The 70,123-nt window shown below is 52.8% G+C and overlaps 1 protein-coding gene and 1 long non-coding RNA gene across 6 annotated transcripts in view; both read left to right on the top strand.

The window, feature by feature from the left end:
* Positions 1-13,132: 13,132 nt before the first annotated feature.
* PCDH1 (protocadherin 1) lies at positions 13,133-39,360 on the top strand. 4 transcript variants are annotated; one of them, XM_038530457.1, is made up of 6 exons: positions 13,734-13,806; positions 22,079-22,926; positions 25,848-28,043; positions 33,241-33,460; positions 34,418-34,456; positions 35,651-35,787. In XM_038530457.1, exons 1-5 carry the CDS (start codon positions 13,767-13,769, stop codon positions 34,441-34,443), a joined length of 3,330 nt encoding a protein of 1,109 aa, XP_038386385.1. In that variant the 5' UTR covers positions 13,734-13,766; the 3' UTR covers positions 34,444-34,456; positions 35,651-35,787. The 4 variants fall into 4 exon arrangements, with proteins under 4 accessions (XP_038386384.1, XP_038386385.1, XP_038386381.1 ...); XM_038530456.1 differs by lacking the exons at positions 13,734-13,806; positions 34,418-34,456 and adding an exon at positions 13,133-13,264 and having other exon boundaries at positions 35,651-39,360; XM_038530453.1 differs by lacking the exon at positions 34,418-34,456 and having other exon boundaries at positions 35,651-39,360.
* Positions 39,361-70,059: 30,699 nt separating this feature from the next.
* Positions 70,060-70,123, top strand: part of LOC102152633 — a 20,754-nt gene continuing 20,690 nt past the window's right edge. For both annotated transcript variants that reach the window (XR_005355468.1, XR_005355467.1), the window contains exon 1: positions 70,060-70,123. This exon is cut by the window's right edge and continues 287 nt beyond it. This is a non-coding gene — a long non-coding RNA (uncharacterized LOC102152633).

Genomic DNA, 70,123 nt, shown 5'->3' with positions numbered 1-70,123 from the left:
TGTCAGTCTTATTGAAATCAGTTCACCATAGGTGTAGAGTTTATTTCTGGATTCCTAATTCTCTTTCACTGATCTATACATCTATCTCTATGCCAGTGTCACACTATTTTGATTACTGTAGCTTCGTAGTAAGTTTTGAAATCAGGAAAAGTGAGTGGTCCAACTTTGTTCTTTTTCGAGATTGTTTTGGCTACTCAGAGTCCCTTGTAATTCGATATGAATTTTAGGATCAGCTTTTCCATTTCCTTACTGAGTCAAAGGCTCTGAAGTTGAAGCCCAGAAACTTGCTGTTTAAATTTTTTGTAAGATTTAACTTTTTTTAAAGATTTTATTTATTTATTCATGAGAGACACAGAGAGAGAGGCAGAGACACAGGCAAAGGGAGAAGCAGGCTCCATGAAGGGAGCCGGATGTGGGACTCGATCCCAGGTCTCCAGGATCATGTCCCGGGCCGAAGGCATTGCTAAACCACTGACACCAGGGCTGCCCAAGATTTAATTTTTTAAAGTAATCTCTATATCAAATGTGGAGCTTGAACTTAAAACCACAAGATCAGGGACGCCTGGGTGGCTCAGTGGTTGAGCACCTGGCTTCAGCTCAAGGCATGATTCTAGAATACCAGGATTGAGTCCCATATAGGGCTCCTGGCAAGGAGGCCTCTCTGTTTCTCTCTCTGTGCCTCTCATAAATAAATAAATAAAATCTTTAAAAATAAATAAATAGGGACGCCTGGGTGGCTCAGCGGTTTAGCGCCTGCCTTCTGCCCAGGGCATGATCCTGGAGATCTGGAATCAAGTCCCACCTCGGGCTCCCTGCATGGAGCCTGCTTCTCAATCTGCCTGTGTCTCTGCCTCTCTCTCTCTCTCCCTCTCTCTCTGTGTCTCATGAATAAATAAATAAAATATTTTAAATAAATAAATAAATAAATAAATAAATAAATAGGGGCACTGGGTGGCTCAGTTGGTTAACTGTGCCTTCTACTCAGGTCATGATCTCAAGGTCCTGGGCTCTCACTCTCTCTTAAATAAATAAATAAAATCTTTAAAACAAACAAACAAACAAACAAATAAATAAATAATTTTTTACTTTGGAACCATCTTAGATTGGCAGAAAAGTTGTAAAGATAGTAGAGAGAATTCTTGTCTATCTTTCATTTAGTTTTGGTTTCCCCTGATGTTATCATCTTATATTACCATGGTAATTTGTCAAAACTGGTAATGGGTTCTATAATAGGCGCGTGTGCATACACACACACAGTGATTCTTATATGCACTAAAGTTTGAGAACCAGTGATACAAGGGTCAGGAAAGTCCTTCCAGGGAATACATTTCAACTGTTATTTGAAAGATGCATATAAATGAATAAAGAGAATGGGGTGTGATCCAGGCAGAGGGAACAAATTGTGCCAAACAAAGCCTGGGGGTAATAATGAACTTGGAGCATCTGAGGATAATCAGAATAGCAATAATAGTAATTTATTGACAGCATATGCCAACCACTGGTAAGCACTTTAGAACATTATTTAACTTAATTTTTCACAACAGTTCTATAAAGTGGGGGGCATTATCATCTCCATTTTATAGATGAGATAACTGAGACTTAAAGGAAAGAAGTAACTTGCCCAAGGCAACCTAACTATAAAGTAGCAAAAGGGGGAGCCTGGGGGGCTCAGTGGATTAAGTGTCTGATTTCAGCTTGGGTTATGATCCCAGGGTCCTGGGATAGAGCCCCAGTTGGGCTCCCTGCTCAGTGGGGAGCCTGCTTCTCCTTTCCCCTCTGCCTACTACTCCCCCTGCTAGTGCTCTCTCTGTGTCTCTGTTTCAAATAAATAAATAAAATCTTTAAAAGGAAAAAAAAATCATCAGTGGGTCTGTTTGGCTCAGTCAGTGGTGTATGTGACTTGATCTCAGGGTGATACGTTTGAGACTCATGTTGGGTGTAGAGATTACTTAAAAATAAAAACCTTAAAAAAAAAAAAAGGGAATATCATCAAGAAGAAAAGAGAACACCATCCTAACAGCTTCAGAAAGTCAACTGTCTGCAAAGGGGGCAACTGACCTCTCTGGCCCTTTTCGCACTCTGGGATTCTGCTTTCTACCGTGGCACCAGAGAGGTAGCAGAATGTGCTGCAGGTGATGGCATAATTGCTCCTCACCTCTCCTGGTTCCCCCAGTGTTAAATTAGCTTTATATCAATATCACATCGGCAGTGGGATGAATTATTGAAGCTCATTCACTGCAATGGGCCCAGGTTCCACTTGCTTTATGGAATGGAGGTGAACGTGAGCATATTATTTTCGTTTGCCTTGTTGCGGTCAGTACATTTTCAGACTGTTGTTAATATGAAGGTACTCAGCCCTGACCAGCAGACAATCACCGCCTCTGTTCCTTGTGAGATCAGTAGAGATAGGCATAGTGGGAGAGAAAAAGCACAGGAACATGCCTGCTGGCCCCAAACACACAGGGGTTCTTAATTATCACAATTTACATTGTAGTCCCCAATCACCCATTCATAAACACACACATAATTTACATACACACACATATATATACCTAATATACATATACAAGCATAATATACCTATACACACATGCATACACACATGTAATATACACATACGTACATAATATACATACATATACACACAGTATACCTATACAAACATAATATACATATACACATGATATACATACACACATACGTATACACACATGTAACCAACATTCATACACATATATACGCATGTATATATTCAAAGTCTCAGAAAGGTATGCTCCCCAGGAGCCCAAGAACAAAAATATAGAGGGTGCCAACATTTTAGATACTTTCTAACAGCCTGTGGAAATTTAAAGCCTCTCCTCCTTCCCCACCTTCAACGCCAATGCTTTCCTAGCAGGGTTGGCTATTTTGCCCCTGATACTTGGCAGAGATGGATGATCTGGAATGTCCAAAGTTGTGGGCGAGGAATCCAACTATTGGGGCTCTTGTATGCACATGAGAGAACACTTTTCTTTCTCTTTTCTCCCCCAATTCTACCATGAGCTGGAGTATCTCTGAATTTAAAGATATGTTTCTGGGGACACCTGGGTGGCTCAGTGTTTGGGCACCTCAGCCCAGGGCATGATCCTGGAGTCCCAGGGATTGAGTCCCGCATTGGGCTCCCTGCATGGGTCCTGGTTCTGCCTCTACCTGTGTCTCTGCCTCTCTCTGTCTCTCATGAATAAATAAATAAAATCTTAAAATCTTAAAAAAAAAAAAAAAAAGATGTGTTTCTGCTGCTTGGCCCAGATGTCAAATTAGTTAGAGTTCTGCATTTATCCATAGACACCTGCACTGACACTATCACAAACATGCATTTTTACACTCCTACACATACACACTCACACTCATGCACACCAATCACCCAGAGATAGGCCTCCTGGCCACATGGTTTGGCTTTTATGCTGTTGAGAAAGCCTCTTGATCCTAACAGCCAGCTGGTCACATTTTTCTCAAAAATCCCACAATTAAATAGTTATCCTTTTGGAAGTCCCCAATTAAGAATCAAATACCTCTGGTCAAGACAACACACCATAGAGTTATCATCTAACATTTTGGCAGGAAGTTACTCTGCCCAGGGCACTTCCCCATCCTTGACTGGCTGACTCTTATTCCTCAGGTCTAATCTGGCCTTCTTTGCCTCTTCCCTCTTCCTCTAGACTAACAAGGGAGGTTAAGTTCCCCTATTATCCATTCTCATTACTCTCTTACATTTTCCTTGGAAGTACCTATTATAACTATAGTTAAGTGGTTATTTGTGTGATATATTTGTATAGTTTGTAACCCCATTCAACTGAGAGCGCCAGTTGGTTAGGAACTGCCTTTCTCTCTGTTCTTAACTGTACGAGCAGTACCTAGCACAGTGCCTGGTGCCCAGTAGATGTTCAATAAAATTGAAATGAAGCTGGAAAATTTGGAGAAAGGAGAGCAGAACAGAAAAAGGAGCAAAAAAGTTCAGACCAGATGTTCCAAACTGCTTTGATCTTGGGCCTCTGAACATCACCAGTCTCTCCCTTCCTCACTTGCCCAAGTGACACCATGTTCCCCTCCTCCTGGGCCATGTTAAGATGCCCACTGGAACCACACAGGGACAGCATTAGGATTGAAGGTGACAGACTGCTCAGCTGGAGGCAACAGGCTTGCATCCTGGCCTATCTGCTTCCCCATTTTTCCAGAATGTGACTAAGAGCTCATATTTCTGGAGAAAGCTTTGCATAAGGAAACCTCTCTCTCTCTCTTTCTCTCTCTCTCTTTTTAAGTTTTTACTTATTTAAATAATCTCTACACTGAATGTGGGGCTTGAACTCACAACTCGGAGACCAAGAGCTGGAGTTTCCTCTGACTAAGCCAGCCAGGCACTCCAAGAATCTCCTCTTCTATGTATTTCCTGATTATTAAGATGGAAGATTTTTGTCGCTCAGAACATATGATATTGATAGTAATAATAAAAATATGGGGGATCCCTGGGTGCCTCAGTGATTTAGCGCCTGCCTTTGGCCCAGGGCATGATCCTGGGGTCCAGGGATCGAGTCCCACATTGGGCTCTCTGCGTGGAGCCTGCTTCTCCTTCTGCCTGCCTGTGTCTCTGCCTCTCTCTTTCTCTCTCTCTCTCTCTCTCTCTCTCTCTCTGTGACTTTCATGAATAAATAAATAAAATCTTAAAAAAAAACAAACAAAAAAAATACTACCAGCTACCATTTATTCAAAGTTAAGTACATGCTAGGCATTGGGCTAAGCACTTTATGCATATTTATGTGTTATTATTTCAATTAATTATCCAACCATCTTGTGAGATAAGTACTCATTATTCCCATTTTACAGAAAGGGAACAAGCTCAGAGAGATTAAATCATTGGCCCAAGGTCATACAATTAGTAAGTGGCTAATTCAGGACAGGACTCTTGAGGACATGCCTTTACCCACCAGCATGTGTTACCTTCCACTTTAAGGCCATACGGAGATGCCAGTCTACTCCTTACACCTAAACCTTTAAACTCACTTAGTAGATATAAACTGAAGGCATTTTTGGACTTGTGATTTATTGGGGATTTTGGAGGCCACCATTATTTCCTTGTCTTAGAACCTGGACCTGATTCCTGGAGTCATAGAAGAGGAGAGATGCCAAAACATCTGGAATTGTAGGAGGAAGAAGATATAGACAGCTGGAAGGTGCCAGTTACTCAGAATTGCCCAGTAAAACACTCCTGGGCACAGGTACACCTGCTGGAGAGATGGGCCCACTCTAGTCTTTTCCCTCCGTGCTTTTCTTCTTCCAGTGGTGATCCTGGTGGTATCATTTTAGAATGATGGTCTTGAAGCAGGTGACAGGTGAGCCACATAAGGCCACATAAACCAAAACCAATCAAAGTGTGGGCAAAGCTGCCACTGAACATGGGCCTTGCTTTCTTGGGACTGCGCCCGGGGCCCAAGATTACCATGTACAGCCCTTTGCTAGAAATGAGAACTGTCTTGGACAAATGGGTCATCGTCTCTTCCCCTCTCCTTAGTACACTGCCCTCAGCTTTATTCCTCCAGCGATTAGCTGAGTCTGAGCTCCACAGTCCAAATTAGGTCTGGAATCAGTTTACTGCTAAGGTCCCAGACCTCATGAGGCTGAAGTTTGGTCCATCACAGAAACTTTCTGGCTTATCCTTTCAATCTGCATTGATCCTGGTGTTATCTCCTCTAGTTTGTGAACTTCTAAAGGGCAGAGTCCAACTTAGTTTGAATATGGTCAACTGGCATGCATCCTGAATTCTACTTTCTTCTACTGTGTTACAGAGACTACCAGAAAGCTAGAATACATTTCCCTGACTCCTTTGCAGTTAAGTGCACTTGTGTGACTGGAAGACAAAAAGGAGGAAGAGGCCTTCTTTCTGCTATTTTGGGCTTTCTGCTGGCAAGCAGGATCCTGTAGACATGGGGTTCTCCTGTAACAGCCATTCCAATTTCCTGTCTCTTCTAATTCCTAGATGGCAAATCTCTGGCAATGTGTTCTTTTAGTTGTTTCTTTCTTTTTTTTTTTCTTTTAGTTGTTTCAATGGTGGCATGATGAGTCCCATCTTTCTGATCATGGCATACATATATAGCTCTCCTGGCATTAGCTTTCTTGGTACAGTTACTGGGAGTCTATTCCACAAGTGTTTTCAATGTTTTTGCAAGCATTGAATTCCCTATATTAATTTTCTTTCAGTTTAAAATACAGAGAGTAGTTTCTGTTTTTACACTGAACGAAGCCCTCAAAGAGTCGTGAAATGACATCTTGGAAAAACTGGGCAAAAAAAGCCAGTATGGTGAAGGGTAGAAAGCCAGTTAAGCAGAGACAAAAATACATTATCATAAATCAGCTTTTCTTACTGACAAACAGCAGGCTTTCCCATTCAGAGTGTAATAAAGATAGAGGGAGGGGCAGAGCAGGAAGGAAGGTAGGTAAAGAAATAGACTTCTTAAAAAAAAAAAAAAGAAATAGACTTTTTTTTTCTTAATTTAAATTCAATTAGCCAACATAAAGTACATATCTAGATCCAGATGTAGTGTGCAGTGATTTATCAGTTGAATATAATACCCGGTGCTTGTCGTATCATGTGCCCTCGTTAATGCCCACCACCAAATTACCCCATCCTCCCACTCACCTTCCTTCCAACAACCCTGTTTGGTTTTTTGTTTTCTTTTCTAAAATATTTTATTTATTTATTTGACAGAGAGAGAGAGAGCACAAGCAAGGGAAGCAGCAGGCAGAGGGAGAGGGAGAAGCAGGCTCCCTGAGGAACAGGGAGCTGACTTGGGGCTGGAGCCCGGGACCCTGAGGTCATGACCCGAGCTGAAGGCAGATGCTTAACTGACTGAACCACCCAGGTTTCCTAACCCTCAGTTTGTTTAAGAAATAGACTTCTATTTCAAGGGTTGTATGGCTTATACATAGGGGATAGACAAGCAAATAAGCAGTTCAAATATGACAGTTAACAAGTCTGCTCTAGACTCACTGCTGAATGTGAACTCATGTGTGATGTGTGACCCTTAGACACACACGCACACACACACACACACACACACACACACACATACAGAATATAACTCAGGATTCTCTCTCCCCATTTGAAAATTCAACCCCTTTATTTCCTATGATGGCCCCAAAAGGGATTAAGAATGATGTAAAAGGTGAAAGATGAATGTGTGTTAGGAGGATAAGAATCAAGGTGAGGTAATAAGACTGCAGTGAAAGAAGGAAGAATTGAGTGGGAATAATGAAGGAAGAGCTAGAAGTGGGTGGGAGGGTATAATGAGAGTGAATTTAAATTGTAAAGGAGGGAATGAGGTGAATGAAGGGGTGTTTTAGGGAAGATAAGTAGGCAGACTAACCTCCTCACACCTAGATAACTTCATCTCTATTGCACAGTGGCCTGGAAAATATTAGGCATTAGATAGACATTTACTGAACTGAAGAACAAAATTAAGGAGGATGAGGGAGGCAGGATCACACAGGTGGAGGCAGGATCACACAGGTGGGGTATGTGTATATTAATAACCACTAAGATTTATTAAATTTTACCATGAGCCAAGCACTCTGCTAAGCACTTACATGCATCATCTAAATCCACACAAGTACTCTATGAGGCAGCTATTAAATTATCCCCAATTAGTAGATGAAGAAACTGAGGCTCAGATAGTTTAGGTAACTCATCCAAGATAACGGTGGTAGTAAGTGGCAGAGTTAGGATTTGAATTCTAATTTGTCTGACTTCAAAACCAGCGTTCCTCACCACTATATCGTATCTATTCCCCTTTGAGTCGAGGGTACAATGGTGCCCCCATCACCCCTGGACAAAAGTTTAGCGGGGACCCCAAAGGACATAGTCCCAGACCTGGTCTATAAGAGAGGAGATGGGGGCAGGCGGCTGGGGCCAGTCCAGGCCCCCTGTCTGGGGAGGGACCATATTAAAGCCTCATCTACACAACACAAAGAAAAACAATTTGAAACTTAATCATCTCCCAGAATTATGATCCCTCCCCGCAGCAGGGAGCACATTAGCAGAGCTGAGAAATGATAATTCAGCAGCCCCCAGCCCAGCAGGGAGGGAAAGAGAGGAGGAGGGAGACAGCGGGAGGAAAACTGAAACAGAGGCTTAGGGAGAGACTGGGGGCAGGGAGAGGCAGGGCCTGACCTCTCATGGTTATTTCTTTTGCCCCAGTTGGAGACAGAATTCCAGGGGAGTGGCCTGGTGGTGCTTAACCCTTCAATTCTGCTAAGATAGGGCAGGCATCAGTTGCTCCTCAGGTCAGTTCTCAGCACTCATGGATTCCCATGTCCAGAGCTGTACCCAAGGCCAGGTGTGGTTTGTGGTCTTGGTAGGGGTGGAGGAGAGCTCTCAAGCCCACAGGGCCCTGAGCACCCTCTTTTCTGATCAAGGCGAATCTGAGGCCCGTCAGGACCCGAGGTGCTGGACAGCTCCCAGCCTTGGAAAAGGTTTCTGGAAGAGAGCAGGAAGGGTGGGGCAGTTCCCACTCTGTGAAGACGGCAGGGAGGCGGCTGGGAGCCCATGGGGGAAAGGGCTTGGGGTCGTGAAGGGGTCCTGATGGAGATCTGGTGGCGATCTGGGGACTGGAGCCCTGGGGGCAACTTCTCCAGACACATTCCTTCCTTCTGAGTCGAGACCCCCCACTGCCCCCACCACCCCCCAGCCGGGGACAATGGCGCCTTCAGCCCCCAGAGATGAATGGGGCCTTTGAGAACTGCACGCCACGGGGTCAGCAGCGGCCACTGGTCCTGGGGCTGCTCAGGCTCCAGAGCTTGGAGCCACGAGGCTTGAGCTAGTGTGAAGCTCTTAGAGGAGGGAAGGTGTCCTAAGTCCCTGTTAAAGAGAGTGGTGGCTCTGGAAAAGAGTTTCATCCTGGACCAGGCAGTTCCTGTTAAAGAAGGATTTTAAGGTTTGGGGAGAGAGGATTGTCCATTCCCCTGCCAGGGGAGGACACAGTTGATTGTCCCTTCCTCAGGAGGCAGCAGAGCAAGCTGCATGGAGACAGAACCTGCCAAGCTTTTGCTGTCTCCTTGTTCTCCTTCCCAAATCAGGGTCCCACCCTAGCTTTGGACAGGGCTGCTTGCCCCCTTCTCTCAGTGCCCATATGCCTTCTCCTAGGGCTGGCCCTAGGGTCTGGTCCCTCCTCCCTGCTCCTGTCTCCCCTCTCCTTCTCACACTGTGCAGACTACCCAGTTTCTATGACAACAGGCCCAGGATGGCTCTGCTAGGAGGGCAAGGCCAGTACTGCTGGGAGTAGGGTTGGGGGGGGGGGGGCGGGCAGTGGGGCAGCAGGGATAGGAATTGAAAGTAAGGAGCACAAGATGAGGCCTAGCTATTCCCAGGTAGGGACAGAGACCTGTTGGAAATCAAACTATCACTGTTGGGGGAGAGAATATCAAGAAGAGTAGCCCGATATATAATTGCTGGGAAGTGAATGGTGAGTGGGTGATGAGGGAAAGGAGACAGGTAATACCAAGACCTCTGCCCTTTGCTATTTCCTATGCAGCTCTATCATTTTACCTCTCCTGGGGACATGTTAACTTGAGAGAAGCAGGCTCCCCAGAAAATGAGAAGGCTGCCAGGAAAGAGGAGTGGAAATTGGAGGGGTGTGGGTGTTCAGGGCTGTTCAGGAATTACCTCTAGGCAGCTGGACCTCCAGGTGGCCAGAGGGCCTATAAGTGTCAGATAATTTTGTGGCATCTCTCCCTGGGATCTCTACTAAGGCTGCAGGCCTGAAGGCTGTAGCTCTCTCCTCTCCATCCATCCTGTCAGGATGCTGGGGCATGAAGGGAAGAAAGTAGATGTGGCCAAGTAGGGGATGGGAGCAGAGAAGGCAAAAGAAGCCTAAGGAAGGAGGGCCCAGGAAAAGGGTGGGTCAGTGGGTGTGGATGTGTGTGGCCCTTAGGGGCCATTTCTTAGAGGCCACTTTTTAGGTGTTTGACTGTCAGCTCCTGGGAAGAGAGCCCAAGCTCTCACAGACTCCCCATACTCCCAGCTCAGGCAAAGCTGCCTGTTGGGGAGGGACCACTGGAAGTATCAGAATCCTGGGAGAATGTGTTGTGGGGTTCTCTTGGGAAGGGGACTTCCAGGTTATAAGGAGTTTCAGTAAAGCTTCTCTGAGGAAGAAGAGGGGGTGGTGAAAGGGGTCCTTTGGGAGCCTTGGGTTTCCTGGACCTGAGCCATGGGCTCTCTCTTGGCCATCGCCCCTAACACAGCCGTTTTGGTGTTTGCTTATTTTGGTTATTTTTTGATCAGATATTTTGGCACTGTGCACACTGCCTCCTGTTGCCATGGCAGCCGTGACAGGGGCTGAGGCACCGTGAGAAAAATACCAAAATTAATGAGTGAGCGAAAGTGCAGCCGAGAGAAAAACAAGGTTAAAAAAAGAGTTAAAACAGTAATGAAAACAGGCTTCCCAGCTCCACAGCAGAGCAGCTGCTGAAGCCTCCCCAGAGCGGCAGCCCCCGCCCAGCCTCGGGCTCCTGGCATCTCCCAGACCTCAAGGCAGAACTGGCTTGCCTTCCCCCACCCAGCCAGCCACAAGCGCAACAACAGACACTCCGAACCATCCCAAGCACAACAGCAGATCAGCCCCATCTCAGGGTGCATGCTGCCTCCCAGAACAGCATCCTGGGAAACAGCTTCTCATCTCCCAGGCAACAGAGCCTGGGCTACAGCCCCCACACTACAGTAGTCCAGCTATATCACTAGGAAATGGCCTCCCAGCTACACTGGAGCTTCAGAGCTATGGCTGCAGGCATAACAGAATCCCAGCTAGAATCCTGCACACAGTAACAGCACAGCCACAAGCCTGGGCAACAGCATCCTAGCTATAGCCAATCCCTGGTATGCTGTCATCACAGCTATAGCTTCAGGACCAATAGCAGCCCAGCTACAGTCATATACACAACAGTAGCTTTGCTCTTATCCCAGGTAACAGACTTCCTCCCAGGTACAGGCTCCTAGCAACAGCCTCTCATCTCCTAGGACCTAGGCAATGGATCCAGCTACAGCTCGACCTACGTCATATTATCAGAGAACCGCTTCTTTGCCATAGCCACTCTCAGGTGTGCCAGCCTTTCACCTATAGCTCCAGGCCCAATGGCATTTCAGTTACAGCCCTCCTGCCAAAATGCACACATGAACACACACACACACACACACACACACAGCTTGGCAACAGACTCTTTGGTAATCTGGTTATTGTTCTGGCTGTAGCCTATGCACATCAGCAGCATAGCACTGCAACAGCATTTGAGCTGCCATCAGAAACAACCTTTGTGTTACAGTGCCAGGCCCTACAGCACCCTAGTCCTCTTACCCATAGCCCATCCCAGGTACACGCATATCACAGCAAGGGCCTTAAACCACAAGAATACCAACCACTTCCACACACAGCATCCCCCAGTCTCCAGTCCCTGGTACAGTCTCAGCTGGAATCTCAGGCACCATCAGTTTTGGGAGCCTCCCGGTACTCCACTGGCCAGCCAGGTCCCAGTTTGGTATGAAGCCAGGAGCCTGGTTTGTCTCTTCAGATGCCACCTCCTAGTCCCTGTCCTTTGCCTACCTTCCTTTCTGGGGGAGAGAGTACCCATTCTCATATCTGCATTTCCCCAGGCTCAGCCCCCCCCCACACACACCAGAGCCCAGCCGTGCAGTGCAGCTGGGGTAGGAGGGGATGGGGAGCAGGGAGAGGAGTAGGCACATCCTGGGTTGCTCTGGCCCAGTTCTGCTCCTGCCACTTGGTGCAGGATTTGGGTTTGATGTTGGTGGAACAGGGAGGATGGAGGAGAACATCTGGGAAATTAGCATTTCCTGCCCAGCTCTGCGGCTGCCTATCTTGTTCAACCCTGAGCAAGGAATGAGAACAGAGGACCCTTTGAATGGCTCCAAGCAAGCCGACTGGGGAGGGCTTGCTGTCGTGGGCAGTGGGCACATGCTGGGGGCAGGGAGGATGGGGCAGCTCCTCTGTGGAAGATTTCTTCTCTCTGGGCCACTGATTTCTTCCTTGGAGCTGCGCTCAATGATGAGAAGAGTGTGAGTTTTGCAGGGGACAGAGATAGAGAAGCCACCTACAAGACAGATTCTCCTTTCACTAGCTCACGGCATCTCCCATCCAGAGCCCACCCACCTGGGCTCCTGGGGTTGAGGGCTGGGAGTAGGGACTAGAACAGGGCCCAGCCCAGAAAGGGAGGCTGGTTGGGGGGAGCTGCTCTGCAAGAGAACTTGGGCAGCCCTTGCTTGCCCCTTAGGTGGCCAGAGATCCCACCTTACCCTGAAAAGTGTACCACAGAGAGGTGAGGGGGGGGAGGGGAGGAAGAGAGGAAAGAGGGAATAAAAGAGCAGTAGGGATGGGGAAACCTGGGAGGACAGGAAGGAGCCGAGCCTACGGCAAATAGAGGCACAGCAACCAGTCATCCCATAAAAGGCCTTTCCACACCCCGTGCCAGGCCTTGCCGGGGATAGCCTTCCTCATTTTTCGGACGTGGAACACCCTGGCTAGGCCTGTATGTGGCAAAAAGCAGGAGGTCCTATTGAAGTGGAGCGCTTTGGTGCCGGGGTACCAAACCCTGAGCGCCGGCAAGGGAGTTCCCAAGCCGCTCAGAGGCCTCTAGATGGAGCCAGAGAGCCAGAGCTGAGCGGGAGGACAGAATCCAGCGTGTGAGACGCTGCGTGTGAGACCGTGTGTGACTCGGTGAGTGTGAGTGTGGCAGGGAGCGTGTGGCACTGTGAGGGCGTGTGACACAGGCCGTGACACTGCGCGGCCTCGTGGGGCAGGGGCCCGTGTGAGTCCGTGAATGTGTGTATGTCACCGGTAAATATGTGAGGCCGCAGCCCATCCCACCCTGGGGGCAGGTGACGGGGGACCCTCGAAAAGCCTGAGCCCTGGAGTGTCACCTCATTCCCACTCTCGTATATTCCCCCCACCTTCATTCTAGAAGAGCCCTCGGGTCCCCTCCCCTCCTCCTCCCAAGGTCCCCTCCACAGCCCCACCCCCACGGCGCGCTGCGGCCACCGGGGCTGACCGCTCTGCGGCTTCGGCCAGAGGGGGAGGGGCGGACTTCCCCGGAGCGCAGCGCGGAGGGAGGGCCACGCCGGGTGCTCCGGGGGTCTGCGTGGGAAGAAGGCGGACGTGGAGAAGCAGATGCCCTCCAGGGAAGAAGGCACTGGGGAAAACATTTCCCCTGCCCCGGCTTCCCGGGAGGCGGGGTAGGGGACAGGTGTTGAGCGAGGTTGGGAGCGGAATGCAGGCGGTCCCAGCTGGGGGCTCGGGTGGGATTCGGCACCGCGAAGAGCCAGGGAGGGGACGCGCTGTGTATTCGGGTCCCGGGTAGGGAGGAGACAGCGGAGGGGGGTCGTGGCTTTGGGGAGCGGTGCTCGGGGTCCCCTCCCAAAGGGACCAGAACGGTCCCGAGCTCCACCTCCCGGCCGGGGGGGGGGGGGGGGGGGGGGGGGGGGGGGGGGGGGCCGGGAGGGAGGGGGAGGGAGGGGGCGGGCCGGGCTGTGCGCTCCGCTCGCTGCTGGCTCCGCCGCCGCCGCCGCCGCCGCCGCCGCCGCCGCCGCCGCCTCACACATTCGGGCAGCGGGAGCGCGGCGCGGACGCGAAGCCGCCGGGGCTGCCGTGCCCGGAGCCAGCCGGAGCCGGAGCCTGAACCGCAGCGCCAGCCCCCGCGGTGCGAGCCGCAGCCCGGGCCGGGGCCGGTGGCGGCTCATGGACAGCGGGGCCGGCGGCCCGCGCTGCCCCGAGGCGGGTAAGGATCCGGTGGCTGTGGAGGCGGCGGCGGCTCCCGGTCGGGAGCGGCCATAGCCGGCGGGAGCTGCGGGAGGGGGGCTCAGCGGCGCGAGGCCACGGGGGCCCGGGCGGTGCTCAGCGCGCCGGGGCTGAGGCGGGGGCGGCTGGGAGCCCCGACCCGGGGGCTGAGGTCGGGACACTCCGGCCTCCGAAGTCCGCGGCGAGCGCGGGGCGAGGAGAGGGGTGCTGAGCCGGACCTGTGCCCCTGCGTCCCGCACCCCTGCGCGTTTGGAGCCGCGGGGAATGGGGGGACTCCAGGAGCGCGCCGAATGGAGGTGGTTGGGGGAGGCGCGCAGTCCCCAGCTTGAGGGGGAGGGGGCTCCCGGAGGACGAAGCAGGCGAGGACCCTCAGACACCACACGCACACGCACACGCACACACACACACACACTTGTTGGGCGACCAGCTCCGCTCCCTCGGGCGCTTCCAGCTCCCCGCGGGCACGCGGAGGGCCGGACCACGGACATACGTACACGCATACATACATCCGTACATATGTGCACACCGACATACCTCCCGCACACCAGCGCCCGCTGGGGCCCCGTCGCTAGCTCAGAATCCGCTTCAGCGTCTGCACGCTCAGCAGCACGGACACACAACCCATGGCCATAAGAGAGCACCAGGGCACAACCGGGTGTGACATTCGGCGACATGGACACACACAATCCCGTGCCCTCGTGTATGAGTGTCACGGACACAGTGCGCCTGACGAACACTCAAAACCTAACCTAGCACATACATATTCCTTTAAGGAACACACCCTAACATCAATTATGTTACCCACTCCTTGGCCAGAACATAGATACACAACACTGGTCTCGCTTCCCCTCCTCCACTGCACCCACATAAACACAACCCCGGTGTCTCAGCACACGCCTTGACAGCACACACCCTAACACAGAAAGTAGAATCTACAGCGGCGCCTCACGGGTGCAAACCCAGAATCCACGGCTTCACGCATCTTAACACTGGGTTTCACACACACCTTACACCAACAGTGTCACATTACACCTTGCAGCCTATACACACAAACACACGCTCAGTCTCTCTCCCTCGGAGGCCGGAGGCCGGAGGCCGGAGGCCGGATTCCGTCCTGGGAAGCCGCGGGGCTGTCGGCGAGCCCCTGGCGCCCCTTCATCTTAATCACGACATTGTTATTGTGAATATCAGCACCCGGGAACCCTGGGGGCTGCCCAGACCGGCTTCCCCGCCTGCGCCTCCCCGCCCCCACTCCGGGCCGGCCGGCCGGGTATTCCCGGAACAGGCTGGACTGGCAGGCCGCGCCATCCCGGCTCCCCCGGGCTTCAAGGCCCTAGGTCCCTTTGCAGAGGGTGCAAGCCTGGGGCAGTGTTTGCGACCCTCTTCGGGCCATTTAGCTGCGTTCTGCGAGCCACCTGGGTCCCCAGCACACCTGGGTCTCGCACACCTGTGTCCCTCTCACACCTGGACGCCCCCTCCGCCGGCTGCCGGCTGCAGGCTGCAGGCCGGAGCAGTACGCGCGGGCAGACCCTGGGGCCCGAAGGGAGATCGCGGCTCGCGCAGGAGCAAAACTGGTGGGCAAGATGGACTCGGCTACCCTCGGGAGCCCAGACTTCTGGCCTCAGTTTCCCCGGCGGTGATTGGCGACTGTTTCTTCTTGCTGGAAATAGTCGGTGCAGCGTTGAGGTCTCTGAGGATTGAGCGCGGGGCAAAGACCCGTTTCCACTTGCCGTGAGAGGGTCCGTTTCGGGAGAGAGTCCCCACCCGGCCCGGCTCGCCGCGCTTTGTGATTCGGGCGCCAGGCTCCCTCCCCGCCCCCTCCCGGCGCCCGCTGTTCGCCTCCCGCCGACGCCGGCTGGCCGGGGACCCCAGGCAGAGGCCCGAGGTGCGGAGGAGTAGAGATTCCCCGCGGCGGCCCCTCGGGCAGGGGGCGCAAGGGGCCCCCGCCTCGCCTTGAGCTCCCGAAGGCCCCGTGTCGCTGGGGTGGGGGTGGGGCCGCCCGAGTCCGAGGATGGTGGAGGAACAGCCGTCCCCACCCCACCCCCAGCCGCCCCCAACACAGCTGCGTCCTCTGGGAGGAGACGCCCGCGCTCCGGGTGTGTGCGGGGGAGCGCCCGGTGACCGCAGCGGTGTAGACGGGGCTGCCCCGGCGGCGACGGAGTCCGGGACATCGGAAGACCGAGGGAGCCTTTCATTACCCGCTCTGGGCCAACCTTCGGTAGCTGCCAAGAAAGAGCGCGCTCAGGTGTTTGTGACAGTCTGGAGATGGGGGCTACTTTCTTGATGTGGAGGTCTAGGAGAATTGAAATCTGTGCTTACAACTAGACCAGGGCATGGAGTGGAATCAGGGGTCAGGGCCGAGAAGGGCCTCCGAGATAGGCAGGGGTAGTGTGGTAGCGGAAGAGATGTAGTTTCAGTTCTAGCAGCGTTGTTTCTCCTCTCTCTGCTAACCCGGTTCAGAGAGGGACTTCAGCTGGAAGAGGATGTCTTGCTGGTCTGGCATCTTGCCAGCAGAGGGGCTGCTGCTGTGGCTACTTGGTCAGGGGATCTGGGCTAGAGAGAGAGAGATGGTGAGCTCACTGCTGGGAGAAAAGGGGTGGAAGCACCAGGAGAGGGCCTTGGGATGGGGGTCGGAGATGGAGGAGGCCCTTCTCCTATGGTTAGGGCTGCCCCTCCTGTGAACAAGGGTAGCTGGTGCTGCAGAGTGAGATTCTTTCAACAATGTATTGAGCACCTGCTATCTGTATCTGCCAGGGCCCATAGTGGGTGGTTGAGGATGCAGTATATTGGCAAGATAAACACCAAACTTGTCTTCATAGGTCTTCCCAACTAGCAGGAGATGAGTTCATTTATTTACTGAGCCAGTGAATACCTACTGTGTACCTGGTGCTGGAAATAAAATGCTCTATTCAGTTATATATATATATATATATATATATATATATATATATATATATCCTTTACAGTATAATAGATTTTTTTAATTTTTTTTAATTTTTATTTATTTATGATAGTCACAGAGAGAGAAAGAGAGAGAGGCAGAGACATAGGCAGAGGGAGAAGCAGGCTCCATGCACCGGGAGCCCGATGTGGGATTCGATCCTGGGTCTCCAGGATCGCACCCTGGGCCAAAGGCGGGCGCCAAACCTCTGCGCCACCCAGGGATCCCAGATTTTAATGCAACAGATCTCATCTCCCAAATAACTTCCAAGAGGCAAAATTTATTATTTCCATTTCACAATATGGAAATAGGTTCAGATAGGTTCAGAAAGGTGAAGTCACCTGGCCGAGGTCACATGGCTAGGAAGTGGTGGAGCAAGGGTTTGAACCCCGACAATCTGACTCAAGAATGCAGGTGCCTGGAAGCCCTGCAGAGGCTAATAGAGGGCTGTGAAAGAGAGGGGAGAGGAGCTGAGAGCTGTGCACTTGTTCACTGTGGGAAGCCTCTGAACAGCTCCACCCCACACAGCCCCGCTAAGGCTTACCCTTCTCTCTCTCTCTTTCTCTCTCTCTCTCTCTCTCTCTCTCTCTCTCTCTCTCTCTCTCTCTCTCTCTCTCTCTCGCAGAGGTTGGCTTTGTCCTTTGATTTGTGTGCCCCCGGTGGCAGTGGTTGTTGTGTAACAGTGCAGGGGTAAGTGTCGGGGGTCACAGCTGACTTGGTCACTGGGACACTGATGGCTGCCTCTGGGCGTTTTAGCATTCAGCAGAAAGTGGGCCCTGGTCTCCCGGGGCGCTGGAAATAAAGGTTCCAGGTGAACCCTCATTGCTATCCTCCCCACCCCCCAACATGTTGACACAGATTGGCTTTCCCTGGACTCTGCTCCCTCATACCTCACTGCTCTCCTCAGGCCTGAGAAGAATGAGTCACTGTGTATGCTGTAGCTCTGCTTCTCAGGGTCCTGGGTGCCTATGTCACTGGGCAGAGGTGGGGACACCCTTGCTAGGAAGGCAGCCAGGGCCTGGGCAAGGGCAGATAAAACACCAATCACTTAAAAAGCTGTCCCCTGGAACTAATGACTCAATAACCAACCACCTGGGCAAAGTTCAGGGATGGTGGGGGCAGGGCTGAGAAACGGCTGCCTCACTGCTGCTCCTGGCTCCTCTGACTCTGTCCCTGCATCCCTAGGACCTCTGGGGGTGGGAATAGGGGGAAGACAGCTACAGGCTGGGAGGCTTGGGGTTTTTCAGTCCTTGAACCCCAAGCCTTCTTTCTTTCTTTCTTTCCTTGCCTGGCAAGTTTGGCAGCCCAGGGTGGGGGTGGGGGTCACTACTCAGCCAACATAGTCTATCTTCTGTGATTTCTGTTGATTTTCCTTCCCCTGCATCCAGCCTTTCCCCTAGCCCTATGGATGTGAAGAGGCATTCTTATTTCTCAAATCTTGACTCTGCTTACTACTCCCGTGACCTGAGACAGTTCGTGATTCTTTCTGAGCCTCAATTTTATCATCTGTACAATGGAGAGTGGTGTGATAATAAAGTACCTGTTTCAGAGGGTGGGGAGGATTAGATGGGATAATGTATGTGAATGGAGCATGTTGGCTGGGATGATGATGATGATGACAGCGATGATGGTGGTAAAGGTGGCAGGAGAATTTGCACTTCTTTCTTAAATCCAAGGACCTAGTACATCTCAGAGATCATAGTTCCCTCATGGTGCATCCTGTTGCTTCCACTCTACTGCCTGGAGGATTCTCCAAGTCCCTCCCCCAGAATCAGAATTCCTGGTGGGGGTTGCTGATAATACTCATTTTAAAGGAACTTCCCAGATGCCTTAAACCTTCTTCAACTCTTGCCCTCTCTCTGAGTAGCCACCCCTCCAAACCCATGTTCCCCAAATTCCTACCTCCCAGAAACATCCTTTTCCCCATACCTTCCTGGCTTTAGATATTTCTGTGGTTCTCTTTCCAACTCAGAAGTTGTATACCATAATCCTTTTCTGACTATGATGGTTGGAGATAAGATATCTCCTAAGGGTGACAGGGTGAATGTGTGAGACAGAAAAAGAATGTGTGGGGGTGGGGTGAGGGTCTTACAGTGTCTGTGCTACCTGGTAGGCCTGAGGGGTTAGAGCCCTGGGTTGTGACCCTGAGAGGGGGAAGGAAGGGCGTACTCTGTAGCACTTCAGAGCTGCTACAAATCAAAGTCACCCTGACTCTGTCAGACAACAGATCTCTGAATTTATAGCCAAAATTTGTGAGCATTCATTTTTCTTAGAAAAACCTGTACAGTAGTTTCATAAAATTCATAAAGAGGGCTGTGATCTAAAAAGGTTTAGAATCCCTGTTCTGGAGAGACTAAGTGAGGCAAACAGTCACTGCCGTATTTCTCCTTCCGTGTCACGTTTAGAGTAATTCCCATAACCCCCACCCTGCCAAGACTTATGCAAGGAATTGGTGTGCAGGATGATCCGCTGTATGTGTGCCAAAGCGGGGGGCGGGAGGCAGGCTAAGGTACCCAGAAAGGAATGAGGTTCTTTGGTTCTTTGGAGACAGTCCTCTGGGAGTGTGTTGGGTTGGGAGCTTGAAAGTAAAACGAGCCTTGTGCCCAGTCCATGTCGGTAGATGGAAAGTGGCTGGAGGGTGGATCCAAAAGAAGCATTAGCTAAATTCCGCCTTCCTTTAAAGTGATTAAGATTGCAACTAGGAACAAGCACTAATCTGATAACAGCCTCATATACGTTGAGTACTTTACTGCCAAGGAGTGACCAGGGAGGAGGTGTGGTTTGGGAATGCTACGTGAAAGAGGTGAAGTGTTTGAAAGAGGCAAAGTGTTTGACTCAGTGTAAGGAATCTGCATTCAATGAGCATTTGCTGAGAGCTTATGGACCTGAACAGAGGATTAAATTTAACCCCAGTAGGTTCTTTGATAGAGTAATGGAATTGGGCAAGGGAATAAGCAGTGACCACCCAGAAAGTGCTAGGATAGGCTAACTCTAGGAACTAAAATAGTTATTCAGAGGCTCTTACTGAGTGCCTACTGTGTGCCAGGTCCAGGGCAGGGTCCTGAGGTTGTAGGAACAAACAAAACAGAGGCTCTCCTGTTCTCTACTCAGTCTCGACAAAGACAATTGACAAATTATTTCCCCAATGGCTACGTAACTACAGTTGTAAGTACTTTGAGGGAGCATTTGTTGAGTACTTATTGTGTGCTAGGCATTTAGCCCACATGATCTCAAACTTCCTAGGACATTTAGGTGGTGTTATTCCCATTTTCCAGATAAGGAAACTGTGGCCCTAAATCATTTCCTCCTGCTCAGCAGCCAGGAAATGGACAGCTGGGGTTCTCCTCAGACTGTCTGATGTCTTCTCCACCCTGATTCCTTACATGTGCCAAATGACTACAACCAAAGAGAAATGACAAATAGTCATTGAGTTAGAACTGTTGTGAGCTCCAGGATAGCAGATTGAGTCAATCTTGGATGCCGCTGTGTCCCAGTGCCCAGAACAGAGCCTAGCACATTGTAAGTGCACAGTAAACGTTTATCGAATGCGTGGTGGCCAGCTTTGTGAATACGCATAGGTTGAGGCAAGGGAATGAGGGTAGGGAGTCTGGCTCTACCTTCAGGAAGTCTGGCGTTTGCCAGGAGAGCCAGAGAACACAGGAATAGGTACATAGTACTGGGGTTGAACAACACAGTCGGGCGGGCGGGGTCCAAGGTAGCTCAGTGATTCATTGCCTCGGGATTGGGGCAGACAATAGTGGCTGTGAGTTGGAGAAAGGAGAGGTCACCATGGGCTGGAGAGGCCTGGGAAGGCTTGGAGGGGCCGGGGGTGGGGGGAGTAGAGCCTGCCTTAAGTGGGGTAGGTGTGGTCTATGACAAGGATAGCTAGGATTTCAAGGTGGGAGGCAGGTATTTCAGGTGCAAGTGGGGAGGTGGGGAAAAGAAAGCGAACCTGAGCCCTCTGCTGAAATTGCTGGGCCTGACTTTGGATTAGAATACAGGGGCTGGCCATGGTTTTGTTGGAGAGGAGGAAGGGGTCAAGACTGGGACAGTAGCAGGTGTGGCTAGGGTCTGTAAATGCACAGCCTCAAAGCTGGGGGGAGGGGGCGATAGGCAGAAGTGGGTTATTGGGGTGATGGGGTTGCAGCTTATGGTTGGCTATGGCATACAGGGCTCCAATTGAAAGGATTTGGGGGTGGGCACGGAGGAGCAGGTCAGAGATAGGACTGGACCATTCAAAGAGGGAGGGGCCAGGTATGAAATAGGGGCCAGATGTTTGTACAGAGAGGGGTTAAATAGGAGCCAGATGTTTACTGAGAGACTGTGAGCAGAGCTTGGAGGGGAGTGGTCAGGACAAAGCTGGTAGTGTCATTGGCAGCTCTGTCCCAGTTAGACCTGCTGGGCTCGCAGTTGCTAAGGACAGGCTGGGGCAGCTCCCAATGCCAATTCCAGGGCTAGTCAGCCCTGACCACAGCCTTGACCCCAATCTTGACCTCTACACTCTTTTTCCACACAACTGTCCGTGTCTTCCCTCCCCCTAGTGGGAGCAGGGGAGAGAGGGAGGAGGAGGAGTCCTGGGAGCTATGCTGGGGGCAATGTGTGTTTGGGGGAGGTAGGTGGCTAATTCCTACTCTTCAACTCTAGCTGTTTCCAGGCCTGATGGGTGCCTAGTTTAAGCTGGTGGTGGGGGCATTGGGCACTCTGGGTGATTATCGTCAGAAAAGAGAGATCTGAACATGTCATATCTCATACGCATATACTGACTGGCCTCTTAGAAGGAAGAGAAACGAGACGTCTTTCTGTTCCCTCCAACCATCTTGAGTGGCTCTCAGTGTGGGGTCTGGGGAATATTAGGGGAGCTTGTGTCTCTTTTTTACCATGTATGTGAGGGGTGCTTAAGGCCTTTCCCTTCTACTTGCTGTCTCTCCATATCTCAGTATCAGGGTAATTACCATGGGTGACTAAGGCAGGATGCTGGTGAGAAGGAGGTGTTGGGCAAAGCACAGAATAGAGAGCAGGGAGGAGGGAGTGTCAGGAGGGTCAGGGCGTTCCATGGGCGGGAGCTGCTCTAGACCTGTTCGGGGCCCTTACCCGCTCCTCCAGCTGGAGCAGACACTGCTGTTACACCCAGCTGTGGGTGAAACTCAGGATTCTGGGTTCTGGGATCAGGGTTCTGGGCTGGGGCTGAGCTCTCTTCATGGGATAGTGTGTACGTAGCAGAGGGAGGGAGAGTCAGGGCCTGGATTGGGCAACCCTCAGCACCAGGTTCCTCTTCCCAGCTGACCTCCTATTTTGCCTCTTTTCCTTGCAGCCCTCCTGATTCTAGGTACTGCCAGGATGGGGCCCCTGAAGCCCAGCCCAGGCCCCAGCGGGCAACGGTTGCTGCTGGCACTGCTGCTTCTGCTGGCTGCATCCCCCGGTCATGCCACTCGGGTGGTGTACAAAGTACCGGAGGAACAGCCACCCAACACCCTCATTGGGAGCCTCGCAGCTGACTATGGCTTTCCAGATGTGGGCCACTTGTACAAACTAGAGGTAGGCGCCCCATACCTGCGAGTGGATGGCAAGACGGGAGACATCTTCACCACTGAGACCTCTATCGACCGCGAGGGGCTGCGTGAATGCCAGAACCAGCTCCCTGGTGAGCCTTGCATCCTGGAGTTTGAGGTGTCTATTACGGACCTCGTGCAGAATGGCAGTCCCCGGCTGTTAGAGGGCCAGATAGAGGTACAGGACATCAATGACAACACACCCAACTTTGCCTCACCAGTCATCACGCTACCCATCCCGGAGAACACCAACATTGGCTCACTCTTCCCCATCCCGGTGGCCTCTGACCGTGATGCTGGCCCCAACGGTGTGGCATCCTATGAGCTGCAGGCCGGGCCCGAGGCCCAGGAGCTATTTGGGCTTCAGGTGGCAGAGGACCAGGAGGGGAAGCAGCCACAGCTCATCGTGATGGGCAACCTGGACCGGGAGCGCTGGGATTCCTATGACCTCACCATCAAGGTGCAGGATGGTGGCAGCCCCCCACGTGCCAGCAGTGCCCTGCTGCGAGTCACTGTGCTTGACACCAATGACAACGCCCCCAAGTTTGAACGGCCTTCCTACGAAGCTGAACTGTCTGAGAACAGCCCCATAGGCCACTCGGTCATCCAGGTGAGAGGTCCCTCCATCTGTCAGGGTTCCCACCTTTAGAAATGGGAGCCCAACCCAACCTGGCGAGACTTCCCTTCTCTGGGAACTGTCAGGATACTGTGGTAAGAGCTCTTCTCCCCAGCCCCAATCTGGTGAGACCTTCCTACCCCAGCAGGTGATATAATTTTCCTCTATCAATCTACTCAGTGAGAGTGACATAGCATATGAATAGCAATGCCCCCATCCCCAAAATTGACCAAAGTTGGAGAAACTCCTAAGAAGAGAAACCCCCTCCCAAGTCAAATGGCTTGGCTCATCCTCCAGCCGGGTGAGCCAAGTTAGAACAAGAACAATCTCTCTAGAGATGAGAATATCTTCCCAACCAGATGAGATTTTCCTGAGCTAGAGGACAGAGCCTTTCTTTGCCTCTTCCTAACAGTCAAATGAGATTATTTTAACCAAGTGAGTCCTCAGAGCTCTAGAAAACTGTGTTCAGATGTCTGACTGTACACCAGCTTCCTTGCCTAGGCACAGGGTGCTTATGAGAATGGGGTGCTCTGGCACGGGGGGCGGGGGGTTAACTCTGCTGAAGTTCTCAGCACCCTTCTCCATGGGAACTGCCTCAGGGGCTGGGCAGCTTGGTGGGGCCAGGGCCTGGGAGGGAGCAAAGAAAGCGTCCCTGCAGACAGGTGGGCGTATCTCCCACTGTCATCTCAGCCCTGGCCTCCTGCCAGCCCCAGCTCCTTTCTCCTTCCCCCTGGGCTGAAGCTGTCTGTCTTTGAAGTGAGGGAGCTGAGAAGGGATCAGCCTGCCCTGTACACCGTTATGGTCCTGGGAAACCCTTCATTCCATGTCCTTAAATTGAAGTGGGGCATGGGGAGGAGTTTTAGGCAGTTTTTTAGAGGCTGGTGGACTTGAACACATAGAAGACAGACTCAGGAATAAAAGGGAGACAGACAGTCAGAGATGGTGAATAATAACAGCCTGGGTGCCAGGCACGGTTCTGAACACATTATGCATATTATGTCATGTAATCCTCACAGTACAAGGTAAGCATTATCCCCATTTCACCGATGGGAAACTGAGCCCACAGAGATTTGGAAACTTGCCTGATCTCACCCAGCTGATGTGTTCACATCCCACTCTGGCCACATCCAGTAGTCTGGCTTCAAAGCCTATGTGTGTAACAGCTACACCCCATTCCAGGAGGCTGAAGCAGGAGAGTGGGACAGAGACAGGGCTCGAGAAGGGGCAGAAAAGAAGGATTGGAAAGAGGCAGAAAGAGCTGAGCAAGACTGGGAGGGAAACAGGGACAGAAATGAAGAGTCACAGAGACAGAGGGAGCTAAGACAGTAAGAGATAGATAAGAAGCTGGGTGACCAGTCTAGAGACAGGGAGAAGTGGGAATCATCGTGAAAAGGTATGTACAGAGAGAGAGAATGAGGATAGGGCAGGTGATGAGAAGAAACGGAGTTTGGCTTTGACAGGATGTGAGCAGGGACCGGTATAGCTGGGAAGCCCTCTGCCCAGGTGTCTCCGCTGTGAAGAAGTCCTATTCCTAACAGGAAAGAGAGGAGACCAGCAGTGGTTTGAGACTCTGCTAGATGCAGTACCCAGCACTGTGTTAGCACTGATTTTCAGAGACTGATTTTCAGATGGATGGATGGATGAAAAGAGGTATAAGTGCTATTTAGGCAACACTTGCCACATACCAGGCAGTGTTAGACATGTTTACAAGTATTATCTCACTTAATTCTCACCCCAGCCCCATGAAATAGATTCTATTATTATCCCATATTATACACTTGTAGACTGAGGCTTGTGGTGGTTGAGAAATTAGCCCAAGGTCACATAGTTACTTGGGAACTGGGTGCATCTGGGATTTGAACCCAGGACTCTTTTGCTGTGCTCCCTGGAGACTCTGCCAAATTTTACCTGTCCTGTCCTCCCCATTTACCACCATGCTCCCCCACCCCCAGTGCCATCACGTTCTGCATGACTGGGACATAATTCCAACCATCTGTCTCCCTGACCGGTGGTACCTCATGGCCATTCCCACCAGGTTCCCGCTGCCCCATCACCACTCATGTTTGTAGAGACTTGGGCCGAGTGTACATCGGCATTGGCGTGGGAGGGCGTGCCCACTGCAAAGGGACAGACAGTTCATTGTTTGATGCTGGGATCCCAGCCCGCTGCCAGCAGGCTCTGTGGCCTCCACCAACCCCTCCCTCGCAGCCGCCCAGATTCCTCAAGTTGGTGCCTAGCCAGCGCCAACCAGGAGGGAAGAAGCTGCTGAAACAGGTTTCCCCAGTTTGAGAGAGCAGTGGCCTTGGTAGGCTCCTTCTGACCCAGATCCCTACCTGGCTGCTTTCAAAAGAAATCCCCTCACCTGTGGCCTCCAGGTGGGCATGTGGGTCTCCACTCATGAGCAGACACACACATGCATAAACACATGCCTTCTCACACAATAACATGTAATCCCAGTCTCGGAACACATGTAAGTGCACGCACACATATTAGACATATATGTCATATATACGTGCCTCATACCTTTCCAGGTCTTCAGATAGGTTGAAGGCCAGTTTAATTGAGTGGAAAGGCTGCCCCAGTTGGCAACTGGATCCTCATCCCCATACTTGGGCACACTAGCACAGGAACAGTAAGTGGAGTTAAATTGTGCCCTGTCCCATCTCTACTAGTCACTTGTAACACTGTTGAGGATTTGCCAGCTGCATCTTTCCTCCTCGGGGAAAGAGGTCAGTACTGTGCCCTAGTGTCAGGCTTGAGCAAAGGGCAGTCTATGTGCTGCTTTTGGAAAGGGTGTCACTTTAGATAAATTGTATCTGCCATGCTCATTGCCAAGGCAGCACACATGTCCCTTACTTTGCCATCCCCAGACTAACCCGTCCCTGTTTTCCTTGTTTTCCTTTTCTACCCTGTAGGTGAAGGCCAACGACTCGGACCAAGGTGCCAACGCGGAGATTGACTACACGTTCCACCAGGCGCCCGAGGTGGTGAGGCGTCTCCTGCGACTGGACAGAAACACTGGACTTATCACTGTACAGGGCCCCGTGGATCGTGAGGACCTAAGTACCCTGCGCTTCTCGGTGCTCGCCAAGGACCGAGGCACCAACCCCAAGAGTGCCCGTGCCCAAGTGGTAGTGACTGTGAAGGACATGAATGACAATGCCCCCACCATTGAGATCCGGGGCATAGGGCTGGTGACCCATCAAGATGGGATGGCCAATATCTCAGAGGATGTGGCAGAGGAGACAGCAGTGGCCTTGGTGCAGGTATCTGACCGAGATGAGGGAGAGAATGCAGCTGTCACCTGTGTGGTGGCAAATGATGTACCCTTCCAGCTACGCCAGGCCAGTGAGACAGGAAGTGACAGCAAAAAGAAATACTTCCTTCAGACCACCACTCCGCTCGACTACGAGAAGGTCAAAGACTATACCATAGAGATTGTAGCTGTGGACTCTGGCAACCCCCCACTCTCGAGCACCAACTCCCTCAAGGTCCAGGTGGTGGACGTCAATGACAATGCCCCTGTCTTCACACAGAGCATCACAGAGGTCGCCTTCCCAGAAAACAACAAGCCGGGTGAAGTGGTCGCTGAAGTCACTGCCAGCGATGCCGACTCAGGCTCTAATGCCGAGCTGGTTTACTCTCTGGAGCCTGAGCCGGCTGCCAAGGGCCTCTTCACCATCTCACCTGACACTGGAGAGATCCGGGTGAAGACATCCCTTGACCGGGAACAGCGGGACAGTTATGAGTTAAAAGTGGTGGCAGCTGACCGGGGCAGTCCCAGCCTGCAGGGCACAGCCACCGTCCTTGTCAATGTTCTGGATTGCAATGACAATGACCCCAAGTTTATGCTGAGTGGCTACAACTTCTCGGTGATGGAGAACATGCCAGCGCTGAGTCCAGTGGGCATGGTGACTGTCATTGATGGGGACAAAGGGGAGAATGCCCGGGTACAGCTGACGGTGGAGCAGGACAATGGTGACTTTGTTATCCAAAACGGTACGGGCACCATCCTCTCCAGCCTGAGCTTTGATCGAGAACATCAAAGCACCTATACCTTCCAGCTGAAGGCAGTGGATGGTGGTGTCCCACCTCGCTCAGCTTACGTTGGTGTCACCATCAATGTGCTGGATGAGAATGACAACGCGCCCTTTATCACTGCCCCTTCCAACACCTCTCACCAGCTGTTGACCCCCCAGACCCGTCTTGGTGAGACGGTCAGCCAGGTGACAGCTGAAGACATTGACTCTGGTGTCAATGCGGAGTTGACCTACAGCATTGCTGGTGGCAACCCTTACGGACTCTTCCAGATTGGGTCACACTCAGGTGCCATCACCCTTGAGAAGGAGATTGAGCGGCGCCACCATGGGCTACACCGCCTCGTGGTAAAGGTCAGTGACCGTGGCAAGCCCCCGCGCTATGGCACAGCCTTGGTCCACCTTTATGTCAATGAGACCCTGGCCAACCGCACGCTTCTGGAGACCCTGCTGGGCCACAGCCTGGACACGCCACTGGACATCGACATTGCTGGGGATCCAGAATATGAGCGCTCCAAGCAACGTGGCAACATCCTCTTCGGTGTGGTGGCTGGTGTCGTGGCTGTGGCCTTGCTCATTGCCCTGGCAGTGCTTGTACGCTACTGCCGGCAGCGGGAGGCCAAGAGTGGCTACCAGGCCGGTAAGAAGGAGACCAAGGACCTGTATGCCCCCAAGCCCAGCAGCAAAGCCTCCAAGGGCAACAAAAGCAAGGGCAAGAAGAGCAAGTCCCCGAAGCCCGTGAAGCCAGTGGAAGATGAGGACGAGGCCGGGCTGCAGAAATCCCTCAAGTTCAATCTGATGAGCGACGCCCCCGGAGATAGCCCCCGCATCCACCTGCCCCTCAACTACCCACCGGGCAGCCCTGATCTGGGCCGCCACTACCGCTCTAACTCCCCACTGCCTTCCATCCAGCTGCAGCCCCAGTCACCCTCGGCCTCCAAGAAGCACCAGGTGGTGCAGGACCTGCCACCCGCAAACACATTTGTGGGCACTGGTGACACCACGTCCACGGGCTCTGAGCAGTACTCCGACTACAGCTACCGCACCAACCCCCCCAAATACCCCAGCAAGCAGGTAGGCCAGCCCTTGCGGCTTAGCACACCCCGGCCCCTACCCCACCCCTACCATGGGGCCATCTGGACTGAGGTATGGGAGTGACCAAGCAGGCGTATCCAACTTGCAGGCTCACCAGCCTAGAGGGGCCGACCCAAGCCAGTGGTGGGAGGTGGGACTGAGGATCTGGGGGTGCTGGGGCCTTGATGATGACCCTGCCTCCTCGCCCAGGCATGGAGGGTTAGACTGAGTGAAAATTGAGGGAGGGTGTGCTCTGTGGCATTCTTGCCCCCTCCCCACAGGGAGAGGCCTGTGACTGTCAGATCCCAAGATGCCAAACCAGCTGCTGGGTCTTGCCAGTGGGGGCTGATGGGCAGGTGAGCAGAAGGGTCAGAGGCAAGAAGGTGGGAAGGAAAGTGAAGAAGTAGAGTCTTCTCCAAACCTGGGTCTCTAGCTGAGACCACCCATTGGTGCTTCTCTAGAAGGGAAACAGGGCAACCTGGGGTCCTATTGGGTAACTGGGTAGGGACTCTATCAGGGAGGGGGAGGCTCCCTATTTGTGCCTCCTGTGTGTGCTGTGTCAGCCTCTTCCCCACCCCAGGCTTCTGGGGCTGGGCCCCGGCTCCCCTTCCCCAGTCCCAAACACTTTTCCCTGACAATAAAGTTCTCTATTTTTGGAGTTTTTGTTTCTTATTTTCCTGGAACTGAGAGAAGGAGTGAGAGAGACTGGAAATGGCCCTTTGTCCTTAGGTGCCTACCCAATTTCCCCATCCCTTCTCTTTGCCCCTTCCCACTTCCTAGACCTGCCCTCTACCCCAGCCCTATGTTCATTTACCATCGTCCCATCTACCCCCACATCTGGCAATGTGTCCCCTCCATACTTGTGAAGCCTTCTCCCTAGGAATGACCCCCTCCACCAAGAAAGGGCAGGAGCACCCAAGCGAGCTGCACCCAGGTCCTGCCCTTTGTCCCCTGCTTGAGACTTGACCCTTCCAATCTGCTCACCTGAGCAGCGTCTGACAGAACTCAGGCCAGAACACCTGGGTGAGGGTGAAGTGCAGCCTGCCCACCTCAGGTGAAGGCAGAGAAGCCCTTGATTCTACGAGCCACCTTCCCTCAGGATGAGATCTTCCAAAGTCCCTTTCCCAGCTTCTTCATCTCAACATCACTCAATACCCAACAATTACTGGGCCCTGCCCTGTGTGTCCCCACCATGATCACCAGCCTGGGCTACTGGGAGGGAGGGCCCAGGGAGAGGGGAGGGAATCTTCAGGTTCTCTGGATTGGCCTGCTCTATATTCCCATTCTTAGGGTGCTCCCTTCCGACCGAGGCTGAGGTCCCCTAGTCCTGCCCTTCCTCCCTTCCCTTCCTTCAGCATCTTGCTCTGACCACCTTGGGCTGCTGGCTCTCACTCACACACACTCTCTCTCTCTCTCTCTCCGTCTCTCACTTCTTGCTCTCCTGGGTCTGCCCTGTCTCTGGCTGTGCCTGACGGGCACTGGGGCTACAGCCTGGGTGAGGGGCCTCAGGTCCCGGGGGAGTCTCTGAGGCCAGAGGCAACATGTCTCCATGACAACTAAAGAGGCTTGAGACACTCCCAGGAGGTCCAAGGCACCAGCACTCTACTCTGATTCCATCCACAAACTCCCCAGTGCCCTGGGAGTACCCCCAAAATAAACACACCTGGGGGCTTTGAGGAATGGGGTATGGCAAGGGAAATCTAGTCACGTCTCATCTCTCCTGGACAAATAAGCATCTCTAGGGGGACAGCCAGCAACTCCTGACCTACCATTCTCTCTTCTCTTGTTCTCATCCTTGCTACCGCCAGGTCGCTCTTCTATTCCTTTAGCCTCTTCATCTTTTCTTTCCCAGGGTCTGAGGGATTATCTCTTCCTCAGCTGCAACCCAACACATCCGTGGAGCCACATTGAACATGTCTTCCCAACATTCAGACACAACCAAACCACAACACCATTGTCGTCATCAAAACACATAGGCCACGCTTCTCCTGTGAGATCAGCATGGTACTAGACCCTGAGGGGAAGTGGTCATGTACATACAAGACATAGGAGTGAAAAGATGACACATTTGAGCATCTTGACCATGGAGCAGGAAGTGCCGTAGTGAAGCTTTCCCCAGCTTGCTGCTCCACTATTCCTTCTGCTGCTAGGTGCTTCCTTTTTTTTTTTTTAAATCTTTACATGAGGTGCATTGTACCATACTCAGCACTTTATGTGAATTAGCTCATTCGATGCTCATAACTCTTTGTGACATAAGTCATTAACGCTCATTTTCCAGAAGTGAAAACTGGTTAGCGGTGGAGTCAGAATTCACACACAAAGCATCAGGAAATCTGATCTCCAGAGTCTGCTGTTAGCCATAATGCTGCACAAGAGGGGTCCCACGATTAAGTCAGTGTAGGGAGTAGGGGACGTACAATCACATGGGCCTATTAAAACCTCTGCGAGGCCTGAAGAAAGAGGGGCCTGCTAACCTTTTGTGAAACTCTGGGTTTTCCAAATGTATCTGACCACAGTGCCCCCTCCCTCTCTCTGAGGAACACAGTATGGGAATGGGAAAACCTGCATAGGTCATGGGAGTGGGCTCCTGGAAGGAAAATGTTGAACTTGAGCCAGCTCTTCAGTGATGAGCAGGACTTGGGCAGGAGGTTCAACCAAGTGAGCCAGCTCCTGAGGCAGGAGTGAGCATGGCCAAGTGGAGGACAGGGAGAGGGCAGAAAGGGGAGTAAGTATTAGGGCTAGAGTGGAGGGCACAGGAGGGAGCAGAGAGACAAGAGAGGAAGAGCTGGAGGTTGTGGAGTACACAGATGCCTTGCCAAAAGTTCTTTAATGCGGAATGCAATGAGCGCTCATGAGTTTTGGATGAACTGAGTTTTAAAAAATTCACCAGAGTGTATGGTGGGTATAAAGGGGGTAGAGGTGAAGGTACAGGATTGAAACTCTGAGGTCTGGACTAGGATGGTGGCAGTGGAGACAATGGATGGATGGATTTGGCTAAACTTAGGGAGAAATGACCTCTAGGACTCAAAGGATAATTGGATATACTGTAGGGATGGGCAATGAGTATCACAGCTACCAGCATTCCCAGGTGGACATGATCTGTGTCTGGGTGATGGCATAGTGACGAAATCATTGTCCATGCAAAAACTGATTGAAGAAAAAGAAGAATTGGGTTTCAGACTTGTTGAATCTGAAGGGCCAGTAAGGACAGCTAATAGGAAATACCCAGCAAATGTCTAGAACTTCAGGACTAGCATCAGAGAGATTTTGGATCTAGGCCTTTTAAGATTTGATAGTGATAGATGTATAGGGAATGTTTAGGGTTGAGCATGCCCCAACCCTCCATTTTATAGAAAAAGAAAATCATAGGCAAAAGGGACCAAGTGACACACCTAGTAGGCAGGATTGAAGCTTTGAATTACCAGGTGTAGGTTTTTTAAGGAGGGAGGACTGCTGGCTATATCATCTTGGAGAAAACTGCAAAGAGAAGCCCCTGACAACCAGATTGGCCGGTGACTCACAGACCCTTCCTGGAGACTGTTCACTTCGACCAGGGGGGTGATGCCCCTTTACAACATCCCACCCACAGGTCAATTTGGGGGATCTTGTCTGTCATCACCCAGACCCTGTGGTGTTTTGGATCACAACACAGATCCCAAGAAGGGCTGCCTATTCCTGAAGATGAGATGGGAGCCAAGATGGAAAGGCAGTTCTGAGCCGCCTTCCCAACAGCTTAAGAGCTCCTCGTCCTGACAGCCTCCCCCACCCCAGCTGCCTTGAATGGAATGAAGACTGTGATGGATCAGGAGGTACCAGGAGAATGGGTCTGCAAACCCAGGATCTCCTCTCGTGGCCTTCTTGATAAACTCCTATTGAGGGTTTTAGAGTAAAGACAAAGCACCTGTGAAGTCTTAGAGGCTTGGAGGGAGGCTGGAGTCTTAGCAGCAGCAGGGCCTTGGCCTGAGCTGCTCCCACTCCTGGCTTCCAGGGGACCCTGTGTCTACACTCTCCACCACTCCTAATTTCTGGATGACAGGAAAATCAGTGACAGTCCCAGGTGGGCGTTTGGGTGACTGGTTGGTTGTGCCAAGTGCCAAGCTGAGGTTGCCAGGTTCCTGGGAGGATCGTTAACCCATAGCAGGCATGTGGGGCTGCTGGCTGGGAGCAGCCTGCACAGTTCTACCGCCCCTACGCCAACATCCAGTCCAAGCCTGTCCCCTCCCAGAAGCTCCTTCCTATTTGCTAGAAGGAGTCTCCATTTGAGGCCAGCCTTCCTAATTCCTGATGGATGCCAGACCCCTCCCCCTCTGCCCAGGTCCTCTTGGGCCCTGCCCTCTACAGTTAATACTCTTGCTTCCTGATCTGGAGGATGGGGGAGTTTCCATTGTTCTGCTTCCCCACCCCCAAAGGGCCCTGGTTTCTCAACGGGCTCCCTTTCCTTCTTCCCTCCCTCCCACCATTCTCCTCTCCCAGGCCTCTCTGGAAGGGGATGCAGTGGGGACAAAGCCCCCGCCCCCCGCCAGTGGGAGGGGACGCAGCAGGGAGTCCTGAGGTTGCCTACAGCATGACTGCAGGGGTAGGAACAGAGGATCAGAAAGACATTGGGATCTCATTTAGATGGAGGCAATGGGAAGTCAAAGAGCAATGAGACAGGTGAGGAGCTGAAGTTCAGGGGTGCTATTTGGAAATTAGGGAACTGTTTTGGTATTGGTGAGCTGTTTTGGAATGAGAAGTTCATACTGCTTTAAGGAAGCTGTTCTAGAAATTGGAAGCTTGCTTGTGATTGAAGGCTATGCTGGAATTAGGGGAGTTGGCTGGTATTGTGCTATTCTGGTGTGGGCTGTTCTGGAATTAAAGGCTATGCCAATACTGGGAAGCTGTGCTGTGAGAGTGGTTGTACTGGGTTAGGCTTATTGTGGTGGCCTGGGGGCTATAATAACACTGGGGCCTGTGCTGTGGTGGGACTTGCTGCGTGTAGTCTTGGCTATCCTGTCCCAATTAAGGGGCAGTCCTCCATCGGGGTCTGTGCTTCCTTGGGGGCTCTGCTGTGCTAGGGAGCTGGGCCTCTTCTCAGTCGCTGCTGAGGCCTGGGGGACCAGGAGCTCTGGGGTGGGCCAGGCTGGGGGTGGAGATCACTGTGGTGGTGGGCCTCTGGGGCAGGCTGGCCTGCCAGCAGTGACCCTCCTTCTCCTTGCAGTTACCTCACCGCCGCGTCACCTTCTCCGCCACCAGTCAGGCCCAAGAGCTGCAGGACCCATCCCAGCACAGTTACTATGACAGTGGCCTGGAGGAGTCTGAGACGCCATCCAGCAAGTCATCCTCGGGACCCCGACTCGGTCCCCTGGCTCTGCCTGAGGATCACTATGAACGCACCACCCCTGATGGCAGCATAGGAGAGATGGAGCACCCCGAGAACGGTGAGGAGTATGAGCATGGTCAGGGCCCCCTGGGAATGGGTAGCAGCTGAGCATGGTGAGGAGACCTCAACAATGTCTTCCATGTGTTCAGCAGTACTCACTGTGCTGAGTACTTTGAGCTATACGTTCATTTAATCCTCACGACTCTGATGTGAGAACTTCACTGTTCTCTTTACAGTGCAAGCATGTGAGGCTCAGAGAGGTTAAGTCACTTACCCAAAGTAACATGTGGGAAGTGACAGAGCTGGGAGGGATTCAGACCCAGGCTTCTCTGACTTCAGAGACCTTGCCTTCAGCACCACATCATACTGCCTTCCTGAACGGGGCCTAGGAGAGGAGTGGCCAGGGGCTCAGGCGGTGGTGAGGGAAACTTGAGGGAATGGGGGGGTCCCTTTATGGGGTCAGAGGGCCTTGAGAAAAGAGAGGGGACCCTGGATTCAAGAGTCCAGCTCCTCTGTGAGGAGCTCTGGAAAGGGTATGCCACTCCCCTGAGGGGAGGAGCCGGAGAGGGTCTGGCTGAGGAAAGGGAGTGGGAGGTCTCGGGAGGGGAAAGGCTGGTCTGCGAAGGGTTTGAAGGTGATGGCAGAAGGGACGTCTGGGCCAGAGCAGAGGTCAGTGCGGGAATGGACAGTGAATGTGCTGTCAAAATGTGTGTGTGTGCGTAGTACGTATGCTTGTGTGTGTGAGGGCATCCGTGATAGCCGCTGGAGGAGGAGACTCAAAAAGGTTCCCCTTGGGACTGAAAGACTCTCCCGCTTGGAGCTGTCCTGTCGGGTCTTGTCCCCTCCCTCAGTCCAAACTGACCCCCCCAAAAACGCTGCGACGTCCCACACCCAGCCGTCAGGCCCAGGGCCCTTGTCTGACAGCCCAGGCCCTAGGTCTCCGAGTGCCCTCCGCCCCACCCTGCCCCTCCGTGCTCTCTCTCATGCCCATCTCGTCCTTTTTGTGCCCGCGCAGAGCCGGCTGGCCGGAGCAGGCCCTGAGGTGGAGTGCCAGGTATGTGGGGGCTGCTCTGGGGTCTGGGGTCTGGGGGATTTGGCCCAGCACCCAGCCCCGCCCACCCAGCGCCCTTGCTCTGCTTGGTGCCAAGCTGGGTCCCTCAACTCTGAGCTGAAGAGCCTTGGTGCTTTGAGGGTTAATGACAGCGCTGTCCCCTCCTCACCTTGCACTGGCAGGAGGCCAAGCCAGGGTGGGTGGGACCCGGGGAGCCTCTGACCCAGGCAGTGCTGCTCAGTCATGTCCCTCAGGGAGGGTCACCGCCTGGTACTGTCCCTGAGCGAGGGCAGACAGGGGCAACCATGACAGGAAGTGCTCATGGCCCAGCCGTTCCCATGGAGACCCCCCGCTGCCCAGCAACCACACCGGCTACTGATGTCAGGCGGCCAACTCCTGTTCCCGTGGGTGTTCTGGGCAGGGAGCCGGGACTAGACCAAGGGTGGTGGTTGGCATAGGGGGCTGGAGTGAGGTGGGGAGGGGTTGCATGAGTGTGCTTATGAGTATGTGGGTGTGTGCTTCTATGTGAACTCCCCACACAGAAGCTCCCTTCTCCCTGGCTTTCAAGCAAGGCCTCACCATGCTGGGTTAGGGTGGGTTCCAGGACAGCTGGGAGCACGGTGAGGCTTGAGGGGGTTCAGAAGGAAAGTATGTGCCCAACCTTTATCTGAGGATGGAGATGCCCAGTATAGATTTGTGTGTCCATACCTAATCTGAGGATAGGCATGTGTGTGTATGTGTGTGTGTGAGTGAGTGTGTGAGTGTGCACGACTGACAGACAGACAGACAAATGGAGATATTGTGCCCTTAAATGAGGATGGGGGTTTCCTTATCCCTAAGGATAGACTTGCTTGTTTAAGCCTGACTGGAGATAGATGAGGGAGTGTGTAGATGGGTTGTGTGTTTGTGCACCTGTCTGAGGGAAGATTTGGTGGGTGTGTTGATAGGCGAGCTGGAGGGTGGCTGAGGATGGAGAAACACATCTATTTAAGGATAAATTGTATGAGAGAGAGAGAAGAGCCTGCGGTGGATGGTGGGAGAGTGTCTATTTGCGGGTGTGTGTGCCTGTGAACTCAGTGGGCAAAAGGGGCGTGCACCCCTGTTCGAGGCAGGGCGTAGGTGCCTGTGGGAAGCCATGGAGTGGAGCTTTGTGATGTTACTCTGCCTGAAGACTGTCCTCCCCATTCTGTCCTGCAGACCTGCGCCCTTTGCCTGACGTTGCTATGACAGGCACATGTACCCAGGAGTGCAGCGAGTTTGGCCACTCCGACACATGCTGGATGCCTGGCCAGTCATCTCCCAGCCGCCGGACCAAGAGCAGCGCCCTCAAACTCTCCACCTTCGTGCCTTACCAGGACCGAGGAGGGCAGGAGCCTGTGGGCGCCGGCAGCCCCAGCCCCCCGGAAGACCGGAACACCAAAACGGCCCCTGTGCGCCTCCTGCCCTCCTACAGTGCCTTCTCCCACAGTAGCCATGATTCCTGCAAGGACTCGGCCACCTTGGAGGAAATCCCCCTGACCCAGACCTCGGACTTCCCACCTGCAGCCACACCAGCGTCTGCCCAGACAGCCAAGCGCGAGATCTACCTGTGAGCCCCCTCCTGGTCGGTGGCCTTGCCCCTCCCAGCCACCGGCCAGGTCCCAGATGGGCCCATTCCAGGGTCCTGCTCCTGACCCCTCCAGTGTGGACTTCCCAGCCAGGGCCCCAGGTTGGGGTGAGTACTGGCCTCATGACCACGTAGGCCCTTCCCCCAAGCAGGGTCCAGGTTCTCTCTCCTCACTTCATCCCCCAGCCCCAGCCCCTGGGAGCCCTTCTTCCCCTTTATGGGGCTCCCCCAAGCTGGTGCCCAAGAGGGCTCCTCCACAATGACTAGGCTCCCTTCCCTCCACTTCAGGGGAACGCCCCCTCACCTCGGGCAGATGGTGGAGTCAAGGGTGGGCAACACACTTTTAACTCATCGTTTCCCACATGGCCGACCAGGGTGGAGACAGGATGTCCCCATTCCAGCCCTGCTTCAGGGCTGAGCCGGGGAGCCCCTCTCCCTGGGAACTCCCAGAGGAAACTCTTGACCGCCAGGGGCTCCCTGAAGGGCTTTTGTTACCAAAGGTGGGGTGGGGATGGGGGTGGGAGTGGGGTGGAGGCCATGTCTTCCTACACTGCTCCTGGGCTGGCCCACCTGCCTGCCACATGCCCATGCCTGATCCCATCCAGGCACCTCCTTCCCTGCTGGTCATGCAGTGTCTGTATATAAGGACCTTGGAATGATGTCCCCATTTCTGCCTGATTTGCAACTTTTCTTGTTGATGTTGTGTTGTCTTGGGGGACCCCTCTGGGGGGGGGGAGGCTACCCTGTGCCCCCTCCCTCCTGCCGCAGTGCCCCCCACCCCAGGCCTCTACTGTTCCATGTTGTAAATACCCCTGGGGCCGTAGTGGGATGGGGGTGCAGGCCAGGGAAACAATGGGTGGGTGAGGGTGGGGATGGGGGTAACATTCGCCTATCAGCAGAGCTGGGCTTTTATTTAATTTTTTTTAAAAATACAAATCTCTATTTTTTTGGAACTGTTGCGCTGTGCCCTGGGTTGGGGGGATCCCCGCTCAGGCTGGCCCCCCCACATCCAGATGAGCATCACAGAGGGGCCCTGAGGCTGTGGGGGGGCAGCTGGACAGGGGTGGGATGACTGTGCCTCTGGCCTGGTTGGGTGAGTTGGGAGCAGGAAGGTTTGCTCAAGGGGTGGCTGGTTGCTGCCTCCAACAGGGGGAACCTGCACCCTGCCCCCTCCCTGCCCCCCCCCCCCCCCCAGCCCCTGCCATGACTGACCCGTCAGCCTGTAAAACCACCATTGCCTTGATCTCAGGGGGTGGGAAGCGCTGCCTCAGGGCACCCTGGGCTCCAGGCCCCCTTCTTCCAGTTGGGCTTCCCTTTGCCAGGGTCAGGGGTCCCCTGGGGGAGGGGGTGGGGAGATTGGGGGGCAGAGAAGCCTAGTCAGCCATGATGAGGTGGGATTGCTTTCTGCACCTCAGGGGGCCAGGGTGTGAGGGGCATCCTGTAGAGCCCTCATCTCCCACTGTGGCCATCTCAAAGCCTCAGTCCCTCTTCCTTCCAGAAACCCCCACTGCCTTGGCCCATACCTCTCCAGCTCCCCAGGGGCCCAGGCTGGGAGGCTGGAGACTCAGGGTATGGCCCTTGCTTGACTTAGTCTAAGCTTGGGGGCCGGCCCAAGGGTGGGTGGGGTGGGTACAGGCTGCTGGGTCGTCTGGTGCCTTTGGGAGCTGTGCTGCTGGGGTCTTGACTCCTGTAACCCCAGAGACCCCACTGCACCTCGGGAAAGCTAGGGGCCTGAAGAATCACCCTATTCTCTGCTCCTTGCCCCTACCTTGGCTTGGGGTAACAGTGCTGGGAAGGAGAGCATTGTTAGGCTGGTAGCCTCAGCATACACAGCCCTTCTATTGAGGGCAGAGGGTAGAGTGGGCTGAGGTAGCAGCAACCAGGTCTGGGGGTTGGCCAAAGGCTCCTTTCCCTGGGGGAGGCCCAGAAGTGGGCCAGGGGCTTGATAAAGAAACAGCCCCCTTCCCCCTGCACAAACAGGGCAGGTGCAATAGTGGTAGAGTTGGTAACATGAGGTGCCCAGCTGGTGGGGCAGTGGCCTCAAGGGCTGTCTGGGTCCTGGAGGTCAGGATTCTGGCAAGAAGATTGTATGAGGCCCATTTGCTTGGTGGAGAGGGTGGTCCAGACAGGAGGCATTCCTGGAGTCACTGGACTCCCCTGGAAGCCCCTGGTGGCCTGGGTACCCTGCCCTGGTCTTGGAGACTCCTGAGCACTGAGTGGAAGGGCAGAGGAGCATTTTGCACAATGGAGAAGCCAGAAGGAAGGGGGTAGCCCAGATGGCTGGGAGGGCTGAGAAGCACAGAGGAGCCCTTCCCACAGGCAAAGGCAGAGTCCCAGCCCCCTGGTTGGGGTCAGGGCACTGAGTCTGTCACCACCTGGGCACTCGAGGAGAAACCAAAGGTGGGCAGGGGATAGGTGACAGCACTGGGGACCACCCCTGTTGGTCCTAGGTCTGTGAAGTCCTTCCCCAATGCCTTGTGTCGCGTACAGTTTTATGTACAAATAGACGACATTTGGCCAGGGGAGACCCCCCCCCCCCAAACCCAGCCTGACCCAGTCAGTGTCTTCCTAGAGGGGACCTAGTTGGTTCCCAACCCCCTACTTCAGAGCATGTCTCTTGGTAGGGGGAGGGTATATGGGGACATATTTCCGGGGGTCCCTGAAGCGTGTCTCACATCCCCGGGGGAGGGTCTCTGGGGCATCTCTCACCTCTGGGGGCTCCCTAGGCCCTATCTCTCCCTTTGGGAGTCTCTGGAGGGACATGTATTCCCTCCGGGGACCATGGGAGCATGTCTCCCCCTACCCAGGCTCTCTGGGGAGCCTGTTTTCCTCCCAGGGTTCCTGGGAGTACTTAAGGCATGTCAGTCTTGGGCCATCTCTCTTCCCAGGGAAGGGGGCTATCTCTGAAGCATGTCTGGGAAGGGATATTCCTGACCCTCCCTGCATCTCTCCTCTGGGGGTGTCTCTGACCTGCAGCACTTTGGGATGAGACTGGGCAGCTCCGAGTTGTCTTTTCTCCTGGAGGCCCTGCGATACCTCTCTCCCGTGGATCCGGCCTCTGGAGCCATTTCTTCCTTGGGCGTGGGCTGTCTCCTGGTGTTGGGAAGGCTTCTGCTGGCCATGAGAAAGTCTCTTAGGGGGCGCCTCCGCGTGGGACTTCTCTGGGAGGGGGGACTCTGCCTCGCCCTTGGGGTCCCCGGGCGGCTGTGTCTGCCCGTGGGGAGAGGGAGACTGTGTCTCCTCGGGTTTTCGGAGTGGGGAGGGGGGCCGTGTCTCTCTCGTGTGTTGGGGGGTGGGGTTCGGGGAGGGGGGTTTGGGGCTCGTGGGTGCCCACACTGGGGTCGTGTTTCTCTTGGTTCGTGCCACTTCCCACCGCCTCGCTCCTCCCGGGAAGGGCCCCCGCCCCGCCCTTACTCCCCCGCCCCGCCCCCGGCGCTGCGAGCACAATCCCGTTGATTTGTAATGATTTCCGTCTCTGTCTTTCTCTTTCTCTGACCGCCCCTCCCCCGCCGCGAGCATGCGCAGGCACCGCCCCTCCCCTCTCCGGTTCGGTTCGTTTCCGGTTTGTTTGCTGAGCTGTCAATGGAAGACCCGTGTAATTATTCCCGAGCTTTACAATAAAAGTGTGAAAACCGGACCCCACCTCGCTTCTTCCGGGCACTCAGGCCTGCGTCCCGGGGAGCCTGGGGGCTAAGTCTGGGCTAGAGGCCTCGGACGGGGCCCGCTGGGCTGGATCCGCGCCGCTCGGGGACGGCGGCGGGAGGACGCGGGCCGAGGCCGGACGCCCGCTCCGCGCCGGTGCCAGCGCCTGCGCCGCCCTCCCCGGCCCCCCGCCCGGCCCGCCGGCTCCGGGCCACGCAGCCCCACCTGCAGCGGGGGGGGGGGGGGTGAGGGGCGCTGGGGAGGGGTGAGCCCTGCTGCCTTCTTCCAAGGGCGGGAACCCCTTCCTGTTCCCCTCGCGCTTGGCAACAAGTAGGAACTGCCGCACTGAATGGGAGAAGGGGCTGGAGGCACGCCTGTCGCTCCCTCCCGCGCTCAGGAACCAGGGCCGGAGGTCGATTTAGGGGGCCCGGAAAGGTCTCACCCCGACCTCCCACTGCGCTCCCCTCCCCCCGCTTCCGGGCCGCCGCGGCCCCGGCCTCCTCCGTCCGGCTCCCGGGTAAACACCGGCTGGGGAGAGGTCGCAGAACAGAGGCCGGATCCGCCGGTTTCCCGGCCCCGCCTCCCCGGGCGCCCCTCCCCCTCCCCCTCCCCCTCCCCCTCCCCCTCCGCGCGCTTCCGCCCGGGCCCCGCCCGCACCCGGTGGGCCTGGCTCTCCGACCCCGGGGTCGCCTCCGCGGCTGGGATTAGCGGAGCGCAGGGACTAATCCTGGCTGAGCCTCCGTGTAAACCCGGATCGGCCGCGGGTACAGCGGAGGTCGCGGGCGCCCCTTCATCCATTCCTATACACGGGGCTTCGCAGAGCCTGATGCCCACCCGAGGTCCCCTTACCACATTCAGGGACCTGTGCTTGGATGTGCTGTGAGGGACGGACCGGGGGAGGCGGCGGTGGGTAGAAGAAGACACCACCAAGATCAGGCTTGAATCTAGTGCTCTATAGCCGGGGGTAGGGGGGCGGGTGGAGGAAGGGCTGAGGCCCCTTTGACAGCCTCTGAACCCACAAGGGATCAGGTCAACTCTCCAGTTCAGTGAGCAACCTCTGCGCCCCCCCGCCCCCCAATCCTCCAGTTAAAGAATCACAAATCCTCCTACTTGACCAGCCCCTAACCCTGAGGCCTCATTTGATCAGTGGAGGCAGCCAGTGAATCAGAGAACCTCACATCATCTCCACCCCAGACTTGGCCAGACAATTGGGGGTGAGGGGCTCCTATTAAGGCCTAGCTTTGGAAAAGATATCAGGGGTCAAGAAACGTGGGTATTCTAATCCTGCCCTTGGTTGGTTCACTCATTCTGTAAACATTTCCTGAGCCTCTCCCTTGACCTGCCCAGCACAGGGTGCTGGGACACCCTGAGAATGACACGCAGTCTCTGTGGGAAAGGCAGACAGATAGATAATAACTGCATCATGTGTTCAGCCCTGCCCTGAACTGTAAATTCAGGCTGGAGTGCTAAAGGAGTGTCTTCTCCAGGAGAGTCCAGAAGGCTTCCTGGAAGGCAGAAGGCAGGGTGCTGGAGCTGAGTTTCAAAGGACAGATCTGGCCTGAGGGAGTTCTGAGTGTGGAGGGCCTGGGGTATAAGGAGAAGAAAGTGATGATCCGCAGGAGGGCAGGTAAAATTGAAGAATGCAGGGGGGCAGGCCTAGAAGGGCCTGCTAGTCCACCTAAGGAGAGAAAGCAAAGCCATGGAGAACTTCTAAGCCCCTGAAAGAAAAGGTCAGATTCACATTCTTCACAGGTTTTGACTGTCCTCCTCACTTCTCTGCACAGGTCTCTCTGGTGATGCCTAGGTTGGGAGTGGAGACACACCCACAGACAAACAGGAAGAGGAGCCAAGTGCACTGTAGGTTAGGAAAGATGGTCCCCACCTCCTTCCCTCACACGTGGAATCAAAGAGACCTACATTAGAAATCTTACTGTCCTGCTTCCCAGTGGTATGACCTTGGGCAGGTGACTGTACCTTCATTTCTTCATCTGTAAAATGGGGACAATAATCTTACCATTATGGAAGATTCTTGTGGGGCTTCAGTGAAACAATTTGTCCCTTCTTTTATTAAACACATATTTAACACCTACTATGTGGTAGGCCTTGTGCCAGGTGCTGGCATTGCAGTCTTGAATTAGACAGGCATGATCCCTACTGTCTCTTGGAACTTCCATTCTAGTAGAGAAGACAGACAATAAACAAACAAACAAATGAGATAATTACAGATTGTGTTAAAGTGCTGTGAAGGAAACAAACAGTAGGACATGAAGGAGGATAACGAGGGGGGGGGAGGACGGGGCTGCCTTACGGTGGCCTGAGAAGCTTCTCTGATGGCACCTGGAGATGTAGAGCTCAGAACAGAGCATTCTAGGGACAGGAAACTGGGCCTGCCAAGGCCCTGGGATGGGAGGCAAGAGAAGAATTTGTCTGATTCCTGTAAGATGGTAAGCTTCCTGAGGGCAGGAATCTAGGTTTCTTACCTCTCCCACCCTTCTGGACAAATACAGGGTAAAGTAAATAGAACTGGAGGAGATTTTCCAGCTTGCTGGGCCACCCCCCCACACACAAACTCCCAGCCCCTGGAGTGGTGTTGGGGGATTGCTAGCCTTATCAGTAGGTCCATCTGCACAGCTTAATCTGTGCTCAAGCTGTTCTGTAGAGGAAAGGCCTCTGCCTACCCCTGCTCCTTTCCCAGGGTTTCTGATCCTTTCCTTAGATAGGAGGGGCAGGCTGGGGCCCCTCCAGAATCTGCCAGTCCAGAGCCTGGACTGAACAGCGTTTATAGTATCTGACCTGCAGGGGGTTAGGAGGTGTCCCTGATGAATATGGACCAGCGTTTTAGGATCATTGGGGCCCTTTGGAGTCTCCTCCTTGGCCTGCCTGGGTCTCTCTTCAGGGAGACCTGGAAGAAAGATTTCTTGCACATGGATATGTTTCACACACAGCCCCCCCCCCCTCCTGTGCTGCAGAGCGCACACAGCTCCTCTCACACACTCACCATCCAGCTGCACACTGCGTCTCCATGGCAACCAGTAGGCCTGGTCCATGGATGTTAGAAATAAGTGCCAGAGGAAGAGAAGGGAGAGAGGGAGAGAGAGAGGAGAAACATCAGAAATAAAATGACTCAGAAAGACAGTCTCCCAAGGAGGACCCCACTCTTTTCCTTGCACCCCCTGCCAGAGAGGCTTGAATGGACCCAGGGCCTGAGGATGGAGGGACTGTAGGTGAGGACTAGACAGTGGGCTGGGGGCTGTCTGGACACAGGTAATGGGGACACAGGGGCAGTGAGGGAGGAGCAGGGACAGGGAAACCTGAGTGACAGTGTGGAGGCTTGGGTGAAGAATACTTGGTCTGGGTAAAAGACAGATGAGGGGGGATGGGGGTGGGAGACTTGGGGGAGCTCCTTTCCCTTCTTCCCGGCCTAATTGGCTGTTCAGGCTGAAACCGCTTCTTAGTCACTTAGTCTAATTAGAATTGTTCCCAAGAAGACAGTGGGGGAGGGGAAGGAGAAGCTGGGGTGTGAAGGGGGAAGGGTGGATGGAGACAGAGCTGGGGGTGGGGAGTGGGAGTTCCTTCTATGACCTTCCATCCCTTCCATCACCAACCAGTGGATGGCCTGTGCTCTAACTGTCCAGGTTGTGGGTCAGTATACATTCTGGCCCTCTGTCCCAGCACTCTCTCAAATGCCCCTGCTTTCTGCTTGGCCCCTGTGTCTCTGTGTCTCTTGCTCTACCTCCCACCCTCTTTCTCTCTCTGACTACCCCTCTTTATCTCCTCCTCTTCTTTTTCCCCTTTCCTCAGGATCTCCTAATATCTGCCCAACAATATTTGTCTAATAAACAGGTGAAGTATTTAGGAATTCTGGCTGGGGCTGAATCGGGGAGGAAAAGCAGGGAGAGGAGATTGTATTGAGAGCAACCTCATCTTCTGGAAGTAAGAGGGAATGGGACAGACACTGCCTGTCATGACTCTCCTGTCATTCTCTCTCTCTCTCTCTCTCTCTCTCTCTCACAGACACACACACACACACACACACACACACACACACACACACCCTCTCTTCCCACCCCTAAGGTGAGACCTCGCTGGTACATGTGGAGCTTGACTTCTGGGGCCAGTCTGGGCTGCCTTGAACAGGTTACTTAACCTCTCTGAGCATCAGTTTCTCTAGCTATGAAATGGGGAATAAATCCTAAATTTGTAGTGTAGATTTAAGGTGATGGTGCATGTAACCGGCTTAGGACAATAAATTGTAAGTGATCAATAAATGCAGCTTTTCTCAGACTCATTTCCTCTCCCTTCTGGAGCCAGGACATCTGCATCTTCCAAACTCCCTCCCTATTGGGTTTCCCCAGTCTTTCAGGCTGAAAAAGACCTCTCAGCTTGCCTGCTCTGGAGCTACCCATGGAGGGGCTTGGTGTGTGACAAGGTAGGCTGTGATCCTGCCGCCTGGCCACAGGGGTAGGTCAGACCCTCCTCCAGTCTGGGGTCTGGGCTTGCCTTCTCTGCAGTATTCCAAGAGGAGGAAAGGGGACAACTATAAATGATGTAGGGGAAGCGTACTTGCTGAGGGGGACAAAAGGGATGAGCAATGTCCAGAAACCTAAATATTTCATGGGGCTGCAGCACTGGGAAGGGTAAAGTTCCCGAGCCGTGTTTGTGAATGTGCTTGCAACTCCACATGGCTTGGAGCCTTTCCACATGCCCAGCACCCTCTGCACATGCTCCAACCCTCAAAGTGCTGCACCCACAGAAAATTGCCCCAATGAACCCCTTCCTGGCCATGATCTCTCCAAAACTTCCTCAGCACATGCAGATTTTATTTCTTACAGCTGTGGGAGTTTGTGCGGGTTTGTAGCTATATTTTGACATGGTCATGCTTGTTTTGCCCATTCAATTTCCCCTTTATTTTTTTTTAAAGATTTTATTTATTTACCCATGAAAGACCCAGAGAGAGGGGCAGAGACATAGGCAGAAGGAGAAGCAGGCTCCTCACAGGGAGCCCGATGTGGGACTCGATCCCAGGACCCCGGAATCATGCCTTGGGCCAAAGGCAGATGCTCAATCGATGAGCCACCCAGGCGCCCCTCAGTTTCCCATTTAGATGCCCCAAGGATGGGCCCCTTTGCCCCTCAGGTCAGCATTATCTGGAGAGCCCAGTAGTTGGAAAGAGCTTGGGGGATGGGGGTGGGGGCAGGGGTGGAAACAGGGGTGGGGGTGGCAGGGAGGAGGTGTAAGGAGGTTGACTGAGGAGGAAGGTATCTGTTAGAGCAGGTGAGAATGGGCGGCTAGCAGCAGGGTCTTCCAGGTCCACCACTTACAGATGAGCTAGGAGACTGCCTCTGCCAAATCTCTGCCTCCAGGTGGCCCCTGTTCCCCACTCTCTCTGACCCTTCTCCCGACTCCATATCTAAGTAGAGGATTAGAAGGTGCCCTTGGAGGCTCTGTCACAGCTCCCCCTTTGTTCCTTTCCTTGACCTTATCCCAGTCTATCATCGTTTCATTTATTTGTTTACGTTCAATTTTTGTCTCTTCCTCTAGAATAAAAGCTTGCAGGAGGCAACAATCTTGTTTAACTTATTTATCACCACTCAAAATGTTTGCTGAATGAATGAATGAATGAATGAGAGGAAATCTTCTTGGGGATTCTGTAGCAACAGCATGCCCAGGGAGCCAGAGGGCAGGTGGGTCCCAGGTGAGTAGGGATATAGGCCAGAAGGACTGAGCTTCAGAGAGAGTGGGAAGGAGGTGTGGAAGGTGGGGGGGCGGGGGGAGATGGAGATGGAGCTGAAGCCAGGGCGCATGGGATTTGGCGCAGGTATCCAGGCTCCCAGAGGGGCTAGAGCCAGGGGCTTTGGGGCAGGAGGAGGTCAAGCTTGGAATTGGGAGATAAGGACAGGGTGTGCTTCAGCAAGGCTATGCTTGGAATTTGAGTCTGGGGCTACAGTGGGTGGGGTGTAGAAACAGCGGAGACTGGCAGTTTCCCAGCGCCTACTGGTGCCATCAATGTCCCTCTGACCCACCCTCACCCCCAAATCTGGCCCCGATGCCCAGCCTCAGCTCCCCTCCCCTTACCCTTCTAGGTTCATAAACAGGAAATGCCCCAGGGTGGACTGGCCAGTGCTTCCCTCAGAGACAGAGCCTAGGACACTCCCGATTGGGGTACTGGGGGTGTGCATAGAGCCAGCAGGGAAGCTTTAACCCTTTGACCACCCAGGTTATATCCAGGGAGGCCCCTTTAGAAGCCTCCAACCTCCCAAATCAAAGGTGACAGCAAAATTCACTCGTTAGCTTTAAGCCCCCCACAGCAAGCTGGGGGTGAAGGAGGAGTTCTTTCACAGGGCTCTGCCTGGTTCCTTGGCCCTCTCCCCACCAGGGGCTTCATGAGAAGGCATGCAAGGGACAGTGGTGGTAGCTGGGGTGAGGCCGGAGAGACTCTCATCAGAATGATCTTGTCTCCCCTAGAATTGGCCAGAGAGAATTGGCCAGAGTGGCTGTGTGTCACGGGGGGGGTGGGTGGGGGGGGGTGGGGGGGTGGGAGTGGAAGGGATTGGAGGTGCACACCTGCAGTGGTTGTCATGGCAACCTCACTTGGTTCCCAAGAGGGTGGTCTATCCCCCAAAGCCCTCCGCAGCCTGGAACACAAGAGTGGAGATACACACACACACACACACACACACACACACACACACACAACCGGGTCTACAGAACTGTTTCTGAGAGAGGCCTATCAGCTTCCTCTCTCTTCTCTCCACTTCTCTGGGTGAGGCTGAGTGAGACTAGAGATGGCGCCATGAGAAGAGGATGTGTTGGGGCCAGGGAGGGTGAGGCAGCCCTCCGCAATGGGTGTGTGTGTGTGTGTGTGTGTTCCCAAGTGTGTTGGTGTGGGGTTCTGTGTGTGGTGTGCCTGGGTGCTGTCCCAGCGTGTGTAGAGAACATGTGTATACTCAACTGACACCCCCCACCCCACTCTCAGTCCCTAAGCCAGACCACACAGAAGAGGGATTTGGAAGGGAGATGATTATTAACAAAGACAACAATAATCACAGTTAACCTTAATTGAGAGCTTATTAAATTCCAGCTATGTGATTGTGCTGAGCATTTTTATAGGCCGTGTCTCGTGTGATCCTCACAGCAACTAGACAAAGTAGGAATTAGCCCTATTTACAGATAGGAAAACTGAGATTCTAAGAGGTTAAGTAAATAGCTCCAGATCCAGAAGCTGGAAAGAGATGGTGTGAGATTCTGCAGGAGGGGAGGAGCAGGGGGAAGGGGTACCAGCCCCTGAAGCCACTGGTCCTGTCCCCGGGCTCCACGGGACATACATGCTCAGGTGCCTCTTTACTCCTCAGAAGGTGGTGCCTGCCCGGGCCAGGCTGGGCTGGGGCAGCTGAGGGCACCCGTGAGGGTGTGGGGACACCGAGCAGTGGGCACAGTGATTGGCACGAGCCAGGGGAGCGGCTGGCAGCCTTGCTCCTGGTAAACACGAGGAGAGGTTACTTCACAAGGAAACAGTAATTAACTTTAATTAGCACCTTGCATCTCGGAATATTATTAACATCTCAATTTCTCTAATCAAGGCAGCAGGAGAGGGGCGGCATCTGCCTTGCGGACTCCTTCCTGGCCGTGCTCCCTGGCTTGGCATGGTTCCTGCCGGGCCCCCACCCCGCTGGATGGCACCCAGGAGCACCTCCTCAGAGGCGGGTTGCCAAGGGGAGCTGGGGAGTGAGGGGACCTGGACAGGGCAGCAAGAGCAGGTCCAGGCCAGGAACACGGGGGCAGGGCTCTTGGTGTGGCCTCCTCATCTTTCCAGGAAGACCATCCACACCAAAGGCAGGGCTAGGGGGATCCCTGGGTGGTGCAGAGGTTTAGCGCCTGCCTTCAGCCCAGGGCGTGGTCCTGGAGTCCCGGGGTAGAGTCCCACATGGGGCTCCCTGCGTGGAGTCTGCTTCTCCCTCTGCCCGTGTCTCTGCCTCTCTCTCTGGGTCTCTCATGAATAAATAAATAAACTTAAAAAAACAAAAACAAAAACAAAAAAAAAACAAAGGCAGGGCTAGGTTTGTGACCTCTAATCCAGAGAACAGACATTGCTGCCTTCCCATCTCCCTCTTCTTCCTTTTCCCTGAGTCTCCTCTCTCCCTCCTTCTTTGAGCTAGCCTGTCCTCCCTCTCCCTAGAGTCTTTATCTCTCTTCTAACTCCCCTTCTCCTTCTTGTTATGGGAGGGTTGGGAGGGTGCTGGCTTCCACCACTGGGGACACAGCAATAGGGACAGGATAAATCCTGTCCCCCGGGAGTTTAGGATCCTGTGGTGGAGATAAGGCTTGGGTATAAAAAAACACTAATTGGGCTCCATACTGATAGGCATCATAATGGAGCTAGAGATAAGGGCTGTGGGGGTTCCTGGAAGAAGGCAGGAATGGGAGAGGCTGGGGCCCTCACTTGGGGGCACCATGAAAGCAGGAGATTCTGAGGCAGGGAGGGCACCTGGTGCCGATCAACCCTTTCTGGCCCTCGGCTGGAGGGAAGGCCCTGAGGGCACAGGAGGTGTCTCTCTCTTCATTATAGCCACCCTCAGTGGCTGTTAACCCTGCCGCGTGTCTGATATTAATAACTGACTATCCTCCTTGGTCTAATTACAGTGGCCTGCTGCTTGCACAATTCGGTATTTATTTGGCAGTGTCCTCGTGGCTGTCTCCCCTATCCATCTAATTTGTATTTATTGAGCACCTATTAAGTCTCGAGGGCAGGGTCTGCCCTTGAGTAGACTCCAAGTGCTGGAGTTCCTCTCTACAGGGACTGGAGGGGACATGGCAGAGCTGCCCGCAGGCCTGGACATCTCAGCAAAATAAGGGCAGTATTCACAGGGGTTCCCTATCGGGAAGGGGCTGGTTTCACATTGGCTTTGTCAGCACCCCTTGCCTGCTGCTGTAGCTGTGCCTGCAGTGTCATCTTAGTACATCCCCTCCTGTCTCTATTTTTATACCATCCGGACGACAGCCTCAGAAGACTAAAGTTCAACTGTAAATCTCGTCCAACATTAACTCCCAGGGCAGGTTAAATGTTCAGTGGAGACTTCGATCTCCAACCCGCTAGTTGGGGAGGGCACACACCATTTGACTTTATTATTTACCTCCATTCAGAAAACCAATCCCACATCACGTTGCCATGTGGCAGGTGGGACCAGTTTTGTTTGACCACCCAAATGTGGGGCCATGGAGCAGGATGGGCACTGGCTTTATTCTTGGCTATCACTGTGTTTGCCAGTCAGGATCATCTTTCATTGAGGCCTATGGGATCTTATTTAATTCTTGCAAGAACACAGAGAAGCAGGATGAGGATGCCCATCTTACAGCTGGGGAAATCAAAGAGGTGAAGCTACATAGCCAGTAAGAAAGTGAAAGGAGGGGCAGCCCAGGTGGCTCAGTGGCTTAGTGCCTGCCTTCAGCCTGGGACATGATCCTGGAGTTCTGGGATCGAGTCCCACCTCAGGTTCCCTGCATGGAGCCTGCTTCTCCTTCTGCCTGTGTCTCTGCCTCTCTCTCCCTCTTTTTGTGTCTCTAAAGAATAAATAAATAAAATCTTAAAAAAAGAAAGAAAGAAAGTGAAAGGAGCAAGACCAGAACCGCAGCCAGATCAGGACTACTTTCTTTTCTTTTTTCTTTTTCTTTTTTTTTTAAGATTTATTTATTTATTTATTTATTCATAAGATACACAGAAGACAGAGATCAGGATTACTTTCTGTTTTACGGTCTCCCTGCTTTACGGTGAGCCCACTCTCTGGAAGAAGCTGGGGCACTGGGAAGGCCCAAGTGAGGCCCCTGCCCTCCAGGACAATAAGAGAATGGCCACTTGTCTCTGAGCAGACCCTAGCTCTCCCCTCCCTCCTCTCACTCCTCAACAACGCCCCCCCACCCCCCCCCCACCCCCGCCCCAGCTCCCCAGGGCCCGAAGCTGGGCCTCAGTAATTGTAGAGTAGTCCTCACAGGGCGGGGAAGAATCTGACGTTTCCAAAGGCCTTTTTGATGTCGATGATTATGGCGATGAGGAGGCTGTCCGTCTCCTACCAAGACTGGGGCCTTTCTTTGTTTCTCTCACCATCAGGGTCTTTCCTCTCCCTCTCTCCCTCTCTGCCCCAGGACTGGTATTGTCAGAGGACCAGCATCTGCTCCTCTTTTGGAGGAGGAAGAGGACCATCTGGGCCAAAGTGAAACCTGGGGTATCAACCCACTCTTCACCTTCCCCAAGCTGGGCCCAGGGGTGCGCTGACGTGTCATTAGCATAATATTTGCATAAGGAACAATTGAGGAGATTGGAGTCTCGCCTCAGAGGAAACACCTGCAAGCAACTGTGAACGAAAGCTTCTCCCGCCCCCCACTGAGGTCCCACCCCCACCCCCACCAGGATGGGGGAAGTGGCTGGAGCCCACTCCAGGGCCTCACGGTGAGGGTGAGTGACGGTGACGGTGACCCCGGGTATCGGTCCAGAGTGCCTACTCAGTGCCAGGCACTGAAGTGAATGCTCTGTTTCTCTGAATCCTCACAACCCCCCTCAGTGGTACGTTTCATTATTTTGTAATACAACTTACAGAGGAGGAAGCTGAGGCTCAGCCACCTCAAAATCACACGGATTATGCTGGTGGCAGAGCTGAGCTCTGCGGTGGGGCCGTGTGATTCCGTGCTGGCGCCCTCAACCCCTCAACCACTCACAGCAGGTTGGGGTGCTCTGGGCTCACCTCCGGCACCCAGATCCCATCTCCACGGGCCCGGGCCGGGGGTCCGCGCAGGCCTGGAACAAGAGCTCCAAGACTGGCTCCCACCGACAGGCACGCGGGCTGGCGCTCACTTGCGCAGCCGCTCTGCCCCGCCCCCGCCGGGGCTCCTGGAGGCCGGGAGCTTGGCCGTAACCAGGTTAGCCGAGATCCAATTAGCTGGTTAGCGCAGGCCGAGCCGGGGGCAGGCAGGGCGCGCGGCGCGGGACGGATGGGGCGGGTAATGTGCGGAGACAGCCGAGCCCACGGCTCGCGCTAACCTGATAAGCAGCTCCCGACTCACGGCCGCCCGCCTGGCAGGCTGAGGGCTTCAACCCTGGGTTGTGGTGGGGGGCTGGGACAGCCTCCGACCCCGATTCCCCCCTGAACACACACACACACACACACACACACACACACACACACACACACACACTCAGCCTTCATCCTCTGGCCCCTCCTCATCCTCTGGACTGTGAGGAAGGCAGCTCCTGCAAGATACTTTCATCCACTATCCGGCGTCAGGCACAGAAGGTGAGGGTGAAGCAACCACGTCCTCCAGGTGGGGGAATTCATGGGGAGGGGAGGTGGAGATAGCAGTGGCCACTATATTGGTCTTAAAGATTTCAATCCTGGGACACCTGGGTGGCTCAGCGGTTGAGCATCTGCCTTTGGCTCAGGGCGTGATCCTGGAGTTCTGAGATCGAGTTCCATGTCAGGCTCCCTGCATGGAGCCTGCTTCTCCATCTGCCTGTGTCTCTGCCTCTCTTTGAGTCTCTCATGAAGAAATAAATACAATCTTTAAAAAGAATGATTTTATTCTTAAGTAATCTCTACACCCAATGCAGGGCTCGAACTCACGACTGGAGATCAAGAGCCACATGCTCTGCTGAGCCAGCCAGGCACCCCCATAGGAGCCACTATTTATGGAGTTTGCCAGCTGCCAGACACTCTGCAAACCATTTATGTGTACTCCCTCACAGACACTCACCACCTGTTGCTGTAGGTACTATTATAATCCCCATTTTGCAGATGAAAAAAAATGAGTATTAGAGAGGTTAAGAAACCTACCAGACTATCAAGATAGCTTGGGCTTAAAACCACCATTCCTTACAGTACCTCTGAACCAGGTCTAGGGTTAACAACAATATGACTGATAACAATACTTCTTGCTTTTATATACCACTTTAGAGTTTACAAAGGCTCTTTGGATTTACCCTGACAAGTCCATAAGGTAAATGTTTTACTTTTGTCCCCTATATATTTTTTAAAAGATATTATTTATTTATTCATGAGAGACACACAGAGAGAGGCAGAGGGAGAAGCAGTTTCCCTGTGGGTAGCCCCATGCGAGACTTGATCCCAGGACTCTGGGATCACACCCTGAGCCAAAGGCTCAACCACTGAGCCACCCAGGTGCCCTCTGGCCCCTCTTTTACAGATAAATGAACTTGAGGCTTGGAGCGGCTTGTGCTCCCCCAGGCCTCACAGTTGGTAACAAATAGTCAGAATTTGAACCCAGGTCAGGTCTTTATGGCTCCAAGTTCAATACTTTTGAGGAGACAGTGGAAATAGTCCCTAAGTCAAGGGTGGGTCTTTCATCTATTTGCTTGTCTGTCACAACTAGTTGGAAGAGTGTGGCACCATGCTGGGCAGGCTTATTCAGGCCTAGAAAAAGCAAATGGCTTCCTGCCTTCATGGAGCAGGTGGAGAGGAAGGCTCTGAAGTTCTGTCTGGGGACTTGGGGCTGCTTTGGTCACGGGACTCCAGGGAATGAAAGACCATTCCGGTCCGACTTCCTCATGTTTTTCAGAAGCTGTGACTGAAGCCCAGAGAGTTAAGTGACTACCCAAGGTCACACAGACACACTGGCTCCTCTGTCAGTGAAGTTTCTTCTCAGCCCTGAAGTCTCCCATTCATTGCAGGATCGTGACTTACTAACCCTATAAACTCTGAGTTCTGTCTGGCACCCACTACCCACTAGTGAGGGAGCAGATGTAGTGGCAACCATCCCTTGGGGAGGCGACCCCATTTCCCCTCTGTCTGTGCTCTGGGGGAAGAGAATCAGCTGGATTCTGGCCACTTCAGGCAATATGGGTTTGGGGGGGTCAGGACTCAGGGACGAGCATACTGAGCCGGACAGCAGGGACACGGCATCTGGGTCATGTGTGTGAGAAGATGTAGGCACATCTGTTGCTCTCTGCCTTTCCTGAATACCAGCGCCAGAGGGGTTAAGCTGTCCCCAGCCCATCCTCTCCCCAGCGGGGGGCCTGAGGAGTTGTCAGTCCGGAAGCTGCTCTCCTAGTCCCAAAGGTCTGAGGAGGGGGAGGGAGAGGGGGGCGACTTTCTCAGTCTCTTTCCCAGGCTCCTCAGCCTCCCTGGGGATCCAGCTACATGCCATAGAGGTGACCCTTGACCCATCCCTCTCCACCAGGCGGCCCTCCCCTGCCTAGTCTGTAAAGACTCCACTCCTTGCTCTGGGGCATTGTGCTGTTGGGAAAGTGGGATCCCCCTACTTCCTCCCCTCATTTCCCCCACCATTTCACACATTCCCCTTGGTGCCTAATTCCACTTGGGTCCCACAGTCTCTATAGTCAGACCCCTGAACTTCTTCCCCCACCCTGCTCTGGGCCCCCAGGCATCTCCTCCCAGTCCCCCCCCCCCGCATGTGTAATTATCTAAAAATAAAAGCTTGGGATTCAAGTAGGCAACTCCGGAAATATACAGTCCAGCCCAGGCCTCCGCCCCTGTGGGACAAGGGAGGACCCGTGCACAGAGAAATACCCAGATAAGGGGACACCCCACCCCCTCAGGTAAACACAGGAACCAGGGATCCCTGGGTGGCGCAGCGGTTTGGCGCCTGCCTTTGGCCCAGGGCGCGATCCTGGAGACCCGGGATCGAATCCCACATCAGGCTCCCGGTGCATGGAGCCTGCTTCTCCCTCTGCCTGTGTCTCTGCCTCTCTCTCTCTCTCTGTGACTATCATAAATAAATAAAAAAATTAAAAAAAAAAAAAAAAAAAAAAAAAAAAACAACACAGGAACCAGTCTGTTCCTGAGGAGAAAGAAGGCAGAGGAGGAGGACAGGGTCTGGAGGCTTCTCTTCTCTTGGCCTTCCCCATCTGAAATCAGAAGTGATTTCTACATTCTCAGCCATTGCTTGGAGAAGTGGCGGGCTGTCCACCCCCCCCCACCCCCCCATGGCCAGCCCCGAAGTCCTGTCAGGACTGAAATTCAGGGAAATTCCAGCAGGTTTGGGCTCTCTTCCCTGCTCTGTTTCCCAGCAGTAGGCAGACAGCCTCTCTGAGCAACACCCTTCAGAGACATCTATTCTTCACCCCTCCACCTCCTCTCAGACCCTGGCCAGGACAGCAGCAGGGTCTAGGAGTGGCATCATCTGAGATCCCTTTCTCTGCCCCAGCTGTGTGATCAGGTGGCCATAGGAGAAGGGTTTTTGCAGGATCCTGCAGGGGATATTCCAGCCCCTCTGCGGCTGGCCCCAGCCACTTCCTCAGGGTGGCCGAAGGACCAGAATCAAATCATACCAGATTTGGTAAGATCCCCTCCCACACTGGGCCTTATGAACTTCCGGCTGGAATTGGTGTAACTGCTCAACAACAGTACATCCTGGGACCTCATGAACAATGGTAATAATTAGAAGAATAATAGCTCACATTTTTCAAGCACTTGCTCTGTGCCAGACCTGGGCCAAATACAACCCATTGCATCATTCTCAATCCTGTCAGGAGCCCGTTTTGATCATCCATACTTGTAGGTGAGGAGACTGAGGTATGGGTTGCTCACAGAGCTGGCCCAAGCCTTAGGTCACACTAGTTAATGACAAGGCTGGGACGAGAACTCATGGCTGTATGACTCCCCGGCTGGCTTTTCCACTTGGTCTGAGGGTAGGGTGCCCCACTGGAGGGACATCTTCTAAGTAACTGTGGTCTCAAGGCCTCAGTGAGCACCACTCGCATCCTGTGGGTAGAGGCCTCCCGGGAGGCCAGGCTTTCTTTCCACTGAGCCTGGGCATCCTCTCTGCACGCGGCAGAGATGTTTGAACAAAACACCCAGGGTTAGATGATCTCTGGCTCATTCCATCCCTGCCACCTTCAGTTCAAGCTTGGGCAAAGCGGCAGAGGCCAGCTTCGGGGATTGGGGCAACCAGTGCCTCATCAGTGTCATCCTGGGATCTGGGTCCCCAGCATCCCCACTGCTGGCCCCCAGCCCCCCAGTCCCCGCTCACCCCAGCCAGACACACTCCTGCGCCAGCCTCTCTTGGGCAGCAACAGCAGCAGCAGCAACACTCCTTCCTATTTCCTTCAGTGAGGTCTGACAGGCTGGCAGCCTGGACTGGGACGTCCACAGCCCGACTGTGAAGGAAACAAAGACTGACTTGAGAAGGCGCCCCCCTGCCCACATCTCGGGGCCCCTGCCTGGCCTGCCTGCCTGCTGCCCAGCCCCACCCATACCCTTCCTCTCAGGCCTGAGGGGAGCTGTCCAGCTCTCCCTACACCACTTGTAATCCCCACCCAAGAGCAGGCATTTAAAATTGCAGCCTTTTTGGTTCAGACAAGATTTATCTGACACAGGGGAATTAGATGATGTGCCTGGGAGAATCACATCATTAAAGTCCGTAACACAGGCAAACAGGCAGGCACCCGGCATATATAGGGTGAGTGAATTAGGGGCTCACTCAGGAGACCCCTTAGATACATCATCATGATAATAATGATGCCAACATCACCAACTTACCAGCTCCTGTTTATTATCAGTCACAAGACTGACACTGTGCTGAGTGCTTTACACACATTCCTTTTTTTTTTTTTTTCTTTTTGAGGTTTTATTTATTCATGAGAGACACATAGAGACAGGCAGAGACACAGGCAGAGGGAGAAGCAGGCTCCCTGCAGGAAGCCCGATGCGGGACTCGATCCCGGGACTCCAGGATCACACCCTGAACCAAAGGCAGATGCTCAACCACTGAACCACCTAGGTGCCCCCATACATTCCTTTCTTTAAAAAAGTTTATTTATGTAATATCTACACCCAACGTGGGGCTCAAGCTCATGACCCTGAGATCAAGAGCTGCTTGCTCCTCTGACGGAGCCAGCCAGTAGCATTCCAACACGCATTCTTTTTTTTAAAATAGGTTTTATTGGGATCCCTGGGTGGCGCAGCGGTTTGGCGCCTGCCTTTGGCCCAGGGCACGATCCTGGAGACCCGGGATCGAATCCCACGTCGGGCTCCCTGCATGGAGCCTGCTTCTCCCTCTGCCTGTGTCTCTGCCTCTCTGTCTCTCTCTCTCTGTGTGACTATCATGAATAAATAAATAAAATCTTTAAAAAAAAAAATTAAAAAAAAATAAAATAGGTTTTATTTATTGATTTTAGAGAGTGAGAGTGCACAAGCAGAGGGAGAGGGCAATGGATAGGGAGAAGGAGACTCCCCACTGAACAGGAAGTCTGATGTGGGACTTGATCCCAGGACCCTGGGATCATGATCTGAGCCAAGGCAGACACTTAACCAACTGAGCCACCCAGGTGCCCCCGCAACACACATTCTTATTTAATATTCACAATGACCATATGAGTCAGATGCTGTCATCCTCATTTTATAGATGAGAAGACTGGGGCTAAAGTCTCACAGTTACTAAGTAAGTGAGCTGGGGTTAGAACCCAGGCATGTAGATATGTGGTTTTCTCGTGGTCACTTGGCTCCTGGCTGATTGGCTCCTGTGCATGTTCATATGCTCTTCAGATAAAGTTGACAGCACTTTCTGAAATTCTTAAACTGGTCTAAGCAGTTCTGATGGAATAGACATGTCCTGCCACTTAGGTGAGGCTTTGCTTTAAGCCTCTAACTGGCTTTGGGCCAGCACTCCCCTTCTCGTACCAAACTCTTCTGATCAATAACTAGTGGATGCTTTTATGTGCAGGAAGCACCCACCAAAAGTCTATGTCATTATCACAGTTCTTGATCGCTCCTCCCAGCAGAGAATCCCTTTGCCCACTTAATGTTTGTCAGCTGAGCTACTAATTTATATGCTCCCTTTGACCTTCTCTCTCAGATGCTACCTCATCCTCCCTCCCACCGTGACCTTAGGGGTCCAGGATAAATTCCATTCAAACCGCCCCTCCTTATCCCTACCCTAGTAGTCCTGATACATAACTTTAATTCTAGCCCTTCTGTCTGCCCACCCTTTATCTCCTCTTAATATTTCTCTGGTCACGTCACTCCCGCTCCTCCTCTGACTGTCTCTGGTGTCTCTATTACTGTCCCCTTCCCTGGAGCCAATGCCACGGAGCCGCCCAACATGTGTAAGTGTGACTGCCTGGAAAATGTAACTTTCAAGGAGCCTGAAATTGAGTGACAGTAAACAGAACCTTGGAGACCCAGACATCATCTAGGGTTTACATGGACTCAGCAGCAGGAACTTGGAAATGAGGCAAAAAGGGAGAGAGAGAGAGAGAGAGAGAGAGAGAGGAATTAGGATGATCAAAAGAATGAGCTGGAGGGAGAAATGGGAAATGAGGGGAGTGATATTGATTCAACCAGGCCCAAAGCATCCTTGACGGTCAGTATTGGAAGGGCCCTTAGAGATCAACCAGTCCAGAGTGGCAAAGAAGTTTCAAGTCACGAGTTAATACTGAATGATGAGCAGCAGCTGCCTACAGTGTGTCCTGGGAAGAGAGTGCTGCTATTGATTAGCAATGTCTGCCATGGGCGCTGGATTAGGCACGGTGGTATGTGTGCCAGAATTTACTTCCTTGATCTAGTTTCAACCTCTTTAATGTGGAGTCACTGAGGAGCCCAGAGGGCAAGAAAATTGTCCAAGATTTCCACAGTGAATTGGTAGAAGATCTCACTCAGGGCCCTTGCTATCTCCTAAACTCCAGGAAAAAGTTGTATAATTCGACGAAGACAAGGAGCCCAGGGAAAATGGGTCCTCCATAGGGGATGGTAGGTAAAGGAGCAGCTAATCTGAAGCTGTGGAGAAGACAGTGGATATTATAGTCTAGATGCAGGGTGAGTGCTCCCTTCTCACTGGTTGTTCAGTTGACTGGATGGGTCCAGAAGCCTGGTGATGACTTCGCTGACCTCTAGCTTCTCCACCAGTCCCAAGGAGGACAAGGAGGCTCCCTGGAGCAGAGGTCTTGACTCTCTGGTCAGAGCAGCCAGTCAGAGGCATGCCTGGGTGGCTCAGCGCTTGGGCGCCTGCCTTCGGCTCAGGTTGTGGTCCCAGGATCCCGGATCGGGTCCCTCATTGGGCTCCCTGTGAGGAGCCTGATTCTCCCTCTGCCTGTGTCTCTGCCTCTCTGTCAGTCTGTGTCTCTCATGGATAAATAAATAAATCTTAAAAAAAAAAAAAAAAGCCAGTCAAAAAGAGACAAGAGGGGGGAAATGGGCTTGGAGCAAGGATGGCATACATCAGGGCAAAGACACCAATGGAGAAGGCCCCGAAGGTTGCAGCAATTTAGAGGAGCCAGACAGGAGACAAACATAGAGGCACTTGTGTGCAGATTTGGCATGTGGGCCAGAGGAGAAGAAAGACCCTCCAGGTGATAAGGGCTGCAGAATGGGGATAATGACACCCTGACAAAGCACTGGGTGTTTGGAGCCCAGCCCGGCCAGGGTGCTGGCACAGCTCAACCATGACACACCTCTCACAGGCTGGGGGATGCAGGCAAGGAGGAGCAGGGGGGCCGAGGTGCCCAGCACCAGCACAGCCTTGGAAGCTTGTTCTTGAGCTCCTGTCTCTCTTCCTCTCTCTATCTCTATTGTTCTCCCCTTCTCTGCCTTTCTCTTACCTTTCTCCCTGCCTTGTCTGCACCACAGAGTCTCCACTGGGAGCAGAAATGGGCAAGGGAGTAGTGAGAATGGTGATACAGAAAGACCTGAGGGCTGCTTTAACCCATATCACCTGTCCAAGGCCACGACAAGAAACCAGGCTCGAGGTGTCTGAGAGCAGAGAATCATCTGGGGTATGCCTGGGTGGTTCAGCGGTTTGGCGCCTGTCTTCGGCCCAGGGTGTGATCTTGGGGTCCCGGGATCGAGTCCCACGTCAGGATCCCTGCACCGAGCCTGCTTCTGCCTCTGCCTGTGTCTCTGTCTCTCTCTGTGTGTCTCTCATGAATAAATAAATAAAATCTTTAAGAAAAAAAAAAGGGAGAGTGAGAAAATCCATCTGGACACCACATCTAGTTTTTATTTTTTCTTTTTTTAAAGATTTTATTTATTTATTCATGAGAGACACAGAGAGAGAGACAGAGACACAGGCAGAGGCAGAAGCAGGCTCGGTGCAGGGATCCCGATGTGCGACTCGATGCCGGGACTCCAGGATCACGCCCTGGGCTGAAGGCAGATGCTCAACTGCTCCACCGCTGAGCCACCCAGGCACCCCCCACCCAGTTTTTTTTTTAATTTTTTATTTATTTATGATAGTCACACACACAGAGAGAGAGAGAGGCAGAGACACAGGCAGAGGGAGAAGCAGGCTCCATGCACCGGGAGCCCGACGTGGGATTCTATCCCGGGTCTCCAGGATGGCGCCCTGGGCCAAAGGCAGGCGCCAAACAGCTGCGCCCCCCAGGGATCCCTCCACCCAGTTTTTCAAGAGAGACAACTAGGAGTAAATCCTGCCTCCAAGTCAGTGTCACGTTCATTTGTCATCCCACTCTCCCATCTTCGCTCTGGGGCTAAGCTCACCCACACTTCCCTAAGGGAGCCATCCCTTTCCTATCTCGGTCCATGTGGTGTAGGAAGGGCTCACTCTACCTGACTAGCCAAGACCTCAGGGTGGGCCATGGGACTGGAGCTGGTCCAGCTGCGCCTTTCATCCCTGTGCCCCTTGATTCAATAAAAGCTGATCCAGTATGATCAACACTAAACTATGGGAAAAGGTGTGCTTTCTATGGGGTTGGGCACATTGGTAGGTTTAGGCCTAGAGTTGCTTAAAACACTTGGGGAGTGGATGGGGTGCCTGGGCGTTTCAGTTGGTTGAGCGTCTGACTCAGGTTTTGGCTCAGGTCATGATCTCAGGGTGGTGAGATCAAGCCCTGCCTTGGGCTCCTTGCTTGAGATTCTCTCCTTCTCCCCCTGCCTCTCTCCCTGCTAGTGCATGTGTACATGCTCACATGCTCACTCTCTCGTTTTTTAAAGATTTTATTTATTTATTCATGAGACACAGAGAGGGGGAGAGAGAGAGAGAGGCAGAGACATAGGCAGAGGGAGAAGTAGGCTCCGTGCAGGGAGCCTGACTTAGGACTCGACCTCAGGTCTCCAGGATCATGCCCTGGGCTGAAGGCAGGCGCTAAATCACTGAGCCAGCCAGGCTGCCCTCTCTCTCTCTAAAAATCAATCAATCAATCTTAAAACAAAACCACTTGGGAAATAGCTACCAGAGTATACATCTAACACAAAGGAGAACAGACCCGTGAGTTGGAGAGAGCAGCCAAATGATCAAGTGCCTGGATCCAGCTGTGCCTGAAGTCTACATCTGGGCTTTTCAGTTATGTGTGCAAAAAAGCTCAAGCCAGTTCAAGTTGGACTTCTATCCAAGAGATTCTAAGTCAACTTAGAGAATCAAAGGAGAGAGGCAGGGAGACAACTGCAGGAACGAGTGCTTCATCTGATGGGAAAGCAGGAGTGTGTGTATGGGGGGTGGGGGCTGGTACATTAGGATCACTGAACCTGCATGTGACAGTGAAGCCAGATACCAGAATTTACTGGAGAGAACACATAGCCAAAGTTGATTCTCCATGTGGGCCAACCTGAGGTGGGATGAAAACTTCCATACCGCTATATACACACTATCTGCGTCATGACAGAAAGTCCATCTGACCCCTGGTCTGCCTGTGGTGTGGGGAGGAAGGCAAGGTCAGGTGGAGTTTATCTTGACAGCACCCAGTTGCAACGGATGTCCCTACTAACAGCTCTTATGATGTAAACCTCATTCCAAGACAGACATTTAAAGACAAATGAAAACATTCAACCAATCCCTGCTTATCATACACGCTCAGCATCTTTCCAACCCCTTCCTTATCAGATGTTTCCAGATTTCATCTAATTTACAGAATACTAAACTTAGTGATAGACAAGAGAGACAAGAGGAACAAAGTCACAAGCTGGACTTGTAAATGGTCCAGATTGCACAACTCCAACACATCATCAGGTGACCCCGGCTTTCCTCTTCACCCTGGAGTGGCAAGATGTGTGGAAACCCTATTGGTTATAACCTAAGAAATGATCTCCTGGGGCCTTGTCTGCACTGCTTGCAGGAGGTGCCAGGTGGGGAAGGGAATGTTAGGAGGAAGCCATGCCCAGCACAGCTCCCTTCCCAGGCACCTGCGTGGCTCAGGTAGGTTGAGCATCTGCCTTTGGCTCAGGTCATGATCAGGTCAGGGTCCTGGGATGGAGCCCCACATGGTAGGGCTCCCTGCTCAGCAGGGTGTCTACTCCTCCCTCTCTCTCTCTCTCTCTCCCCTTCCCCCCTTCTCCTGCTCACTCTCTCAAATAAATAAATAAAATCATAAAAAAAAAAGAAACTCTTTTCTCTTGTCACAGGCACATGGATGTCTGTGCTGGGAACCCTCGGGGGGAGGGGGGACACAGCCTCAAAAAAAAGACAGACAGGGTGGAGAGTCTGATTCCTGGTGCTTGAGAGTTACTTAACTCTTCACACTTCTCCACCTTTTTCCATCTCCCCTTGCTGAGAAACCATCAATGCTTTAAGGAAAAAACCCTACACAAATGAAATACATATATGTAATATATGTGTGTATATAAACCTGCACAGAATTCAAATGTTGTGTTTCTCCTCTGTTACGTCTGTGTTCTATAGAGATTTCCCTGCTGTTCAAGTAAGGCCTGCCTCATCTTCCTTACAGCCTTCATGGTAATACTGTTTATTTTTCTATCCCTTTATTGATGGACATTAAGATTGTTTTGGATTTTTTTTAAGATTTTATTTTTAAAATTATTTTTTTACGTTTATTTAAGTAATCTGTACACCCAACATGGGGCTCGAACTCAGGGCCTCAAGATTACAAGATCAAGAGCTGTCTGCTCCTCCAACAGAGCCAGGCAGGTACTCCTGTTGAGGATTTTTTCTTCTGTCATGTATCTGCTCTAAATATCTAATATATTTTGTGCGGTGAACACCTAATACACCTTGTGCACATGTATGAGTGTTTCTTGAGGATTCATCCTAGGAGAGAGATTGTTGGCTCAAAGCGTGTATGTGTTTTTCACCCCGAAAGAAACTGCCAAGTTAGAGTGGAGACATTTTTCCTGTGAAGAACCCTCCCTGGGGCTGAAGCAGAGATTAAAGGCACCCAGGGTGGAAAGAGCATGGGCTTTCAAATCAGATCTATTCAGGTCCAAATCTTGGCTCTGCCATCTTCTTCCTGTGTGACCTTGGATAAATCACTTAACCTCTCTGAGCTGCTATTTCCTTAACTGCAAAGTGAGGGACTGTAAGAACTGCCTCACGAAGCTGATGTGAGGATCAACTGGCATCTTCTAGGCCAAGACTCTAATATGGGCCTGGCACACAGGAAGTTCTTGGGCAATGTGAGCACCTTTTCCCAGCACAGACTCCCTACCTCATTCATCATGGGTGGCCAGCTCTGGGGAGAGGCTGAGAAGGTGATTTATTAGTGAATGTCATGCAGAAGTCAGGACTCCATGGTGGCTCCTTCTAAAAGGTCACCCAGGCAACACTTGGAGCTGGGAACTGTTGCAAGTAAAGCATAAAGGTCTGCTTTTGAGAACACAGCCTGGGGGCCATCTACTGGAGGACCTTTCACTAAATGATCCCTTCACCCCAGCCACTGCCCTCTGTGTTCTGTCTCTGCAGAGGAGGAGGAAGAAAATCTTCCTCAAGAAAGAGTGAGCTGGCTGGATTTTATCACCGGGAGTGGCTGGATTGCTCTGTGCACAGAGAACAGAACAAGGACGAGGATAATACACAGGACCAAGGTCGGGCAGCAGAGTGAGATCTCTGTCTTGGGGACCCAATGTGCATGCTCGCAAAAAGCTGCAGGGCTGCCCTGCTGAAGACCCTCGCCCAGGAGGTGGCCCATCCATTTCATCTCAGGTTCCATGAAGGGGTGTGCAAAGCTGGAGGGGGGCGGGAGGAGGCCATCCTTCAGGGGGTAATGGCCAGGTTGTGCCATAGTCCCAGTCAGATGGCAGCAATCTTAGAGCCCCTACAGGTCACTGTGTTTTACTCTCTTGAGGCACCCTCCTCCAAACTTCAGGACTATCGGCTCTTCTTTCTGGAGACTACATGGGCCGTAGAATACAAGACTGGGCTCCCTTCCTGGAGGAGGATGAGTGTATGAGCCCAGAGACTGCTGCCCTGGGGATCACGGTGGTGATTTTGGCAAAAGATGTGAAGCTGAGCAGCCTGGTGACAGCAATGGTGACGAGGCCTCCAGTAGGTGTAGTCACAATGAATGATGGCTTGCTTAGGGAAGCTGGGGGGTCTGGTAAGAATGAGCTCTGTAATAGGAGTCTAAACACATGGTTTTCAGTTCCAGATCCATCTATTACAAGCTGTGTAGTCTAGGGGAAATGGCTTATCCTTTCTGACCTCAATTTCTTCATCAGTAAAATGGAGAAGCTCATACCACCAGTCCTATCTTCCTCAATCTCTCCAAGCAGCAGGTGTCTTTAACATGCCAGAGGGTGAGTGAGAATTCAGATGGAGCTACTTTGCTAAAAACAGCTTGGGAGGGGAGAAGATGACTGAGCAGAACTGGTCGATCACATTATTCCCAGAATGATTTCTTGTGTCCCCTGGAGGCTCCTGTTACTGTGATTATGTTTCCTGGTTCCCAATTCCTGGACTCTAGGGTAGCTGGGATCTCTGGTTCTCTCTTCACTTAGCATTTTACAATGATGTCCTGGCTTCTTGCCCAGGCCCTACTCACTGATGCTGGAGCTGACCCTGTAGGGCCCTGGCTCCCTCCGCCCAACCTGGAGACAGGGCCCAGACTCTCTGGAAGGAAGTAGCAGGAGGCTTGCATGAAAAGCCAAATGCTGTGCATGACAGGAGCTGATTGTGGTGGTTGAGGGCGGGGCCTGAGCAGTGTCACCCAAGGAATATTTCACCCAAGGGGCCCAGAGAGTTTCGGCTCTATGCCTCAGCGTGATCCTGGGATGAGCGGGTCCTGGGATGAGCGGGTCGGGGATCGGGGATTAGGCAGGGAGATGTGTCCTCCAGGTGGTCCCTTAGCCTATAATGGAAGTAGGTTCCCTGCTTTGTCCATGCCCTGTTCATGCTCTAGAGAGGTGGGCAAAGGACAAAGTATGAGGGACGCCTGGGTGGCTCAATGGTTGAGCATTTGCCTTTGGCTCAGGTCATGATCCTCTGGTCTTGGGATCAGTCCTGCATCAGGCTCCCCTGCAGGGAGCCTGCTTCTCCCTCTGCCTATGTCTCTGTCTCTCTCTGTCTCACTCCATCTCTCATGAATAAATAAAATCTTAAAAAAAAAAAAAAAAAGGACAAAGTGTGAGACTCTGTCCAGGAAAACAAACTCCCCACATTGAGAAGGGAGATGAAGGCCACTCAGTCCCCACCATTGCAAATACAGTTTTTAGAAAAGGAATAGGATTGAGGGGGTACCTGGCTGGCTCATGTGATTCTCAGTCTCAGGGTATTGAGTTTGAGCCCCACGTTGAGTGTAGAGATTACTAAAACAAATGAGTAAACTTTAAAAAGTAAATAGGGAGTAAGATTGACCAGTGCTTGCATATAAATGGAAGGGGGTGGTGTGGGGGGTGAAGGCCCTGGCAGGGGAGGGAAAGTGGGCAGACCATCCTTTATTGGGCACTGAGGAGATGCCAGATACAGCTCCTGCCCCGCTTCAGTCCTCCTCAGGGCCGCCTGGTGAGGCTGTCTCCACAGCTCCATTTAGCTGATGAAGAAACTGAGGGTCTGAAAGATTAAGTGGTGCTGCTAGGATGGCGCTACTAGGAAAAGGCTGACTTGGAATCTAAACCCACGACTGCCTGCCTGTCTGTCTGCTGAACTGGAGCTTTGTGTTTGTCACCTGTTCCCAGGCCTCAGGGCCAGCCCTCCTCAGACCCCCTCCCCTGGCCTTGCCTCCCTGCCCCAGCCCCTCCAACCCGCGCTCTGTTCCCCAGAGCCCCTTGAATCTCTTCACTCACTCCTCAGTCTGCTTCCTCTTTGGAAACAAGCCACAGGCTTTTTAGTTCCATCCGAGGGATAGAAAATGGTCTCATTCCCCACCCCCAGGTCTCTCCAGCCTCTTATCCATCCAAACCTAAGCATCTCTCTCTCCTCCCCTCCCCCCTCTCTTCTTGGTTTTTTTTGTTTTGTTTTGTTTTGTTTTTTTCCTTTCTGTTTATCCATCACTAGAATCCACCACCCCCCTTCCCTCTTGCCTGTAGGTTCTGTGGCTATAATCAAATCATAACTTTTATTAAATTTAAGATTACTTTTTAATGGAATCAATTTCTTGTGTGGTGCTTCTCTGCCTGCCCACGGGCTCCGCGGGCTCTGCGCGCAGCATCCCCACCCGCACAATTGTCTCTGCCGCTGGCGTTTCTGGCTCAGCTGCCTGGAAAGGAGGGGCAGGTCAGCCATCCCTAAGCTCACACGCGGAAACGCACACACCAGGAACGCGTGCGCGCACACGCGCAACGCCCCCCCCCGCCCCCCAAGGTGCACCTTCGTGTGAAGCCCCAGCGCCACGACCTTGCACCCCGGCGCCCACGCGGAGCGCTGGGGCGGGGAGCGGGGAGCGGGGGGCGGGGCAGGAGGGGCGCCGCGCAGGGGAAGACGCAGAGCGCAGAACAAACACGGAGCCAAGCAGACATTTCTCAGCCTGCGAATTTCCTGCAGTTCTGTTTTCCATCCTCAGAAAGAAGCTGGTTTCTGCCAGCCCTCCCCCAGCCCCCTGACTCCATTGTGCGGCTGATGAGCAGGGAGGAGGGGGGCCAGGGGAGCGCCTAGGACACTCAGGTCCTCCTTTGATTTATACAAGTCCGGGCAAGATGCAGAGCTGCACCTGAAGCGGTGACCCCAAAGAGAAGCCCAACTGGGAGATCTGCAGGCCGGAGGGGACAAACCATCCAGGCCTGGGGCTTCAGGAGGAAGGGAGACTGGGGGAGCCACAGGGAACATTCTAGAGATAGGAGAGTGTGCAGGGAAGAGAGGGGTCAGAGGGTCATTTTGATGGAGGGGCAGAAGCTGTAGGGAGGTATTGGGGTGTTCTCGTGGTGAGCTGACTATGGGCGCCTCTAGATGGGGGCCTGCTGACTCAGCAGAGACTTGGCAGCTTCCTTGAGCTGTCTAGGCAGCCCTGGGCTCTGCTCCAGCTTTCCTGGGAGGCTCCCCAGACACAGTCTCAGGTGGACATGATCACGGGTGGATACAATCACGGGTGGACGGGTAGATCTGAGGCAACCTCTTGGCTCTTTACACTGTCCTCAGTGCGACTTGCTCTGAGTATCCAGAGGGGGCCCTGTCCGTCCTGGAGGGTGGTGCATAGCTTAGTGGGGAAGAGCACAGCCTTTGCCATCAGGGAGGTCTACGAATCCAGACGCTGATGCTAACTGTGTGACCACCCTCTCTGAGTGAGTTTCTTCCTCTATAAATAAGGATTTAGTGATATGATGCATGTAGAACATCTAGCACAAAGCCTGGCACACAGTAAGAGCTCAATACAGAGACTGTTAATATATGTATTATGTCTTCTAAGCCCCAACCAAACACATACATAGAGCTGAGGTGGACTGGGATCTGAGCCAAGGGGTAGGCCAGAGGGCAGATTGCACCAGGCATCCCTCAGCTCCTGGATGCAGATCATGCCGGGCCCATAGGCCATATATATGAGTGAGAATTCCAAGACTGGAACTCAGGCCATGGTAGGACTTCAGGAGGGGCTTGTAGTGGGAACCAGAGGAGAGGCAAGGGACTGATGAAGGCTCCTAGATACTGAAGGCCGAGCCCACTCCCCTACCCCTGACTTTCAGGGGCACAGGAGCCTGAAGGGGGATTCCCTCTGGGACAGGAATGATGGAGAACTTCCTGCCCCCCTGGAAGCCTCCTGGTAGCTACCTATTGGTTCTGGAGACATTCATGGGCTCTAACCTTCTTAGGTAAGGTCCAAACAGGAAGAGCCTATAAAGCTTTAATTAGGTGCAGTGCATAAATGAATTTTTTTTCCCATTTCTGTCCTCCAGCCCTGGGAGGAAGAGACTGGTGGAGAATGTGAAAAAAGGGCAGAACTGGGAAAGGCTGGTTCTGTAATGAAATCCTACATGTGCTCAGCTTGGGACCAGAGGCCAACATAGCTGAAATCACGGTATAACTGAAATTTGCTGCACAAGCCCATCAGGGCTGTATTTTGGGGCCTGGCAGCTGCCTTGGAGTGAGAGGCAGCTGGGGTCCCCTCCCCCAGGCAGGAGCTTACCTCTCACCTTTCCATTATCTGTAGAAGGAAGCTGGTCCAACCTGCTGAGTATCTTCCTCTGTTTGACCCCTGCTACAAGAATGCTTGATGAATCTACACCTGGACTTACAGACCTGCATGGTCTTGTCTGGGCCTGGATGTTCCCACAGGGCCATGTATTGGTCATACATGTAGAGCTTTACTGCTCAAGGGGACTTCTGAAGTGTGAATATTACTCACTTCAATTATCCTCTCACTCACCAGGCAACTAAGGCCAGGGGGTAGTGGAGAGTCACATGGAGTAAAGAATGATTGAGCCCCACCAAGGTCTCCTGATTCTTTGATCCCTGCCTGCTACGCTTTTTGGGCCTCACTCCTCCAGATGTAGCTGTAACTCCCATCTACACCTTGTATCACCCACCCTTCCACGGTGCTTACCATGAGCGGGGCATTTTATGAGGCAACCCCATGAGGCAGGTACTGTTACAATCTCCATTCTACAGATGGGAGGCAGAGAGGTGAAGTAACTAACCTTAGCCAAACGGGTAGAGCTGGAATTTCAAACCAGAACATCTAGCTGCAGAATCTGGGCTCTTAACCCCCTTATCCTATAGCTCTTCACCTGCACACATTTGCCTTCACTTTTCCCTTCTCGAGTTCCTTGCATTTACCATCACTGTTGCCACCACCGCCACCTTCATAATGCATCAATTTCCCATTTTTGGACTCTAGGTTTGTTTTCGGTTTTAGATTTTTTAATCTCTACACCCAATGTGGGGCTCAAACTCATGAGCCCAAGATCAAGAAATGCACACTCTTCTGACTGAGCCAGCCAGGTGCCTTCTATTCTCTCATTTCTGATTTCAGTCTAAGCCAGATAATCACCTCTGCCACAAGGGCATGCTTAGCATTGTGATCATCCTCCCTTTTCTCTGGATCTTCCTCATCATTTTGCCATCATTGTCGTCAGCATTCACTATCAGCACCACCTTCACCATCTACAAAATTCTTTTTTTTTCTTAAGATTTTATTCATTTATTCGTGAGAGACACAGAGAGAGACAGAGACATAGGCAGAGGGAGAAGCAGGCTCCCCATGAGGATCCCATTGTGAGACTTGATCCCAGGACTCCGGGATCATGCTCTGAGCCAAAGGTAGATGCTCAACCACTGAACCACCAGGCATCCCACCATCTATAAAATTCTTAATTGCAGATGACTGTGACCTTGGAGATCAATGCAGACATAACTCTTGCCTTGGGACAGGAAGAGAGTACTTACAGTCTCTAGTCTCCTCCAGCCATATAAAAGCTCTTTTTAAAATTTTTTTAAAATTTAGGGATCCCTGGGTGGCGCAGAGGTTTAGCGCCTGCCTTCGGCCCAGGGTGTGATCCTGGAGACCTGGGATCGAATCCCACATCGGGCTACCTGCATGGAGCCTGCTTCTCTCTCTGCCTGTGTCTCTGCCTCTCTCTCTCTCTCTCTCTCTCTTTCTCTCTCTGTGTCTCTCATGAATAAATAAATACAATCTTTAAAAAAATTTTTTTTTGTAATTTATTTTTAAAAAATATTTATTTATTTGAGAGAGAGAGAGAGTGAGTGAGTGAGATAGCACGAACAGGGGAGCAACAGAGGGAGGAGAAGCAGATTCCCTGCTGAACAGGGAGCACGACTCGGGGCTCGATCCTGGACACTGGAATCATGACCTGAGCCGAAGGCAGACGCCTAACTGACTGAACCACCCAGGTTCCCCTCTTTTTTTTCTGAGGTGGGGGCAGAGGGAGAGGGAGAGAAAGAATCCCAAGTAGGCTCCACGCCCAGCATGGAGCCCAATGCAGGGCTGGATCCCATGATCCTGAGATCATGACCTGAGTGGAAATCAAGAGTCAGATGCCCAACCAACTGAGCCACCCAGGCATCCCCATATATTTAAAGTCTCTAAAGTAAAGGTACAAGCCAGAATGTGGGAAGGTAGTCTTGTTCTTAGAGACTTTTCTGGAAAAAAGAGGGGTGGGGGAGAGAAGTTGCAAACAGCCAGAGAATGTCTCGTGAGGGAAATTAATCAATGGTCAAGGAGATTGCTTGTCATCTTTCAATATCTATAGCAATAACAAGCCTCCAGGGAGGGGGTTGGAGCTCCAGGGGAAAAGATGATCAGAGGATATGCTGCCCAACCCAATCATCTAATGAACTACTGGGGAAAAATGGAATCATAGGCAGCTTCCACCTACTTTGGGTGTTGGCCAGTAAATACCCCATCTTCCCAGCACAGTAGCTCTTGCAGTCCCTGGAAGCCAGCAGCAAGCACACTGCCCAGGAGTTTTAAAAATTGATTATGCCTTTGGGTCCAAATTCCACCCACATCCCAGCCCATAAAGTCTGCTGGTTGGCTGTCCATGATTGGCTGCCAGGGGAGCCATCGTCCTGCACAAGATCACAGGAAGAGGGGGCAATGGCTTCCCAGACCAGAGCCTCCACCCAGAATTCAGCCAAGTCCTCAGAGCTCCCAGGACCTGGAGGAATTTTCCCCCCGGTTGTGTTTGGAATTGGCTGGTTTTCTGGGCACCAGGCCCAGCTCAGTTTAATTTTTGTTTATTTTTATGTACAGATTCTCTTCTGTTTGGGGAAGAGCTTTGTAAATTATTATTATTTATATGATAAAGAATAAATCACACCAAATAAAAAAACCCACAATCTCTTTTTCTCAATAGAATTACTAAATTAGGGGCTGAAAGGAACAGCCGATATGCCGGGGTTTGGTTTCAGGAAGCTTTTGGACATGGATTCTCACAAAATCTCTTAGTAAATGGGCTCTGTTGTCCTGGATTTGATGCTGCTCACAGCCAGCAGATGCACACGGGGCCTCTCAGGAGGACTGTGATGGTTTGGGCCTAAGGGTTCTTCTGGTCCTCCACACATCCTATTCCTTAGGAGATGAGTAGGGTGTTTTTAAGTGATTCACCAACTCAGAATGGGAAAAGAAAAGGGGAAATAGAGGAGTTGGAGTTTCTTGCCAGAAACATGATCAAATGCCCAGAAATGGGATGGGGGGAAGGTACCTAGGGGTTACTTGAATAGTGGCATTATTACATCAGGGGAAAATGAGCCAATCATTTCTTTGCCTATTCATTAAATTTGCATGTTACAAATCTATTGGTTGGAATGAAATGAGTCAGGAGGCAGGGATGCAGATGGGCAGAGGAGGCGCTTGGCCCAGAGAGTGTCCCCAAGTGGCCCCCACCAGCCAG

This window comes from Canis lupus, chromosome 2, assembly GCF_011100685.1.
Source record: "Canis lupus familiaris isolate Mischka breed German Shepherd chromosome 2, alternate assembly UU_Cfam_GSD_1.0, whole genome shotgun sequence".
NCBI classification, from domain to species: domain Eukaryota; kingdom Metazoa; phylum Chordata; class Mammalia; order Carnivora; family Canidae; genus Canis; species Canis lupus.
This window is presented reverse-complemented; position numbering and strand designations above follow the sequence as displayed.

Coding starts and splice junctions, on each gene's coding strand:
- PCDH1 (XM_038530453.1), top strand. CDS start 13,767: ATGGACAGCGGGGCCGGCGGCCCGCGCTGCCCCGAGGCGG. Junction 22,927..25,847: donor TAGGCCACTCGGTCATCCAG/GTGAGAGGTCCC, acceptor TCTACCCTGTAG/GTGAAGGCCAACGACTCGGA. Junction 28,044..33,240: donor CCAAATACCCCAGCAAGCAG/GTAGGCCAGCCC, acceptor TTCTCCTTGCAG/TTACCTCACCGCCGCGTCAC.